Here is a 54,129-nt window from a genome sequence, read left to right on the forward strand (position 1 = left end):
GGGTTTTTTCCCGCTTTCATTCCCCTCACGGGAGCCACAGGCGGGACAGGACTACCCGCAGGTTTTTAGAAAGACACTCAGTCCGTTTGGTAAAACGTTCCAAGCCTTGAGTGTTCCGGTTATCTGCAGCTGTTTAACCTGTCAGGTCGTCGGCTCTCTTTGGTGTCCGTGCACTGAATCCTGGCCCTGGAGTCCGTATTCCCGCACACGCTGCACGGCGTGTCAGCAGCGAGGGGCCGCGCTCCGCGGCTGCACCCTGACCGTGTTTGCAAACAGCAGCTGCGGGGCTTTTTTGTTCGTTTGTTTAATCACGGAGTGGTTTGGGCTGAGAGGGACCTTAAAGATCGTCTAGTTCCACCTTCCCCGCAGCCATGGGCAGGCACACTGTCCCCTGGATGGAACAGGGAACAGATTTCTGTTATACTAACTTGAGCTTTGTCATCCTGTCTTCTTCAACAATTCGTTGGTGAAATCCATGGCATGTGGATAGAATGGAGGGCTCTGCAGTGTTGTCTTTAAGTGTTGGTGTGATTTCCTTGCATATGACTTGAAACTCCCCATGTTCATGGGTTTTCATAAAAACAGTCAGTAATTCCTTTGGTGTGTTGGTGAGTGTCTGCATCATCGCTGTTCTGTACCTGGGTTTCTCAGGGGAGGCAATGGCTCTTTTTACTGGGAGGCATAGTAAGGGAGGAGGACGTTTTTCTAGTGTTCTCTTGGTTTGTTTAGAATCAGGCTTTTAGCATGCATCTGAATTTAATGCCCTGGTCTACATAGGGAGTGATGGGAAGAAGGTGTTTAGTTTACAGGCATAGAATTGTTTAGGTTGGAAAAGACTCTTCAGATCATCGAGTTCAACCTTTAACCCAGTACTGCCAAGTGCACCACTAAACAATGTTCCCAAGTGCCACGTCTACACCTCTTTTAAACACCTCCAGGGCTGTTGATTCGACCACTTCCTGAGCAGCCTGTTCCAATGCTTGATAACTGTCAGTGAATATATTTTTTTTTGTTAATATCCTATCTAAACGTCTCTTGGTGCAACTTGTGGTTGGGCATCTTGGATGATATGAGGATTTAATATCTTCTGTTTCAGCTTTGTACAAGGTGGAGTTATGATGGAGTGAGCAAAATGGGAAGATTATGCTGACAGAGAGAATAGCTGTAAAGAAAACAGATTACCCTTGTAAGATTATCCTGAATAGCTATGGAATAATTTTAGGGTCAGGGTCCCTGTCATTTGAGGTGAGAGATTGGGAAGGATTTTAGTGAGAAATCCATCCACTGAGATTACAATCTTCTGCAGATAGTGTTACTGGTTTGGAAATGCTCCTGTTCCAGGGGTCTCCCTACATAAATAATGAAATTCCTGCGTCTTGAAAACATCTCTGCCTAATGTTCACTCGGGTAATGATTTGTGATTTGTGTCCCTGCGTCAACTCCTTTAACAGCTCTGGAGCTTGTTTTGTGAGCATAGTGCAGATACTTTCCACAGTGTGTGGCCAGCATTGGCCAGGATATCGCTCCTGCAGTAGTGGTGTAATTAACCCTAATTGTTGTGGTACACTGGTTGTTACACATTGTTATCATAGTATCAGTGATACTAATTCTGTGCTGTGGTCTGAACCACCCTTTGTCAACATCTGTTGCACCTCTGTCGTCATCTCCTCCTGGGGCTGTAGTGTCGCCTGGCTTTCCTCCTCAGCTCTGGCACAGACAGCCCAGGTGCCATCCAGCTGCCAGCAAAGCAGCAGAGCTGCTGTGTGGTTGAGATCTGTGGATTTTGGGATGTAGATAGGTGTTGAGAGAAGGAAGAGTCACAGTAACATCCTATTGTAAATACTGATGCCACATCTTGTTCTCTTCTGTCTCTTATATGTTCTCTTCCTCTCATACATACAAAGAAAAATCACATTGGCTGAGAGTGGCTGCTCCAGGAAAGAGGGAGCCCATTCACAGGCCTTGAAATCCTTGCTTTCCTTATCCAAAGACTTACTAATATTGTTGAAGAGAGTGTGAGAGGTGTGTTCATCAAAGATTTGAATGCTGCTGCCTGGCACTTGAAAGATAGAGGTAGCATGGGAGGTCTAATCACACAGAGAACATAGGACATGCTATCAGTAGCACAGTGTGTAGAACTGATAGCATTCAGCCCTCATGAAACATGCACTCAGTGCTGTTGTCTGGCAATCTGTAATTGCATTGTTATTCTGTAGTGCAACATAAAAACGATGATTAACATGTTAAATATGGGCAGCGATACTTTGCCACCTCTCAAGATTGTTGAAGTTTAATTACTTACATTATATTTACTTATGACATGGATTATCTGCTTGTGTTCCTTGCAGCCAAGACTTTCTTCTTAGCTAAGGTTCCTGTTTTCTTGTTTCTCTCTTATGGTTTTCATCATAAGCTGAAATAATTTATATAAAAGCATTCAATATAAAAAAATACTTTATAATATGGCAAAATATTATGCTGTCAGAAAGGAAACAGTTTTACACCTGTTAATATTAAAAATCTCTTTAAATAGAGCCTTTAATATTTATTGGTTGTACAGAAGAAAACTTTGAAAGTGTAAATAGATTCCTTATGTGATTTGTTGCCTAAAAAGTTACTTCTTGATCACTGTGAATAATTTATTACTGCTGCACATTGGAACATCTAGGCATGACAATCTATAGATATGTAACATTGTTTGAGGGTTTTAGTGTCAGCTTTACTGTGAATCAGCAACATTTAAGTCTGTTTTCATAAAAATGGAGAAATAACAGGGTCAGAGTTCAGTGCAATGCTCGTTTGCATTAAACTTCCTCCTGTTTACCATTTTAAGTGTCAGACATCCACGATGATGGGGCTAAAGTCTAGAATATTGAGAAATCAGTCAAGCAATGCCTGTGTCAGTGTGACTAGCATCTTAGCTTGTTTGCTGACCTGTCTGTGTATTTAATGACTATTATTTCGTCTTGGAGGTGTGATTTTTTTTTTTTCCTCTCCCTTCAAAAGTAACTGATGTCTTTCAGCTCTCTACCCTTCTTATGCATGAGTGAAATTACCACAGTGAAAAGGTACCTCATTCAGACCGAGAAGAGTAGATGGCCCTTGAAGCAAAACTGTCATCAGCCACATCTTTACATCAACAAATTTTATCTATTTAGGGGATGATTTTTAGGGGTCTCCTTTATAGTTTTTCTGATGTACTAATGTGACTTTTGTAGGCAAGTCCACAGTAATTTGCTTGCCTGCTAAGTGGTTTGTTGTGATTTGTGTGTTAAATTAATCCATCCAAAATGGAACTTTACAGAGAGAATGATGTGGAGAATGTATAGAGCTGTATCAGGATCACCACTGTTGGGATGGCTTCTTTGTAAGCAGCTGTGTCTGTGACCACAGTTCAAATTCATTGGAATGACTTGGTGAGGCATCCAAGATCCATCTAGTTCTCTTTATCCAAGTAGAAATAATCTTACAGCATACTGGGGAGAGTCTGGAGTCAGTCAGTTCTGACCTTTGGGGAGCCTTGTCTTGTACCTCTGTATCTCTGTCATTGGCACACGAACCAGTGTTACAAAAACCGTAGCCTGAGAACTTGTTGTGCTTTATGTGCAGTACTGCTGAGAGCATGATGTCTTAAAATTCCTGATATTTGAAAGCTTCTCAGTGATAAACTGTTGTCTTAGAGAGTGGATGTGGTGTCTCTTCACTCAGTTTGATAATTGCTGGCTGTGTGAGGGTCAATGTGCTGGTGAACCCTTCACTTGTGAACGGCTATGAATTTGTCTAAGAACCAATGTAATAAGTACAAATCAATTTTTGTTCGGCAACTTACTGAGCCTGGTCCTTCAATCAGCTTGTCTTTTGATTTAATACACGTCAATTGTGTCACCCCTTCCAAAAGAAGGATTCTGATTGCATTTAATAACTTCCTATGTTTCACACCTCTGTAATTATTTCATAGTAAATTCACATGCAAGTGTTCGTGCTCTGAAATGCATCCACACTTCGTATTGTGTGTACATAAAAGGAAGATATGTTGAAGCTTCAAAGTGATGAAGTTTAAAAAGTAATGCAATTTGATCATTTCTGGCTTTATCAGGATTCTTTAATACCCTATTTTGTATTACAGACTGAAATTCTGAAGTATAGAAAATAAAAGCCCTGATTGAAAATGTAAAAATTAGAATGTAAGTTTCAAGCCAGAAAAGAATTTGAGAAGAACTGCAAAGAGGAAGTGAGAACATATATATTTTTTAGACATGATTCTCTCTGTTTTACAGAAAAGATCTATGAAAGAGGAAGCAAGCGAATACAAGAATGTAATGCTTTAATTGTAAATCAGTACTACATCAAAAACCTATCTGTCTTCTGTCAGCTTACTTCATGAATGTGCAGAGTAGAGAAAAGTGTGGTGAAGAGCTTGGCTCACATTTTTATGACAATGTTGTCCTAATTTATCAAATTAGTCAAAACTAAGGGTGCAGTTTTGCTCTTAAATGCTGCATCTCTTGAGCTCACAAGAAGGAAGTTTCGTTTGTGGAGCAAGGTATCTTTAATCCAATTCCGCATTTTTCAGTATTTTAAATTTTTACTGTTGTATGTAAATGAGCGTCACTAAAAACCTGTATACAACAGTCACATATGGAGGTCTTTTAAACCTAATGAAGTAGTTTTCAATCATGAGTCTAAAACTGGCTTAGGAAGACAGAGATGGATTGAGGTTATAATTTTTAATTGTGGTTAGCATCTCATTTAGCATCTTATTGTGACTCAAGTTGGTGTCTCAGAATAGTAACAGATGTTGGGAATGGTTAAGATGGGTTGTTTTTGATGCATAATATAATAGCACTCTTGGCTTCTGGTGAAGGAAAAAACAAAGTACTTTTTACAGAGCCCCTTGGTACCAATTAAAAGTTACCGGTGTTTAGAGAAGTGATGCTGATGTTTGTCTCTGAGGTGAATTACTTGGAATATGTTTTACTCATCAAGTAGTACAGGAATACTTGGCAGCTCTTACTCTGTGATTTCATAGCATGATTTAAAATGGGAACTGTAAGCTATAAACCAGGTCCACACGCAGGAACAATAGCTCTTTTTCAGTGGACAGGAAAACGGGGAAGTACTTGTTAAAGCTTGTCAGTGAATTTTTATTTTTATGCACTACTTATCTGCGAGGTCACAATGCAGACATCAGCTTCTCAAATTAAGCAGGAAACAATTTCCTCACAACTTGCAACCTCTTCCTTCAAGTGAGCAGTTAATACTAGTGACTCAAAAAACATCACAGATCACTACTACTCCCTCACTGAAAGTGAGCATTTCATATCTCACTAGCTTTAATCATTAAAAGCTGTAATAGGCCACTGACAGATTTCTGATAGACTGTCTAGGTTAATAAAAGTCTAAAGAACAAAACATTGAGCAGAACTGCATATGGTTGAAGTAGCAAGCTGATCACAAGCCAGATGTGCATGAGAACTCCGTTAACTTCATTGAATTTGACTTGTACCATGAGCTTCTACAAGTTGAGGCAAAGTCTTAGAGCTGATTTTTTTTGTTTGGTTTTTTTTTTGTGGAGGGGATTGGGTGGGGAGATATGGAGGAAAATGAAGTTCAAAATGAAATTTTATGCTGATGAGTTCTGTATCTATTTCTTCATCTGACTTTGAGGAGATCAAGACCAGCCATCAGCGTAAGAAGTTGTTGTAGATTGTGCAGATAATTTGTGGCATTTTGCCAAGTTGGTGAGAGACCAGAAGTCAAACTTGATCATTTTATTTTAAGCTTTCAAAAACGGAATACCTTAATTTATTTCATCCATCCTGTCATATTTGGATTGTGTATCTAAAGCAGTGAAGATTATAAGAAATTTGGTGGGGTAAACCGGGCTGTACTGGGCCATCTTACTAATACTTGCAAAATGGTTAATTTCTTTGTTTGTTAATTCAGAGAATTAAACAAAGACAGAAGAATGGGAATTGTGTTTCTTTTAAGCACAGTGGTGTAATGGGATAATTTTCTTTTTTTTATTTAAAATTTCTATTTGCTGTCTCCTATGCTTTAGTTCAGCTCTAGCACGCATGTGGTATGTTCTGACACTCAGAGCTGTTTTAGTGCTACTGTCAGCTGTGCTGTGTGTGGTTGTTGTTCTCTAAACACACAGAGCAAAGAACAAAACTTCTGATCCTCGTGGGTTGTTGTTTCTAACTTTAAATTGATGTAACAGCTTTTTCCATTATTTGTGCCCGCAGCCAAGACACAGTTTATATACAAGTTCACCTTTGTGTCAGGCTTAAAGCCAAAGTGATTATGTGAAGATTAGCTGGAAAAGGTGCTTGTAGAGTGAAATTTGAGATGCGTCTCTTTCCTGAAGAGGAGATGGCCCACTGAAAAGCCTACCTGCATGGGATAGCAGGGAGCTGTGATACTGTGTGATGTCCTTTCCCTCTGATTACTGATATGGACACATTTGGTGGTACAGGGAGCCACAGATGATATTTCCCTGAATGCTGCTGATTTCCCCATCACCCTGTCTACCAATATCTTGCAGCCCTGCAAGCAGAAGTTGTTCCTTGGTGTTGCAAGCTTGCCAAAGTAGCAGTTGCTGTGGTATTTTTGCTATTGCATCAGGGCTGTAGGAGTAATTGCTGCTTTGATGCTTTGTGTTCTGAAGTTTTCTCTCCCGCCACCTCGATGCTCATCAAATTTGGTGGCTGTTAAATACATGATCCACAGTGGCACATGTAAAATACTTAGCCTTTCAATACTGATAAACTGCCATCCCTGCTCTGAGCTGTGTCATTTTGTCTGTGCTCTGCCTAATTAGAAGATTATCTGGATAGATGACAGGACAGCTTTCCTGTTTGCTGTCACTGTTCATCTCTACTTCCTTGGATCCTCTGTCTTTTGTAGGATTAGCAATAAAAAATAAAATACAAGTAATAGTGGTTGAACTAAGGCTGCGAGAATGATAAAGCAAATTTAATTGTAGTTCTGAAAACCTGGCAAATAAAACAATATGCAACCTGAATTAAACCTTTTAAAAATATTTAGCAAAGTAGACAGTTCTAGACCTTTTTGGGGTAGGGGTAGATCTGGTTTAAATATTTAATTTGACTAAATAAAAATATTCTCTTGGATCTGAAATGCTTTTATTCCCATTGTCTTTGTTTAAAAAGAAGAGTTGAAGTCTTTCAAATGAAAACTCTGTTCATCAGAGAAGATGAAACTTCGCAAATTCTTTTGCTTAAACAATTAGTCCTACACAGAACTTTAGTTCACTCCTAAAACAACCTGGCATGTTTTTATGCTGTTTAATCTGTGACATATTGACATTTCACATCCAATTTTTTCCTCTCCTCTGAAGTTAATCCTCTGAATGTGATGGATTTGTAATTCAATCTGGCAGGCACATGGAAAAAATTAGTGGCCTTTGCCTGTTAGGGGTCTGAGAGACCTTGCACAAGGGTAACTTTGCTCTTGCTGATTTAGTGCATCTGTGTGCTTTTTTCAGCCTTGTGAAATCACACCTCATGAAGTACAGCTCTGAGCTGGTTGTTCCCTATGCTTTGCCCCATCCCTTGTCCTGAGGAAGAATTTCACCAGGAAAATAATGCCTTGGATGAAAACAGCAGTGGTGTGAACATTTGGGGTGTTTATTGCCGTATTGTTATGGAGTTATGTAGCTGGTGGAGTCTGAGCAGCATGAGCCTCTTCATTTCTCTGAGAGGAACTGGGTGGCAGGAGAATGGAGACTGTGGTTTAAGGAGTGTCAGCAGTAAAGCAGATTGAATAGATTCTTGCCTTGGTCAACCATTCTCCCCCTTGTGCTGGAGCTTTGTGGCTCTCAAGTCCGGGACAGAAAATGTTGAGAATGCCTGTGGTACTTCTCCTTCCAAATGGAGGAGTTTTAACGAGGAATAGCATCTTCACTGTGTCTGCTGGAGGGCTTTACACCTAAGTAGTTAAAGCCTAAATGTGTTTATGGAGTTCATTTTTACATGATAAGAAGAATCTGGAGATTCAATTGCAGCACAAAACTGTTAATGGTTTGTGGAAGTTGAAATCAATTTGTTTGTGTTCTTATTAGCCAGTTGGGCTTCCGACGTAAAAATAACCTTTCATCATGTACTGTTTGTGTCTAACAAGGTCTGACCTGAGTACCCTGGTGCTTTCCTACAGCATATCCTGTAGCTTTTTAAATGTTCTTTGGTCTTTTCAAGTGCCTGTCCAAACTGTGTGACTCAGGGCAGGGGTAGATTTCCTGTCTGAAGTTTTTCTTGTCCATGTCTTTTAATCAGTGAAGAGATAAATTAGTGATAAAAATCAGACTTCCTTAAACAGCATCACCAAGAGAAGGTGCTGTGATTTCTGCAGCCTAAGAGAAGCTTCAGAAAGATACATGAAGTGTAGAATCATAGACACAACTGGGGTGGAAAAGACCTTTAAGATCATCAAGTCCATCTGTAATGTAACACTGCCAGGTTTATCACTAACCCGTGTGCCTCGTCAAAGGCCAGTGTATTCTCAAGGACACAGTTGAAATGATAGATCCTTTCTATTACAAGGATCCTAAGCTTGCATTGGCTTTGGGGGCATATTTGGCTGGAAGCTCATTACAGTCAAGCAAAACTTGATAACAGGTGCTCTAGACTACATCAGTAGTTGAATAGAAGTTGGAAACAGTAAATGGTCAAAAATCATGTGTGTTATTATCTGTATGGTTTGGTAAATGTGATGGATTAACAAATAAAATTAAATCTGGTGAACAAAACCTCGGAATTATGGAGCTTGTGGAAAATGACAATGACAGAGTCAGTCTTGGCTTGGATGCGCGTACTCTTTGCTGGGTAGAAAACTGGCTGGATAGCTAAGCCCAGAGAGTGGTGGTGAGTGGAGTTAAATCCAGCTGCTGGTCTTCTGGAGGGCAGGAAGGCTCTGCAGAGGGATCTGGACAGGCTGAATCAATGGGCTGAGGCCAACTGTGTGAGGTTCAACAAGACAAAGTGCTCAGTCCTGCCCTTGGGTCACAACAACCCCAGGCAGCACTTGGGGAAGAATGGCTGGAAAGCTGCCCAGGATAAAAGGATCTGGGAGTGCTGGTCAACAGTAGCTGAACATGAGCCAAGGTGTGCCCAGGTGGCCAAGAAGGCCAATGGCACCTGGCCTGTATCAGCAATAGTGTGGCCAGCAGGACAAGGGCAGTGATTGTCGCCTGTACTCCGCACTGGTGAGGCCACACCTCAACTCCTGTGTTCAGTTCTGGGCCCCTCACTACCAGAAGGACATTGAGGGTCTGGAGCATGTCCAGAGAAGGGCAGCGGATCTGGGGAAGGGTCTGGAGCACAAATCTGATGAGGAGTGGCAGAGAGAACTGAGGTGTTTAGTCTGGAGAGGAGGAAGCTGAGGAGAGACCTTAATGTTCTCTACAGCTCCCTGAAAGGAGATTGTAGGGAGGTGGGTTTCTGTCTCTTAGGTAACAAGCAATGGAATGAGAAGAAATGGCCTCATTTTGCAGCAGGGGAGGTTTACATTGGATAGTAGGAAATCTTCCTTCACTGAAAGGCTTGTCAAGCACTGGAACATGATGCCCAGGGAAGTGGTGGCATTGCCATCTCTGGAAGTGTTCAAAAGGTGTGTGGATGAGGCACTTGGGGATGTGGTTTAGGGGTGGGCTTCTCAGTGCTGGATTAATGGTTGGACTCAGTCTTGAAGGTGGTGTTCCAGCCTAAGCAGTTCCATTATTCTAATCTGTGATTCTGTCTCTTTTAAATCTTTGGTATTACTTAAGTCTAAGACTTTCCAGTTAGTGGGTTACACAGCCTGATGCAAGAAGGTGCAGTTTACATCTCCCTGCTCTTCCGCAGAGCTCCAAATGATTATGCATTTCAACAGATGGGCGCAAGTCTTCAATCTCTGCTGTCCCTTGCACAATTATCAGCCTTGAAAGCAAGGAAACACCTCATTACTTGCATTTAAAATGGAAAAGATGAAACAAAGCTAAGCTTGATTTTCTTGTCTTTTTTTTTTTCCCCTCCCTTTTCTGCACTAAGTGAGCAGGGACAAATAGAATCTCAGCAGGTACTGGTGGGATGAAACCTCAGTCCTGGCAGGCTCAACAAAATCTGCCCCCCAGCCTCTTCCCCTTTGAACATGGTGTTATACAAAGATGACAAGAAAGTCGCTGCCTTTGTGAACTTCAAATTTGAATAGAGGAAGCAAAGGTTATAACAGGAAACAAAACTAATAGGGCCCACAGCCCATCAGGAGTAAAAGCAGGAATAGAAATACATCAGTGAAATCCCAAGGAGGCTAAGGTCCACACTGCCATTCACACAGGAGGATATCCTCAGGCTATCCTGTATCTTCCTGTCCTCAGGAAATAATTCAGACAGGATGAGCACTCAAAACAACTCCATGGACATGTGGAGAGTAAAGCATGACTTAAGGTCCCCTGGCTTCTCACCAGTAAAACAACAGGTTTGATTTCACATGGAATATCCAATTTGGGAAAATAAAGCTATCACGTAGTGGATTGAAATTCAAGGCATCACAGAAAGGCGTTCAGACGCTCACAGTCTTGCCAGAAACTTAAAAGCATAAAACCATCAGGTGCTGATTTATCACCTCAAATGGTATTAGATGCTTTTGGTTAGAAACTGCCCAGTGAATTATAGTTTTTTTGGAAAAGGCTTGGCTTTGCTGCCCAGTCCCTGTAGTCACTGATGACCTTACGGTGCTGCTGAGAAGGAAGTGGGTTTTAGCCCACATATCCTGTTTTGTATTTGTACTCTACTCATTGCCCAAGTTCCTGAAGTACATTAAGCAGACTAACATCTGTACAATAACTAACATCTCTTGTGCCTTTTTTGTCTCCTCCCCAGGGGAGATGTGTGGCAGAGTGGCTTGTTTTATTTTAAATGGACTTTTAAAATAACAAAAAAGCACATTACAAAAAAACTACCATGAGATAAGTAATCTTTGAGAGCTCAACAAAAGCACATGGTACATGTGCATAAATAAGATAAAGATACAGAAAGGTGCTGTATAGTTCAAACAGAAGGCACCAAGGTGGGGTTTGGCCCTTCTTCCCATTGTAAGTTTGTTCAGTAAACCAGTCTGGGGAAGGTCCCTCACCCTGAGCTGATGAGCTGCACTTCCCTGTGGAAAGTTCCTCTGAGCTGAAGGATTAAAGCTGCTGACTTGAGCCTTCGGTCTGATGCTCTCATCAGCCTCGTGGGCTCATTGCCTTGTGCTGCCCGCTGATGTTTGTCATCCAGCTCAGGGAGTTCAGTTCCCAGTAGCCATGCCGTGGGTAGTGGTTACAGTCTTCCATCAGAGCTGCCTGCCTCTCAAGCCATCTGCTAAATGTATGATTTTATTTTGCCCAAATGCTTTGTGAGTCTTTGGACTCAAAGATGTGCAGGAAAATACAAGTCTTTCTTAATTGAACAATGTTCACAAAGGTTTTCGTATGTGCAACTCAAATTTTGTTGCTCCTTTTGCCATCCTGCCTGCCTCAGCTGACAAGAGTTTCTCTTAAAAACTTACTCATAACTTATGACTTTCAGTGCTGCTTTTTCTAATTTTGTCCTTCCTCTTACTAGTATCAGAATGACTGTTCCTGTGTCAGTAGATCATACTTTGATCTGTAAAACATTTCTGTTGCATTACTGATGATGACTGTGTTATTTTTTATCAAACCTGCTGCATAGTCCTCTTTGCAGAAGCTTAGAACTTTGGTAACTGGTTTGCATTAATTCTAGAATAGTTTTGTTTTAGAAGGGAACTTTGCCATCATCTCATCAAACCTCCCACTCAAAGCAGGGCCAATTTCAAAATTGTGTTGGACAGCTCAGGATCTTGTATTCACTGCTGACATCCTGGCCACAGTTGTAATTATGAAAATTTTAATTGGAAAAACCACGTATCTGTTAGTATACCATTACCATTGTTTTAACCAGCAGTTAAGGTATTTTAAATGTGTAATAAACAGACTTTTTCTTTTTGTTGTTGTGGTCTGTTCTAATCAAGTCTGGTTGTAAAAGTCATTGCTTTTACCTTACTCCTTTTGCATAAGTATGGGAAAAATCCCTTTCTGGTTCAACTTTTTAATGACATTAAGGGAAAAAAGCTGCAAAAATACCTGGTTAATTTGAGTTGTACAGTATGCTTCACACGGTTGCTGGGGTTTATTACTTGTTTGCATACCTGTTCTGTAAAGAATGGTGAAATAAAGCAATTGTTTGAATGAGACCCAGCAGCTCCTGTGCACAGACCTGCACACTCCTGCTGCACACTTTGGCTACACAACAGCTCCATCTGCTGTTCCTGAACTGCAGCTTTCCCTCTGTGTCCAAACCTTTCACTTCACGATTTTACGTTGATTCTTGGGCTTCTTCCCTCTGGCTTGACACATTTTCGCAGAGTTTTTACTGTTGTGAGAAGATACTCCTTGGGACACCTCCACACTGTGTTTTGATGTTCTGGTTTTAGAATGTCTTTGAATTTCTTTGAAATAACCAGCATTTGTGACACTTTCTTCTCTGACTGCTTTACAAACATTAGGTGTTGTTTTGGTTTGGATTTCTGTTTTTACTCCTCTTGTATGTCATACCCTTGCAAAGACAAGTTGCTACAAGGTATGAAGCCCCACCATCTAGTAATAAAGGAATTTCTGCTCTTCAGCTGAGTAATAGCTACTTGTGATTTTTTTTTTTTTCTGGAGAAGTCTGGACTTGTCCGTTCTTCCTGGGATCTTGCACTTGCCCATGGTTGGATGTGCTATGAATACGATGAACAGAGGTGATTAAGTTGTTGTGGGACTATCAAATTTCTACAGATTGAGGGAGGAATAGGAAAGAATAACATGGCTGATGGCAGTGAAGGGGGTGTACAGCATGTCAGAGTCAAGACAGAGAATCATGTCACTTTGATCAACATGGTTACTAAAACCACCAAAAGAGAACTTAAATGCCTGTATTTTTCTCCCTCTTGGTTTTGAGAGACAGACTCACTAGAGCGTTGTGATGTTGTGGTTTGTTTTGGGGAAGTGGATTTGCAGATCAAATGAGGAAAACTGTGGTGAATCACGTCTCCAAAGAAAACTAGCCATAATTTGGGAAAATATATGCATGTTGGAGTATCAGTATCCTAATTTTCTAACTTCTGTGAAAGAGGAACAGTAAGATGGGCCTTAGAATCTGTTCTGCACAATACTTCATTGGATAAGCTCAGCCTGGTGTCAAAGTTTTTCTCTGGTTTTTTTTTGTTTGCTTGGGATTTTGTTTTTGCTTAGTTTTCCCTCTGTGCTCTTTTTTGTCTGTTGCATGTTAAGCTGCCTGCACTGGTATATATCTTTGTAGTTAGGAAGGTTGAATACTTTTTGGGGTGTAGTCCTCTAGTTGTCACTCTGGCTTCAGGCAAGAAGGATGCAGAATCAAGCTCTAAATCTAAGTGTTTAATTTTAGGTGATTCCATAAAAGACAAACCAGACACATGGGCCTGTTTTTCCTGTCTGCGACAAGCAGCCTAACCAAAAATTTTAAAAAGAGAAAGAATTTCTCCCATTTACAAACAGACATGGAACAAAAGATGTATTAGTTGTATTTTTCAATAGTGTTGGAGTTTTTTAAACTATACTGTGACTTTTTAGATGTGCCTTAACTGATCCTTCTCTTTAATTGTCCCAAGATCATATGACCAAAGACTCTTTCAGTTGCTGAGCTTTTTCTGCCTTTCTACATTTAATCACTCTTAATAGGTGAAACTAAAATTAATAACTGCAGATGAAAAAAAAGCAGGTGAGTTATCAGTGTCAAACAAGCCCAGCATGTGCTGTCAGTACTGAAGTTCAGTGAAAGAGCCCTTAAATATGCACATGACATCACCATGTGCTTATGAGTAAGGAGCAAATGGCCTCCCTGAGGAAAACTGTGAAAGTACCTAGAATAGTTTTATTTGGGTCTGGAAGCAGTCACTGAAGTTACTTATTGAAGGCAAAGACCTTGTCTCTGCCCACACCATGCCCAGACCTCCCCCTGCTCCTGCTGTTGTAGCAGTGAGCTGCAGCACACACATTCTCCCACTAGAGTCCAAGAGGGAGTAACCTTTGAGAGAGTTCAGAAAAGACATTTTGCAGCAGATTGTATATCTGAAATAAGTTCCTGTGCTCTCTTTGACCCAAAGCAAATATGAGTAGCTGGATCCTGCAGGTCAAGAGTTAGGCTTTTCTGAGGTGCCTAAAGGAATCTGCCTAGCAGATGTTACTGTGATAACAGCAAGTGCTTGGATTTGTGTGTGATCTGATGTTTTTCAACATAAACTTGCAGACGTTCCCAAAATAGGGAATGTGAAAGTTTGGTTCCTGTAGCATCTGAGAGGTGTGGCAGAGTTTTGGGTGTAGAGGCAGATGGATGGGTGAGCAGAGATCCTCAAGCCAGCAGATGTCAGGCTGTTACCACCAGCAGGAGCTATGAAAGGAAAAGGTGAATTGATGCGCTGATGAAAGTCAAAATTGGGAAGCTACAGGTTGTCTTCAGCTGACGAATAGAAATAATGAAGAACTGTGAATACATGGTAATTAAGTAGGATAGGTCTTCTGGGGTAATTCTGTGGTTTGGTTTGATTTTTTTATATTTCATAATAAAAGCCTGCATGGGTATTCCAGAATAAGATTATGCCTATGCAGGGAGATACTTGTAAAAGCAATTGATAAACTTTCCAGTGTGGATGAATTCTAGGGGAAGGGTTGAGGTGGATAGTGAATACAAAGCAGTGTGAGTAAAAGCTGGAAAAAAATGACCTTAGGAAGTGAATTTCTAGTGAGGGAATAAATCTAACACTGTGGAATTTGGGTTAAGGGGTATGATGTATAGGCTGGCAATATTTGTAGAGCAGTAGAAAGCAATAAAAACCCACTTTCTAACAAGAATCTGTTTAAATTTAATTCTTATGCCAGAAGGAGGAGAGAAAGAAGAGGTGGGGGTTTTGTTGATTTTAGTTTTAGAGTTCTTTTTTGTTTAGTTTGCTGGTTTTTTCAGTTTTTTTAATAACAAGGCTAGTAAGGTTTTCCTAAGACTCAAAACATCTTGTGATGACTCTTTTTACTTGTTGATACAGTTTCATTGCATGAGATACTTTGTGGCCTCTCAGCAGGTTTGTCTGACTTCCTAAATATATTTAAAATATCTGATGTGAAGTAGGATGCTATAAAAAGGGCAGGGATGTTTTTACTAATGGCTGAAAATAGCATTTCTCCTTCAGTATATACACCTGTAATTTTGACTTTTTTTTTTCACAAAGCAGAAATAATGTGATGAATTAGGAAGGTAAATTAATGATTTTTTTTTTTTTATCTGCAAAGTAACTGTCAGCACTCCCAGTGGACTCCAGGATCAGTTCTAGCTTTCTGAACACGTTGCTGTTCCTTGTTCTTACAGATTGATCACTTTGGATTTGATGAAAATCGTACCTTCCAGCAGCGGTATCTGGTAGCAGATCAGAACTGGAAGAAGGACAATGGACCAATACTGTTTTATACAGGCAATGAGGGAGACATCACGTGGTTCTGCAACAACACGGTATGTGGGAAATAGGGGAATTACAATCCTACCTGCCAGGAATGACATACTGAACAAGTGAGGAGGAACAAGAAGACAGTCTCAGAAGGTTGTTGAAAGAAAAGTTTGTAATGATGGTTATAGGAGGAAGAGGAAGATGAACAAAAGTGCAGAAAAAGTTTAAGGTTGTTCAGGGTCCTGTTTGAAGCCCAAACAAACCAAAGGGATATACTTGTATTAAGTTCCTGTAGCAGTGAAGAAAATTTCTAGAGGAAACACCATAAGGTGCCTTGCACTAACAATTCAGAATTTTGGACCAAATTAAACTTTTCCTAGTATGTTAGGTTCCTCGAGTAAAATGGGAGGTTTTCAGGTATGGATTTTTGTTTCTCTGTTAAGAAAAATATGAAGGGAGCTGGAAATCAAAGCTAGATAATTCTTGTTCTATGCAATAGCTGTGGAAGTTTTTGCTTCCCTGACTGATAGAAATGCAGCATGGAGTGTGCTTATTTTTCAGCCATTTCAATACAAAGTCCAGTAACACACCAGGAGGTGGCTTGTGCTGAGCTCGAAGCCACCAAGGACTGCTTGTATGCTTTGTGCTGCCAGCAGATGATCTCTGTCTGCTTCATTCCACAGCTGGTGGTGTTGAGCTTTTGATGGGGTACCCTTCCTTTTTGGACGAGGGTGAAAGAGCAGAGGAGGCTGCTGTCCTGCTAAGTTCTTCATTTCATAGTCTCATAGCTTTCTGAAGGCAGAGTTTGAAGGGGTTACACGATAAGGCCAAGCAGTAGCAGCAGCAGGCAAACAGCAAGTAGTAAACAGCTTCTTCCATTATCTAAACTTACAGAAGTGTGGATTATATTTGCTAACTGACCAATAAGATTAACACACTATTCCAGTTTTCCTTTTCTTAACCTATCCTGGTCTAATTCTAACAGTTGTAAGCCTTACACAAGTGTTACATAGGTATTACACAGATTTGCGTGCACAGTTTCTGTCAGCTCTTGTTGTTTATGTGAACACTCTATCTAAAAAATGTGAACAGTGTAGTTCTATCCATATGTTTTGTCTAAAGAAATTCTGTGAAAAGGTAACACTGCTGCAGTAAGAACTGTGTTTAAGGTCCCTTTGCTGCAGCTTTTCAATGTTCAAAGCATATTTCTACTAAAAGTTAAAAATCTATATTTCTATTTCACTTTAGTGTGACTTCATGTATCTCAGCTTGTCCAAAGGTTTTAATTCAACCCCTGTGATTTGGCTTCCCTCTGGGCCTGGGTCCAGAGGAGCTTTCACTCCAACATGGTGGTAACAAACTGTTATCAACAAGTAATAACAAGTTGTACTTACTTGTTAGTTGAAAATAACTGTATTGCAATGCTCTAGGTTATTGCTTATTGCCAAACACGTTTTGTGTTTTCTGTTATGTAGTCCTAGCTCAAATGCATGCTTTTCACCTGTAGCCTTTTTTATTTCCTGTGGATTAAACTCCTTGTGCCATAGGAGTTCTGTTACAATTGCCTGTGTGTAGTCACAAAACAAGGACATTTTGCAGCGTTAAAATGCACATACTGACTTTGTATGTATCACCTTCTCTGGGTCGATAGATGTTTTGTGTGTTTTCTTACTTCAGTGATACTTGAAAAGCAAATTGCATTCTGTCTTTCTAGTGGCATTTTGATAGTGATATCCTTCTAATCAAAGACTTGGAATACACTAGACTGAAAGTAGAGGCTTTTAAACAAGTTGAGTCAATTACTTTCAGTGTCTGTTTTCCTCCAACCAGGGTTTTATGTGGGATGTGGCTGAAGAACTTAATGCCATGTTGGTATTTGCTGAACATAGATATTATGGAGAATCTTTGCCCTTTGGGAATGAGTCTTTCAGTGTAAGTGTCGTCTTTTGTCTTCCTAATAAATGTATTCCATACAAACACAATTCTGTGTATTTTAATTCTTGCCAGGGCAATGAGTGTTAACTTGAGTAAGATGTAACCTTTTTGTAACTATCAATTCTAGGGTAAAAAAAAAAGCCTAGAGATTTTTTTAAGTGCTTCAAGGGACACCTGCAAAGAATGTTTCATTTGTTCTCAGGCACAGATTCAGACCTGTGATTTTAGCTGTAGATCTGGTTTTAGCTGTAGCTACTGTGGGGAATAGAAAGACCCCTGCTGGAAATCACTCATGCTGTCCATAACCTGCCTTCTTTCTCTCAGGATTCCAAGCATCTAAATTACCTGACATCAGAACAAGCTCTCGCAGACTTTGCAGTACTTGTTGAGTACTTGAAGATGACCATTGCAGGAGCCCGGCACAGTCCAGTCATAGCTATAGGAGGATCTTATGGAGGAATGCTTGCAGCCTGGTTTAGGATGAAGTATCCCCATGTGGTGGTTGGGTGAGTGTGCTCATCCTGCTTAAACAGAGCAGGCATTTGTTACTTCCCTGCTATAAATATTACAGCTCTGGGAGAAGTACCATAATTCAAGCTGGCTTGAATTTTTCAGTACTGGGAGAAGGAATCAAGTTACTTTGAATTTTGGAAGAAGCACCTAATAAAGGCAACTGTAGGTCAGCAGGTACTGGATGGTGTATTTTGTCAGAGTTACCTGTTAGATTTGTGAAAGCAGCATGTGAACACTGCCTTGGCACCTAATTTTTTTAGGGTCTCCAGACTTCCTGATGACTTTAGGCAGGTCTTTAATCTCTTCAATGCCCTAGTTACTCTCTTGGAAACAAGAATAGTAATTCCCCTGCCTTTGTCTGCTAGAGAGTATATTTCTGTGGACCAGGGCTCTCTTCATTAGATTTCACACAATGCCTAGTGAGAAAGACCTAATTGATAGACAAGAATGAAAAACAATTAAGTAATCGTCTGAATTTCTACTTCCTGTATTTGCTGATATTGTTTTACTAGTGTCCAAGACTTGTATCCTCAGCAGCCTCTGCCTGCAGACTCGTGGAATAATTTTGCAACATTGTGGTTAGTTCACCTAGAGCTGTGTCCTAGAGCTTGTTCACGTAGAGCACAGTGTCCAAGCTGAATTATAAATGCTGCTTAGATAGTGGCTGTGGGGTGGAAGTTCACTTTGCAGGGGTTCAGGATCTCTTATGTCCCTTTGCAGAGCTCTGGCAGCCTCCGCCCCAATCTGGCAGTTTGGTGATTTGGTTCCATGTGGCACATTTTTCAGCATAGTGACCAATGATTTCAAAAAGAGTGGCACGGGCTGCTCAGAGAGCATTCGAAATTCCTGGGATGCTATTAATCACCTTTCCTCAACAGGTAAGACCTCACCAATGTGTTTTCAAAGAATAGTAATGATCAACACTGTGTTATGACTTCCACCTCTGTATGTATTGGGTTTTTTGAAACTCTACTCCTGATATTGAAAACTGCTAAGTGAACGTAGCACTATGTTTAAATGCCTGTTTGGTTGTATCACAAACTTCTTTCAGGCCTGGTGGGATGCAGAATCCAGGTCCAAACATCCCTAAGGTTAAATAAGAAGAGGCTTCAGATCAGAACCTCAAAGCTTATATTCCTTCTGACCAAATAGGCCAGATAGTCATTACTATAAAAAGAATACTTTGTTTGCCAACTGAGGCATTCAGGAAAAGAAAATTACTGTAATCATTATGAACTCAGTGATAGGAACTCAGTTGGCCTTGAGGAGCTTTTCTAATCTAAGTGATTCTGTGATTATACAACTACCTGAAAAAATGGTTGTAGTGAGGTGCTGACTAAAATTTGATCTGCTGTGCTTATATGTATGTGGAATAGTTTCACTAAATTAGGCTAAGCAAAAATATTTTTTAGTAGCAGCACAACTGACCTATGTGTTAATGGTACAATGCACTAAGTATTGTTTTATCCATTTATTTTTATTAAAGATACAGGTTTGCAGTGGCTTTCCAACACATTTCATTTGTGCAGCCCTTTAAAAAATCTTCAGGATGCTGCTGTATTGAAAAACTGGCTGAGTGAAACATGGGTAAATCTGGCTATGGTGAATTATCCCTATAAAGCTGACTTCTTGCAGCCTCTGCCAGCTTGGCCTATACAGGTAATTTAAAACTAATATCTTGTAATATCTTGACCATTTGGTTTAATAATTCCTCTCCTAGCTTGCACCTTTCCTTTTATTTTCTCGGTTCCGTTGAACCAATGTGACTGAGAAAAGACAATCAAGATAATATCGTGTGCATGAGCTGGTTTGTTGCCCCACTGCCACTTGTAGGTATAGTAGGTTATATCAAGAGCCCAGGAGAAGAAAAGTGCCAGGGATGACTGAGAAACCTCAGCTGTCCTGCAGAGCTGTTCTTGAGCAGTAGAAATACTGCACAAAATTTAGAGTTTCTGATGTGAGACTTAGCTGACAGAGCTTGCAACTGAAAAAGTTTTGAGCCTATGTCCTTTTTGATGTGGGAAAACTAGTGAGAGAGAAAATGTGGATTTTCACAAACATATTCCTTGCAGGGTCCCTTCTCAAAGCAGAACCTCTTTTTATGCTTGCAAGTCTTCCTTGTGCAGTTCTGTTTATCCACAGTGCTTTCTCCAAGGTTTCTATTTCCTTGGAGTGTTTTTATTCTTTTAAATACTCTGGCTGAATTTCCCTGCTGGACTTTGGGTTACTGTGTAAGGTAGGTGAGGCAGATAAAATATAAGTATTTTAGGCAGTAGTTAATTATAAACCAAAGTTTTTCCCTTGTGTAGAGCTGCCTGTTGGAGGAGAGAGGGAAATTCATTTGTCCTATGTGGCTGTCTGCAAAGAGCAGTATGAACACATTGAAAATTATTTCTGATTTTTTATCAGTCTGAAAGAACCCAAGAAACCCAAGCTCACCTCCACCACTGTCCATGTTACCTGTTTGACTGAGGTATAACCCTAACCTAGAAAAAGCCACTACCCATCTGGACAAAAGCCACTACCCATCTGATGTATGAAATCTGATTTATATAAGCTGTTAAGATACTTTCTTTTCTGAAACAGAAGCTCTAATACAGCTCTGAGGGTGAGAAAGGGAGGAAGATGTGGACTTGATGATCTTGGAGGTCTTTTTCCAACCTTAATGAGTAGCTGGATAGATATATATATGTATGTATGTAGTTTAATCTGTTCTCTGTTGTGAGTTGCCACATCAAACTGCAGGGAACCCCAGTCTATACGTGGAATGTCTCTGTTATATATCTGTATGTGCTGTCTTCAATTACAGAGGTACTAAATACTATTTATTAAATATAATCTATTTTAAAGTATGGGAGATGGATTGAAAAATTTGGTGAATGAAACATTAAGGTGGCACTGTTGAGTTTGTTAAATTTTTTTTTGACCAGGAAATATAAAGTTTCAGGTTCATCATAGTAGCATGCACCACACACATGTAATACTACTTTTTGTGATAATCAGGATATATCATTTCATAGACACTTTCTGGAAGTGGTCCAACTGTACTTGGAAAAGAAATTAATATCTTACCAGGTATCATGTATTAATATTTAATTCCTATAGATTTAGACATCTCCTTCTCTTTTCATTGCAGGAAGTCTGCAAGTTCTTGAAGGATCCCAGTCTCTCTGAAAAATTGTTGCTGCAGAATGTTTTCCAGGCAGTAAATTTATATTACAATTATACAGGAGAAGCCCCATGCTTAGATGTGTCGCAGACTGCAACAAAGAGTCTGGGTGAAATGGGTTGGTACTACCAGGTATGCACACTAATCTTTATAAATTACAAGTCAGTGAGGGTTTTTTGATCTAGAGCTGATGAGAACTGTCATTTATCTGTCAATATATTGTGTCAGATGTATTGCTGTACTGATGACAGATGTAGTCACAAACTAAGTATGAGTGTAGTGCGGAAGGCAAGGAGAAAAGAGAAGCAGCTTTCCCAGGAGGTTTAGGTTGTATCTTCATTATCTAGCTAATTGTTGAGTTTTACCTCTTCATATAGACTGGAAAATGATGTACAGCAAGCAGTTGTAAATTATCTACAGCAGTCAATTGTATGAGGTTTAACAAGGCCAAGTGGTGTGTCCTGCACTTGGGTCACAACAACCCCATGCAGGGCTAGAGGCTGGGGGCAGAGTGGCTGGAAACCTGCCTGGTGGAAAAGGACCTGGGGTTGCTGGCTGACAGCAGCTGACCATGATCCAGCAGAGTGCCCAGGTGGCCAAGAAGGCCAGTGGCACCTGGCCTGTATCAGCAATAGTGTGGCCAGCAGGATCAGGGCAGTGCCTGTCCCTCTGTACTCAGCACTGGTGAGGCCACACCTCAACTCCTGTGTTCAGTTCTGGGCCCCTCACTGCAAGAAAGGCATTGAGGGTCTGGAGCATGTCCAGAGAAGGGTCTGGAGCACAAGTCTGGTGGGGAGTGGCTGAGAGAGCCTGGGGTGTTTAGTCTGGAGAGAAGGAGGAGGCTGAGGAAAGACCTTAATGTTCTCTACAGCTCCCTGAAAGGAGATTGTAGGGAGGTGGGTTTCTGTCTCTTAGGTAACAAGCAACAGAATAAGAAGAAATGGCCCCAGGCTGTACCGGGGAAGGTTTAGATTGAATATTAGGAAAAAGGTCAAGCACTGAAACAGGCTGCAAAGGGAAATGGTGGAGTCCCCATCCTTGGAGTATTTTAAAAGACACTATTCACTTTGGTGCACATTTAGCAGTGGACTTAGCAGTTTAGGTTTATGGTTGGGCTTGATCTTAAAAGATCTTTTCCAGACTGAATGATTCTTTAATAATTTGGTGGTAATTACGGATTAAATGCTGTTTGAACTTTCTTTTTAAAATACTGCAGTAACAGCTATTGGATGTTCTTCTGGGAGTACTTCTTACTGACCTGCCCTTTCTTTCAGGCTTGCACTGAGATGGTGATGCCTTTATGCACAGATGGTGTCCATGACATGTTTGAGCCTCAGAAGTGGGACTTTGATGCGCTTTCAGAAGAGTGTTACAGGATGTGGGGAGTGAGGCCTCGCCTCTCTTGGATTCTTTCTATGTATGGAGGAAAAAACATCAGTTCACACAGCAACATCATCTTCAGGTGAGCTTTGTTTCAGCTGATAGTGTAGAGGCTTCCACCAGTTTGGGTTGTCAGTGCAGAGAATCTGCCCCAAGTGGTAAAGGGATCTGTCTCCAGCATTCCAGCTGAATAAATGATGGGCATACTTTGTGTTGCTGTTGAGAGTAAAATGATCAGTCTGCAGTGGCCAACAATGCCAACTGTTCTGTTACTGCCTGTGTGACTGTAAAAGAAAAATCTGGGCTGGGATTCTGCCAAACATCTTTCCAAGTGGATTCCTTCTTATCTTGTGGCCAAAATCCAGGTTTCCCATGCTGGTAAATTCCTACTTTTATGAACCCAAAGCACTGTTCCTTACGTGTAAAAGGAGAGTCTAAATGAGCTCTAGCTATGACACAATCTTGGTCACCAAAATTATTGCTCTGAGTGATAGCCTTGTGAAGGGGCTGGCATGGCATTCCTTTTTCCCTTTTGATACAGAAAAGAGAGGGAATTGACTTTGGGAGTTTTTCTATTACTGCCAACAGCCCTTTTTCTTTCAGTGGCATTTAGACAAGTTTCAGCAAACTTGTATAAGATCCAAATACAAAGATGTTTCTATTTTGGTAAGGAATACTGGTAATAAAACAAAAGTTTGTCTGAAACACCTTTGTGTGTGGACAAAAAGTGAAAGAAATGCTTCAGTCTAACACAAGAAACTAGTGCATGCTGCTTGCTCTCTTTTCAGCCTGCCCTTACATTTAAGATTAAACTCTTTAAAGGGAGGTTCATGTAGTTGTACTTATGCTGGGAGGTGATCCAGGTGAGTACTCTGTCCACCAAGTTCTTATGTGGAAGGGAGGTGTTCCACACACCCATTGAGGCCTCAGGAGTCCTGACTTGCTGTACCTGTTGCCCACTGTGGGAAGCTCCTGGATATATATTCCTCTGTGTTCTGGTTTAAATTGTTCAAAGCCTTTTTATAAAACATCTTGCCACTTCTACAAACCAGCTCAGAATTAGTCTTTTGGATGTGGTAGATAGGTGTGCATTTCAAAAGTAGAAAGTTCTCACTTGATTTGGGGATTATTTTCTGGATTGCAGCTGTTAGTGTCGGTCTGTTTGGCTGCAAAGGCCTGTTGCTTTCCTCGTTTGCCTCTTGCTGTTTCTATCCCAGCAGGATATCTACTCTGAAGTGAAAAATCACACCCTTTTTTGGAAAACTTGTAAATAAAAAAAATTTGTTGGTTTCACTTAGTTTCTGCAGAGTGTTGCTTATTTCCAAGGCTGCACAGCTCTGTACAGTAGAAATCCGCTTTGTAAGCGATACAAAGCAAACAAATCTAAATAAGTGTTTAAGAATTTATGCCAGCTGAAGGAGCTGGAAATGAGAAAAGCCTGAAAGCAACCAAATGAATGTTAAAGTAGTGCTGTACACACAAAGCTTTTGGATCTCAAGCTGGGATGTTTCTCTTCAAACAAATACATTGTCAACACTGTACATTTTATATAAGAGCCTTTTATCCTCAAACACTGCAGAGTGCTTTACAAAAAACATCCCAATGTTTACCAGGGGATGTGGCTCCCTGTGGGGTGAAAAGGACTGTGTTTCAAGTGACAGGCAACTTGCACAACAGTGTAGTGCAGGAAGGGAAAAGTGCTCCATCTAAAGAGAACCACTGTAGGGTGGATTTTTCCAGACGCAGTAGGATTTGGCCCAGATGCTTAAACTGGTGCTGCTGCTTCTCCCTCTGCGAGCAGTGCATCACTCTGCACAGTCTCACTGTTGTTTGTACTGTGTGGTATTAATGCAGGGAATTCCATTGCCCCTCTGGTACCTTCCTGGAGTTGTGTAGTGTGTGAGTGGTTACTTAGGCTGTGAGCAGGTGGTAATTGCCTGTCCTGGGCAGTACGTCTTTATTAAAACTAGTTTGAGGAAATTAGGGATTTCAGACCACTGTTTCCCTTTTCTCTTCCAGCACTCCTCTTTTCACTCCTCTTACTGGAGCACTTGGTGTGGAAGTGCTGCACGGTGGTGGGAAGTGACATTTTAACACTGTTCATGCGTGTGGTAGCAGCTGTAGTGTCTCATCATCAGTGTGCTATGGTAGTCAAAACCAGCCCAGGTTATATCAGACAGTATGAAATTTGGTGTGCACAGTCCAAAAATGGGTATTTTTCATTCTCAATGAATCACATCTAGGTTGTAGGCTTCTGAGTCAGGGCAGCCACATATCCAGTTCTGCACTGGCAGGGGAAAGGCAGAAAGTGAAGGCTCTGTTTTAAGAGATTCTGGTGCTCTGTGCAGAAGGGAGAATTGTAAGCACTAAAGAAGGGAGTGGTGGCAAAGAAGAGAAGGCACAATGATGCCTGGCTGAAGAGAAAAGGTGAGAGAAAAAAGCTAATAACAGGAAACATGACAGTTGTGGAGAGTGGTCATGTTAAAAAAAGGATGCACAGACAGGGCTGCTAAGATTGTGTAAAACTTCTGGGCAGGGCAGGAGGGCTGAGGAGATTGAAGAGAATATAGGAGAGGGAACTCTGTGCTGTGGGGTGGGCAGAACCTTATGTATGCTGTCAAGGAAGTATATGAATTGAAAACAGGACTTGCATGCTGATTTTTGCATTGGTTTTTTTCTGAAGTCCTGCTTGCCTGGCCACTGCAAAAAAAGTCTGACTTTTATTCTTTCTCTTCTTCTGCTTCTTTGGTTTATGCTGGGAAATTCCTGTCCTGTGAGATGGGCAACTGAATACTTAAATGCATGCTTAGTTTTAACACGTAAATAATTCATTCCAGTTGGAATGATCTTAAATCTGCAAAAACTGTCAAGATTCATGGTTTTGTGGTGAGCCCTCCATCCCCCCTACCTTCAAGTTTCACTTCCCAAACTGCGTCAGCACCTCTGGTGCCATCCTTTGGCAGGAGATACAGAGGATGCAGCCAGAAGCTCACAGAAAAGCCTGTGGCATGCTTAGTTTCCACATGGCTAGGACCAAAAGATCCAAATTCATGTGCATCATGGGTCTCTCAGCAACTCATCCCCCTGTTGCCAAGGTGCTCTGCTGATTCAGGTGACCTTTTAAATCCAATGCTTTTGGCTTATTGGGCAGCTCTCTATGCTTTTTGTTTTGTGGATACAAAATGTTTCTCTTGTTCTAAGTCATATTTAGAATCACTGAAAGTAAAGAACTACTAGTCGGATTTTTTTTTCAGTGGTGAAACAAATGAAATATTAGTTCAGACCCCATCAGGTTTTTACTCTTGGTTATTTCTAAAAAAGCTCTTGTTTTTATTTGCTATTTTTCTGTTATTTCATGGTGCTGCCATTGTGGTATTTTTCTAGCTCCAAATCTGTGCCCAAGGATGTTTTAATTTCTTAGATCCCTCTAGAAATTTACCCTCTCATAGCATAGGTCATCTCTGACATTTCCTTTTGTGGGCAGGTCCAGTGTTTTAAGTGAGGAACAGATCTAGGTTTGTGTAGTTCCACAAGTATATGTTTGTTTTCTTTGTGCAGAAAGATGGGCCATGTGTGGGAAGGGCATTGCAATAAAGGAAAATACGATGTTGTAGAGGTTACTGGGTCAAGTCCAAAGCTAGGAATGAGAGATGGAAAGCTCTCTCCCAGCTGAGCCATTGGCTTGCTCTATGGACTATTATTTGGAGCCATATCTATAGTGTAAGGAATTCTTTTAATTGATTTGGGGTGAGAGAGGAGGGGGAGTAAATGGCATTAAATTGTCCTTTCACAGTGGAAGAGTAATTTTAGACAGTTTAAGGGGTAAAATCTTCATTTTCCTATGGTTGTTATTAAAGTCAGCAGGCTAATCCAAGCATTTCTTTGCAAAACCAGGTTGGCACTCAACTGAGACAGCAAAAGGTAGAACTTCCTGAAAATTCAGCTCTAAAGGGTCCAGTGAGTGATTTTTTTATGGCAGGCTGCAAAGAACAAAAGTGAAGTGCTTTGATTTGGGAATTTGGACATGTTTTGGTAGAGGGAAACCTGAAACTTTTATGACAATTACAGGTAGCAGCAGATTTCTCTTCAGAGGCTTTTGCACTGTTACAGGTTATTATCTGAATTAGCAGATAACTAATGAGAAGTGTAGCCTTGCTTAAGCTGATGATAGCTCCATACCTCTGTCAAGATGACTCCTCTCAGCAGAGGGGTGGGCACAAGACATTAAGACAGGGCTGAGGTCTGTTTCTGTTGCTGCATGTGCAAAACTAGTAGCAATGTTGATGTGAGCTACAGCCTCACTGCTGACTGCTGTGCACATGTACCCTAATGAAATAGTCTTTCCTTCCAGCAATGGTGGCCTGGATCCGTGGTCTGCAGGTGGGGTGACCCAGAACATCACCAACTCCCTCGTGGCAGTTGTGATCCCAGATGGAGCCCACCACCTGGACCTACGCAGCCGTAACCCTTTGGACCCCAAGTCTGTACAGCAAGCTCGAGCCTTGGAGATCTGCCTCATGAAGCAGTGGATTGAAAAGGCCAGGCACAGCCACTGAAGTGGCACTGCAGCAGCTGTGGCCACTACACCTCTCTTGGCTTTGCTGGGAGTAGGGCCAGGCCTCGTGATATGGTCATTGGAGCATTTCCCTCCTGCTTCCTCACCTGCACTGCAGTGGTCATCATTGCTTGTGTCCACGAGAGAGGCAGGCAGCAGATGGATGGAGAGCATTCTCAGATGATAAACTCCAGTCAAAGTGCAAAGGATTGAGCTGCCTGCTCTGGTTTACTTTCCTCTTCTGCTCTTCTCAAATGCTGTACTTTACCACATAGTAATGAGTTCCTGTTCTAGGATTGTTGCCCTTCTCCTTGCTGTGCTGAGTGATTGTCCCATGTGGGATGTGGCAGTACTGTTGATGGTGAAACTCCTGCTGCCTCCAATGTGATTGAATTTCAGACATCCTCTGCTGGTGGAGATAATGAGGGAACAGAAATCACATCTTACTGTGATGTGTGGTGGAGAGGTAGGGAAGGGCTGGGAAAGCTGGCTGTGCTGTTTGTAAGGAAACTAAACAGCCCTTACCCTTTGTAATGAGTATTGGAAAAGAAATAAATATACAACTTTTTTTCTACCTAGTTTTCCTGCAGCTTATTAATTGGTGGATTTTTGTATTCTGTGCTGTATTGAATGGTCAGGGCTGGGCCCAGACTCTATTGATAACTGGCTGAGCATGCACAATATGCATCAGGATTTTATTTCTTCTTTTGCTATGTCTCCTAATTCTGAGAGATGTCGCTATCTGTGATGATGGTTACCAAAGAAAATGGGTATATTTTGTGTGTGTATGTGTGTGTATCCCTCACAAACACTTAGCTTTTTAAAATCAGGAAGCTTTTGAAGCTATTCTCTTGAAGAGCAAGTGTGACACTTGTGGTGGCTGGATCTTATGAAGTGACAAATAATTGGGGCTGTGCCTTGTGTGGGTTCTTCCCTCCCCTCCATTCTGTGTATTGTTCAAATTCTGCATGATCTGTTTGCTGATGGCTCTTCAATAAAAGCCTTTTAAAAAAAATTGTTTGCTAGACAAACTATTGAAAACACAGAATGCAGCTATTCCCTTGGATCAGCCTAAAGCCTGATGCTGAGCTCACCAAGCCAGGTGCACTGGGCTTTCTGTAAGGCTTCCAAACCAGACAAACTGCCCTGATTCATGAGACAGCATATTTGACATTAATAAATGGCTGGGGCAGTCCCCTTGTTTTCCAGCTTTGGCTTCATTCACACTGCAGCCCTTCTTCAGAAAGGATTCTTTGCAGTTTAAAGGACAACTCCATTTTAGAATGACTCAGGCAAGTCTTCGTGTCCCCAGACTCTTAAAATTCCATCTCTGTTGAAAAGTTTTCTCAGCTTTGATGATATGCCTGATAGTTGAGTATTTTCCTAAGATCCCAGGTGGCCTTTTCTGTTTCCAGTCTTGTCCTGTCCTCTGGGAACAAGGCGAGCCCAACACTGAATTTTTATCTTTTGAAACATTCTTACGTATCTTCTTTCCAATAGATTGTCTTTTTCCTCATCCAGTGTTAAACATGGCATTTATGTTCAGACTGCAATCGGAACCTCCCATGCTTTTGAGCAAGGTAATTTCTTACAGAGACTTCAGAGAACAAGACCAGAACTACAGGGCTAAAGGATAAGCTGTGTAGGATTTGCCTGAAACCTGTTGACTGAAAGCTGTTAGTGTTCCCCTTTTCCAATAGTTCCAGTTTTAGCTGTAAATATACTCCAGACTCTCACTTACAGACTTTATAATAACATGTCCTTGATTCTTTTGAAACAAATAAAATGTTATTTTTTCATCAGTTATGTTACAGCAGAGTTTTTAGAAATTCTGTTGTATCTTCTTACATGTTAATTGATGTGTGGTTATGTCCTGGTTTACTGCAGGGCAAGGAATGAAACCTATAAGAGTTAATATAAATTTGGGGATCAGAAATGGTTTAATTGAGCAAACAAGATCCTGGTCCAGTTGCTCCCACTTGCCCACTGATTGCTCAGGATGCTACTCAAAGTGAAAATTTTAGGATAAGCATTTCTGTGTTGTATGGATAAAGATGTGAACAGCCCAAATTAACAGCTACTGTATATTATTAGTCAGCTTGTGTCTCCTCTCTCTCCCCTGCTAGTGAACTTGCTGTCTCAGGAAACAGCTGCTGCTTTGTTGTATGGAAAACACTTTTTAGTTTCAAGCAGCATAAGTAATTTAAAGTTTCATTTCTCTTTTTACTCCTTTCATAAGTAGAAAAAAATTACCTTCAATAACATTTCAAACAACATACAATTTTTAAACTTTAAGATTTGTAAAATGCCACTTAAAATTTTTTTCAGAGGGGTTTTGTTTGTGCTTTTTGTTTATTCGTGGGGGGTTGTTTAATAATCTCACTATTCCATTCAGTTTCTGTCTGTGAGACTGATTCAAGTTGACTTTGGATCAGGTTCTTACTGGTTGGACCAGCTTATGAATTTATGTGACTTGTTTTTACATGATTTTTAATTGATGTTACTTTTTACTGTTTTCCCATCAAACTGAGTAGTTGAAACTTTAGGTCTTACTTATCTCAAACATTTAGACTTCATCTTAAAATCCATTTACACATCTCTGAATGCTACCAAGGGAGTGTCTTGTGGTTTGGCTACCTCATCTAAATGTTGGCTCTCCTGTGTGTTTCATACAGGTGAGAATGAGTTGGGCCATAACAAATGGTTGATTTATCTTTCCAGGCATATGATGGTGGGCCATACTTCATCTCAGGCTTATGTAAGTCCTTGGCATGTGTCAGAAATTACTGGAATTTAAAACTGTATGTTTCTTGCTCACTGGGAAAAATGCAGCTGGAAAAAGAATTAATGTTTTCCCCAAAGCATGAATCTTAGAGGTGAACCTGCAGTTTGTATCAATAAAAATGCATTAAAATAATGTTGAGTTTCTGGAACTGGATTTTGTTTTGGAGGGACATGAATCTTTATCCTTTGGCAGATTCCAAGTTCTGCAAGCGATACTGTCTTGTTTGTACTTGTCTCTTGAGGAGTGAGAGGAAAACTGGTTACAGGAATCCTCGAGTCACATGCACAGATGACAGATGGTGAGTCTGCACTCCTTTGGGAGTTTCTCTCTTCAGAGCTTTGGCTGTGGTGCAGAGCAGGTGTACGGGCTGGTTGTTCTCTGTAGGTGACCACACTGAATGCAGTCAAGCTACCTATAATGGGGAAAGTCCATTTTCCTTTTGAAAGCTTTCCCAGGCAAAAACACACTTCCCACACGTCAGTAATGAGGAAGGCTGTGAGGACAGATCTGTAAGTCCCCTGACCTGGCAAGGGGAGGTTTTTACCAAATAGTTAATAGGGCAGAGCTAAGGCTGCAGAGTCTTGGGAAGGAGGTAAATAGGTTCTGCAACTCATTTTGTTTGTAAGGTAATTTTAATTTTGAAGATGATCAAATATTTAATCATCAAAGGAGTGTATAGAAAGGGAAGTCCCTCCTGGAGCATGGATTCTACATCACAGGAAAAGTGAGAATTTTTGTCTCCCATGCTGTCTGCCCACCAAGGATATTGCAAAAAATGTTATTATGCTTTAAATAAAGGGATTTGTTTTTCTATCTGTGCTCTTAAAAAGGGTATTTAGCTGTTGTGAATCGAATCTCTAAGGAATCATGAGTGACCTAAAGAGCTTTATGTAGGTTAAAGACTGCACATAGACACTTGGGTATTTTAGCTCCTTGCCGGACTAAGGGTGGAATCGTTGTGTCTTTCTGGCAGTCAGGAGGACACTATAAAACCACTAAACACGGGATGAAAGAATACAGGGGATTGTGTACTTCAAACCTCCATTTTTAGTTCTCCCCCGTTGATTCAGAGCATCATTGTTATGCTGTAACTGGTGTCCTACTGGGTGTTACTACTGTAGCCTCTAGGATTTGGGGTTTTTTTTAATAGTCTAACCTCTCTGTGTGTTTTTAAAGTAAAGCCTTGGTCTTACAGAGATGACTTTGCAAATCGATGGTTTTTTAAGACTGTCCCTGTTAAAAAACCTGAAATGGTTTGTTTTAGCAGTGCAGGTTAGCAGAAAATGTGCAGCGAAGCAGTGGCAAAAGATATGAATTGAAGATATTTGTGGTAAATTAACGGTGCTTAAGTACTTTTTAATTTTCTCCTTCTATTGTTAAAAAAAGATGGCTTTTATCATTTAAAGATGCTGGGCATTGGAGCTTCCACTGGTGTGAGAAGGCTCGTGCTCCTATATTATTTTGATTCCTTGATTTCCCAGCACTGCCTCCAGCTGCAGGAATATAAGCCTTTCTTTTTTTACCCCCCAGGCCAACTTCATCTTACCAGCAAATGTGAAACTATTTGATCCACATGCTTTGGGGCAGTGTCCTTCTCTGTGTCCTCTCAATAATATGAGCCCAATGAAGAAATTGCTTCACAGCAGAGTTAGATTGCTGACAGCTGATGGCATTGCTACCCTGAACCCTGCTGAGGTGGGGACCCTCTCTGTGCTCGCTGCAGCCCCAATGGGGATTCTGTCAGAGACAGCAATGCCCTCAACACCCACAACAGGGAGCAGTGAGGATGTGCTCCTTCAACATGGAGCACTTCATAGCTGTGCTCTGTAAGACAGCTCAACCTCAGCTGTTGCTAATCTTGCAGTTGGGTTTTGGGTGCCAGATAATCAGCAGAGGAAAATCAGCTGTGGGGATGCTTTGGGTGTAACCTGTGGGCATCTCCATGTGTAACAGTGTTCTCTCCAAAGTCCTCAGTGCTGTACCCAAGTGTTTCCTGGGTGGGGAGAGGGCTCCCCAGGGTGGGTGGGGGCTGCCCAGCTCTCAGGGACTTTTCCCTCCACTGGTGATTTGAAAGATCTTTTGGTTCCATCCCCCAGTTTAGAAAGTAGAGGCAGTGAAACACTGAAACCGGGAATAGCAAATCCCTTCCATTTGTCTTGTTGTTTTCTAATGTATGCGACCTCTCTGGGTGGTTTAAGCGGTTTAGGTACTTTCTATAAAAGGGATCTTTTAACGACAAAACTAATGTGATTATCTTACCAAGTGTGAGAGGCGTATTCAAGGTTTAAAGAAAATCTGTTAGAATAGCTGAATGTATCTGCTTAATCCTTTCTCTAATGTGGGTGGACAATGCTCTGGGAAGCAATTGGTCTTTCTTTCTTAGAGTAAATGCCTGGTCTCCAGAGGTAGGAACTTGTTTGCAGCTTTTTATACCCTTACGCTTCACCTTCTAGAGAATACAAAGGCGCAGGAGAGAGGCAGAGAGCTTTGAGAGGCCAAGTTTTACCTCAAATAGCTGGGGGTGTAACCAATACAGGGCCAATTCTGGCAGGCTGAGCACTCTCCACTTCTTTTGACTGCCACCTGAATAGAGGGTCCTCCTTTTTGCCCTCCTGCAAAACCACATTCCCTGCAACATGGAATATAGGAATGCTTTCTCCTTTCTGAGCATGCGGTGAAGTCATCTGCAGTTACTTGGATGACAAGACCCTGTCTGGTTTTGTGCCTTGGATGAGCAGCCCTACCCATGTGGGTCCATGGCTTTAGACCCAAAAGTCCAGTTTTCCATATCAACCCCTTGGAAAGGTTTGGACCTGCTGACAGGGTGACGCCTGATGGCTGGGAGGACAGCACCAAGGGGCAATGCTGCAGGATGCAGCCACAGCTAGACCTTGGCTGGCACCAGCCTGGTGGTGTTCAGCTTTTCTGCTGTTCATAGGCCTGTGCCTGTGATTCTTTGGTTTCCCCATGTCCATCTGAAGGCACAGGTCTTAGACACATTAGGAAATCTTATTGTCAGGAGCAGTTAGCAAGATAGGTAGAACCCTCCATGTTGCTGAAGCATTAAAAAGCAAGTAGTGGCTCTGGGACTCTTTAGCACTTGGATTTATAGTAGAAACAAACAGGTTGCATTTTCTAATTTGTTATCTGGGCATCCTCAAAATAGCACATCAAGAGGAAAAGGATATTGAACTATTGCCTCTCTCAGTTGGAATGAAACACAGTCTCCTCGTACCACCCAGCAGAGCAACACAGGAAAAAGAGGTACCTCAACATCAGTGTATCTTCCTCACAAAGACAGACACTCAGCTATAATTCTATGTCTCATCTACCTGCCTTGGCTGTGGACTTGGTGCTGGGTTCTCTGCTCTGGAGAGAGAGTGTTCAAGAACTTAGTTCACCACCTAAAAACCAGTCCCAGATTGTATCAACCTGAATATTCTGAAGGAGGGAAAAACAATTTGCACAGGTGAGGCCTTGTTGTCTCTCCCATCTCCCCCTGCTGTACAACCAGTAATCGTGGTTCAGGTTGATGGGACCTCAGGGGGTCTCTTGTCCACCTCTCCTGCTCACAGCAGGGTCAGCAACAGGGTTAGACCAAGATGCTCAGTGATGTATCCAGTTGGGTCCTGAAAATCTTCAAGGATGGAGTCTGCACAGCCTCTGAGTGTTTTGCTCATCTGTCCACATGGTGGAAAGATATTGCAACTCATCTGAACCCCTTATTAAGTTGACATGTGTTTTTATCCTCCCACCATGCACCATTATAAAGAACCCTATTCTGTCTTCTTGGTGAGCCCTGGAGGCTTCTGGTAGGTGCCACCAAAGCTATTCCTTTTCCAGGCTGAATGAGTCCAGGTCCCCTGTCCTCTTCTCACAGGTCAAGTGCTTCAGACTCAGCCATCTCAGTGGTCCTCCACTGAACTTGTTCCAGCTGATCACTGACTTCTACTGGGAGGCCCTGAATTGGCTGTGGTATATGATCTGTGGCCACCAAGCACCAGTTAGAGGGATCCCTTCACTGGATCTCCTGGCTCTGCTCCTATTCATATGGCCCAGGAGGATGTTGGTCTTGCTGCCAGGACACACTGCTTAGCTGGCTTTATGTCCAGTTTGATGTCCAGCAGGATCCCCAAGACCTCTTCCACAGAGCTGCTCCGCAGGCTGTCAGTGCCCAGCCTGCACCACTATAATGGGCCCTTCTTTCCCAAAGGGACAGGATTTTGTGCTTGCTCTCTTTGAATTCCATGAAATTCTTATCTCCTTCTTTCAGCACATGTATGAATGGTCACCCTTCCTTCAGTTCTTTCCTCCAACTTGGTGTCATCTGCAAGACTAAGACGTTCCAAAGAACTTGAAATTTGAGAACAACATAGCTACTTCATTGTCTTTCTTGTAGAAGATATCCTTGGACTAGTTTTGAAAGCACTTGTTCTCTAAAGTTTTTGCATCAGTGACTACCTTCTTGCTGCCTGCATCCCTACATCAATCCTGTCACGGATTCTGCAGCTGAGATCTGACCAGCTGCCAGGACAAGGGAGGAAAAGCTTTGGCTGCTCTGAGCTTTAGAAGTGATGTTCAGTCCTCACAGCCTCTGTGCTGCAATGAAAACAGAGCCCAGTCATTTTTAAGAGGGACTGTGGTACAGGTTTAACAGTTAGTCACTGTCCAAGCAACTGGGATGAGGAAGAGGAGCAGTCCGGGCTGCCTCCATACAAAGGGTAAGGGATTTCTTTTGGAGGGTGGTTCGTAGGGCCAAACGAGTCTGGGAGAACTATGCATCAGATCACCAGTGTTTTGTCACAGGTATTATATACCCATTTTGTAAGTAGGCAATTTGGACCAGAATAAGACAAGACAGGTCTTGACTGTTTTTCTTCAGAAGGAATTATAGACATTTTAATGTGGTATCTCTGTCCGAATCTTGACCGGTGCTCCAGGGCTGCTCAGCATTCCCAGGGAAGCTATCCAGTAGCTGAGTCATGAGGAGTGATGGCAGGCACAGCTCAATGTGTCACTATTTCCAAGACTGGCTTCCCAGAGCACCCAGAGCTTTGCTTCCACACCTGCACGTGCATCAGTTTGACACAAAGCAACCCAACTTTTTGCAGTGTCTAATGTCCCTTGGTGTTGCTCCAAGCATCTCACAGATCCACTGGCTGCCCCCAGCTCCTTGGCTGGGGCAGGCTCTGGTGATGTGAGCCTCATTCCTTTGCTCTAAGGGGAGAACAGTGGATTCCCCTCCATGGAACACGTATCTATGCGTGAGCACACAGATGAAGCCAGTGCTTGCTAGGCAAACGAGACTAATAAATGTTGGGGCAGCAGGAGGTGAGTGCAATCAACTGTGAGAGCCTGAGTTATAGCAGTAACCTGCTGAATTCCTGGGTCACAAAGTAATTTACAGAACAACCCCAATGTCATTCAATAATTACTCCGACAGCCCGGGCCCTGGGGGGCGCAGCCTCCTGCCGCGGGTGTTATTAATACCATCAACAAGCAGCAGGATGTTGGTGTGAAGAAAAGAGCCACAACACAGGCGTGTGAACCTAAGGAACAAATGGAAAATGGTATTAGGAGGATATTGTACCAGACTCTAAAAACTGATCTATCTTGTCCTAGCAAGTCATTCAGCAAAGTATGAATGTGTCCCCTGTGGCAGTGGAGATGGCTGACGGTGTTTGCAGCAGAAGGGGAGGAAGATCGGTGTGTCAGTGCTGCTCATTTCTATCTCCCGGCCTCTGCGATAGTCCCCATGGAGACTGAACGGGAACGGGGGGAGGAGGTGGTTTCCAAGCACCCCAGAATAATTTAAATTAATATCCAGTGAACAATGTAAACCTTCCCTTTGACGTGGCGTGGGAATAGGCAGTCACAGCACTCGGACTGGGTCAGCTGAAAGGGAAGGTAATGCCACAGCCCAGGATTTGATCAGCAGAGTAAGCCAGGGGCTCGACCTCTGCTACCTCAGTTCCTCCCTTCCCTTCTCTTCCCACCCCCCATCCTCCAGAACATCGAGAAATGGCAGCAAAAATATCTTTTGGTGAATGGAGAATTCCTGGACAGAAAGGATGTATAGGAAACCTGCGGGTGGGTGTAGAGGGCAGTGCCTTCTGCAATGTGTGTGGACCCTGGCCTGTGGTGCCAGGAGGTGCAAATGCCAACAGAGTAGCACTGGCACAGCTGCACTTGTAAATCATTTCACACCACCACTTGGGGTTTTCTGAACCTTCTGTTCTCAGCTGAAGCTCTGTGTGCTCTAAAGGTGACTGCAAATACACACTAAGGAATTATGTGGGCACAGCCTGAAGGGAATCAAGCCTGAAGTAGCCCTGAGTTCTTTCTCAGCCGGGAAATGACAGCAGAGGGCTACTTGCTACCTTGCTTTGATGGCTAACAAAGAGCCAAGCAGAGCCCTCCTGGTTCTGATCCTTCCTTGTGCAGAGGAACATACAGTTCATTTAAACATGAGGGTAAGCGATTCTCCAGGGCCTTTAGAGCATCAGAGCCATTCCTGGCTGTTACATCAGGGATAAATAGCAGAGGATCCTTAGCCCTGTTCCTGTAACACAGTGATGGAGCTGGTAACAACCTCAAGCATTCCCTGAGGTGGTAGGCCCATGTCCTTGCTTGTTCCACCCACCACATGTGTGGGGGATAGGTCACCACCACTGACCGGGAAGTGACTATCATGCCTGAGGTGCCCAGCTCTGCACAGAGCCCTCCTGGATCATCTCTCTGGCCACAGGGTCAGGGTGTTACAGGAGCAGTAGCATCAACACTTTGATTTGGGGTATGAGATGAACTCAGTGGTCCTTTTTGTCCCTTAAAAGTGCAAAATTGAGTAAATCTCCACAAAACTGTGTAGCAAACAGAAGCTGACCATGGGGAGCTGCCCAGTAGTAGGCAATACCCTGGACTGGTGCACTGGTGGGCAAGTTCATCCTCCACTGGGCTTGCCTGGCATGTGAGGAGTGAACACGGCCAGTTCACTGCTTTTTCAGAGGTTGGATAGAATCCAGATGTCTGTGTAACTAAATCAGGATGAAGCAGAGTTCCAGCAGCTGATAAATTTCATCTGCCAAGGAGAGGTGCCCAGGAACCTGCAAAACCACCAGGCTGGAGAGAAGCCCAGGAGGGCAGTGCCGGGAGGGACAACCCTATAACTGCGGGGATGCCTCATCCCTACAAGCGTTCAAAGTCGGGTTGGGTGGGGCTTTGAGCAAGCTAGAGAAAGATGCCCCTGTCCATGGCAAGGGGCATGGACTAGATGGTCTTTAAATGTCTCTTCCAACCCAACTCATTTGATTTAAGGAAACATGTGCAGATGGGATTTCTGGCTGGGAACCAGAGGGAACTAGGATAGATAAGTGTGTCCTACACCCATGGTGAGCAGCCACAGCCTGGGTTTAAGAAGCAGCTCAGCCATACATCTTATTTCACCGGCCACAAATGACTTCTTTCTTGACCTTTTTGAATGTTTAACAATTGCTCTTCTTCAGTTTTCAGTTCTGCTTTACTTTTACGCTGCCAGTGCCCATCAGGCAGACACAGAGCACTGCAGGCATTGATGACAGGAGGTGCGGGGGCATTCTGATATTAGTTTTAGACTCTGGGCCCTTCCTTTTGTTACAGTTTAGCAATACATTGCTGGTGACCTCCCCCCCCCATGTAACCTCTCTCCCTGACTTCTCCTACACAGCCAGTGCCAGAAGTGACTGTAATTTTGTGCCTGTGCTGCTTTTCTTCATGAGACTCAGGAAAAAAGGGGTGAGAGATATGTTATTCTGATGTTATCACTGTTGCTGCCTAAGAACAGGATTACCAAAATACTTCTATTTCCTCTGTTTCCCCTTTTGTGCTCGTGCACGGATGTTGCTACTGATATTCCCTGAATTCCCCTGAAAAATAAAGAGTGTTTTATCCGTATTCCCCAAGTGCCCAATACAAATGCAAATCAGCTCTGGGCCGTTGGTTTGTTGTTTTTGGTTGGTTTGTATTTTTTCCTGTCTGGCCAGCATTGCTTGGCAGGTCTTTTCTCACTTATTTCTCTTCCTCCTTTCCTTTAGCTGGTGTGTCTGAAGCAAGGTCCCCAGGAGGGCCAGAGACCTGCTCCATTCCCACACCTTTGCCCTCTTCCTCCTCTTCCTGTTGCCCAACTTGTGCCCAACTTTATTAACCCTTTGTGCAGAAAGATCTGAAGGGCTAAAAATAAACCAGGGCTCACCCAAATTCCCTAAAATACTGGTCAGGTGGGTGACACTGGTTCCAGATGAGAACATTTGAGCCATAAAGGCTGCTTTGTTGCTGCTCTGTACAGTTCATCTCTTGGAAAAAACTGAGTAGAAAATCACAGCTATGGGGACCCAAGACCAGAGGGAGGAAAGACTCGGAACGTCCCCATCACTTTAAATAAGTCAGTGATTTTTAGATAATAAACTACCTAAATAAGTGACTCCTAAATCCCACAAGTGGGATTTGAAAAAAGGGGATTTAAACTAGCAAGGCTGGTGAAACTAACCAGTGCTCTAAACCCTTAGGCCAAAACAGGTGCCTACTCACTTAGAACATTCATGTACCAATTTTTAAAAGGGACAAATAGTCACTAGACTAGGCTGGCAGTTTAAAGCCATGCCCTTTCTTCTTCTGCAGTTGGCATATTTCATTATGTGCCCAAATTTCAGTCTGATGCCAACTCTCTGTGTCCTCAGCGTCTCTTACCTAATTTAAAATAAATTACTTTTAATTTTATTTAAAGCTACAGCTAAAGTATTTACAGGTTGTGTTTGATATGTACAGGATTACTACAGGGAGAAGTTAAAAATGAGACACCAGCATCAAAATTCAGCTCTAGCAATCCAGAAAAAGGCAGCCTGCAGGTCCTGTGGTCCTGAGCTGAACACCACTGCCAGGGGCACCCACGAACTCAGTCAGGATCCTTGCCTTCCTCTCATGGGTTTCAGATCAACCAAGCACTTAAATACACACTGACTGTGGTGCATGAGCAGCACCAGCAAAGGGCTGGTGAAGACCAGGTGGGGCTCAGGGATGCAGTTTCCTTCCCTGCTTGGGTCCAGCAATGGGCTCAAGATCCCACAAATCTGTTGAGGCTGTGGGCCTGGCTCTGTGTTGTGGTGTTGGGGCCCATAGAGACCAGGAGCTGCCTGCTGGGGGTGAATGAATTTAGGTGGGAAACAGGTGGGACCCAATATGCCTTCCTGCATCCCTTTGTTGCCATTTTGCAGGTGCTGATACCGAGCAGTTTGTTCCGCCCTCAATACTGCAGCTGAGCTTGTCCTAAAAAACAAAACCTCAAAGGGAAAAAAATAATTTGTGTGGGTTTCCTTCTTCCCTTTTCATCTTCTTTCCTGCTGCTATTCATTTAGCATGAAATAACCTTCCAAATCAATCCGGAAGAGATCATTTGAAACTGTTGCTGTTTTCCCATTGCTAATTGCTGGTTTGAAATCCCATTTGAATCGCCCTGAATACACAGTCCAATGCTCCTAAGCGAAGTGCCTACCAGGTATTTTTCCTGATGGGCTTTTATTTCCCTGCAAAAAAACCCCCACAAACAACCAGTCCTGGATCGCTGGTTGGATTTAATGGGACAATAGCATCTCCATAGTACATCTTGTTTCTGAAGCAGAGCAGTGTTTTGGCAGGAACGGACCTCTGCTGAGTTTCACAGGCCTGGCGGCATGTTTTGGTACTGGCAGAGCCAGAAATGAAGCAGTTAATTGCCCTACTGGGAAGGAGGAAATTTCTTGTAAAAATCCAGAATCTGGTTGAACAATGTGGCCTTTTATTTTTCAGCCTTGGAATCAAGCCTGGCTGCCCTTGTAAACAAAGAAAGGAAAGAATCACTGAACCAACCCAACACATAAAAACTGACCACGTCTGTCTTTGAAGTTCCCTTTATGTTGTTTGGAAAACTTGGGATTATGGAGGTTTTTTCTTTCCTTTTTTTTTTTCTCTCCTTTTTTCTTTTCCTTCTTCTCTTTTTTTTTCCCCAAGAAAAAGAGGGATGGAAGTTAAGGGAAACTTTTTCTTACACAGAGCAGAAGTCATTAATTAAGTATCCCATTCATCCCCGAGGCACCGGCTCATCAATCAGATTTCTTATTAGCATTCTGATGACCCGCCTGACCCCCTGTCTCTGCACTGTCTGCATGACGACACCGAAAAGCAGACCACACACCGAACGGAGGAGGATTATTCGACACTTTTCCTTGCTCCGGGGCGGGGGACGGAGCTGGGAAGAGGAACGATGACGGACGTTGTTGTTTTGGGTTGAGGCGAGTCAATAAGTGGCTCCTGGGCAAACAGCCCTGAGGGCCTGGGAGGGTGACTTAAGAGGTGGCTGCTGCATGCACAGGGCTGCTTTGGGGCTGGGACCTATGGCTTGGTGCTACCACAGGCTGTCTCTGCTCCCGCTATGGTCACAGGGGGCTTAAATCCAGAGGGAAGAACAGGATTTTAGCACAGTGACCACTGTGCTCTTACTCTCGGGTAACCCCTGTCAGGAAATGATTGGGTCCTGAAAATGTGCTGGTGGCTTTGGGCTCCCTAAGTAGGCTCTGTCCTCAAGACAGGTAGGGGTCCCACATTACCAGTCCTCCAGCCTTTCTCCTTCCAGGATATCCCAATTACAAGCACTTAGCTGATTAAATCTTTACACAAGTGCTTTTGGGCAAGGTTTTATGTTAAAAAAAAGAGGACAGCGACAGCAGCAAGTTGTGAGGTGTGCACATCTTGAGAGAAAATCCAACTGCAGCAGCCCCTTGCTCAGAATGGGAATTTACACATGCACACACATGCTCAGAGCATGCAGCCAAGGGTTGAAGGAGTGTTGATTTAGATGAGATATAAGAAAGAAGTTCTTTACAATGAGGGTATAGAGACACAGGTTGCCCAGAGAGGCGGTGGATGCTCCATCCCTGGAAGCATTCAAGGCCAGGTTGGGTGAGGCTCTGAGCAAGCTGATCTAGTTGAAGGTGGCCCTGCTCATTGTAAGGGGTTGGACTAGATTGTCTTAAATGGTCTCTTCCAACCCAAAGTGTTCCATGATTCTATGATTCTGTGATTCCATGATGGCCCTGACCAGGGAAAGCCGTGGCCAGTGGAGGAAGGCAGCAGTGTGAATGATGTGCCCATGTGACTGGCACAGGAATGGAACCAGAATATGGCACTACTCTTAGGGCTACTTGCTACCAAGAGTTGGCTGAGATTTCTAAATGAGATTCTTTTTACCAAGTGTTCTCAAAGTAAAACATTTTGACTGTTTCTTTTTAAGCTGGGGATGCTGTTTTCCTATTTCTTCATTCTTTTCTGTTTTTCTTTCTCCTTTTCAAAAGCAAAAATACAGTAATGTGCTTGTGATGTGTGGTGGATGGAAGAAAGGAAAACTGAAAAATGTGAATAAAATTCCAGAGTTTCTAAAGTATAATTGGCTTGAACCTGACCAAGTGTCACATATTCTCCTTTAAGTCTCACAGCCGAGGAGAGTTACCACCACAGATCATCTCTGGCTTTAGGCAGTATTCCCTGAGTCATGCTAAAACTGGTAAGGGATTAGGCACCTTTAGGAGTCTGAGCCTCAAGGTTTAGCCTAACAAGAGAAGTCCCTCTGGGTAGCAAATTGCATCTTCTCTCCAGCTAAAACCCCAGTGTATGAAACATCCTTGTCTTTGGGGCTCATCCTCAAGGCAGAGGATTGCTGTCACAACTAAAGGGAACACAAAGGTCCTTCCTGGAGATGCAAAGATGTACATCAGTCTTTGCTGATGGAGGAGGAGATGGAGAGGATGAAAGTGGAAGTTGGTAGAAGTTTCATCTGTCATGTTAAATACCAAAGCAGCAGATATTCAAACCCAGGGCTTCACAACCCATGCAGGTACCTTTGTCACAAAGCTACAGGAACTCTTCAGCTTTCTGTCCCAATGGATCCTCAATTATTGGACAGCAGTGTGAGGGGTGCAAGTCAACTTCTTCTGCACTGTGTTCTGAAATGAGCATTTGTTGTGGTTTAACCCCAGCCAGCAGCTCAGCCCCACACAGCCATGCACTCATTCCGCCTGCCCTCACAGCAGCACGAGGAGGAGAATGGGAAGGGTAGAAGTGAGAAATAATGACAGTTTACTAGGTGAAGGAAAAGCTGCACACACAAGTGGAGCAAAACAAGGAATTAATTCCCCACTTCCTACGGGCAGGCAAGTGTTCAGCCATCCCCAGGGGAAAGCAAGTAATGGTGACTTGGAAACTTTCTTAAACATCACCCTGAACATCCCAGGCAGCCTCTGTGGCCACAAGTGCCTAACTTTGACTGATATTAGAGATGTATAACTATCCCCTCCATGGCAAGTAACTGTGGACCAGGGCCAGCAGGATCAACTGGGGCAAGGAAAAGGGCAAAAGAGATATCAGACTATCAGTCAAAGTGGCTGGAAACCAGTTCCCCGGGCTACCGACACAGACATATCTTCCATGTGCTCAGAAAGGGGTCTGTGTATCCCAGATACTTTAAAAAAGGCCAAGTTGTTTTCTTGGTGCTGGGAAGAGTGCCTTGACAGACAGCTCTTAATGATGGTGCCTGACCCAGGCAATCCTCCCAAAGCTGCTTGTGGTCTCAGAGCCCTAAAAAATGATACCCTGTTGGGTTATGGCTGGACCTCTCTACACAGCCCTTCCTGTCATGTAGCAAATCACGGATGGTGGGCATCAGACTGTGAGGCTCATCTCCACACCTCCATCAAGCTGATTACTGGTGTGCATTCTGCAGCTGGGAAACACAGAAAGGAATTAAACCCATCACTTCCTGAAATGTTAAGGGGGTGGTTTAGATATTGACAATGAAGTCTAGTTTCCATGGCCCTTGTTAACCAAAGCAAACCAAATCTAGTTCCTCCCTGAAGTATCAGGTGGGGAGAGACTTCTGTGTGGAAGATCAAAAAATGCACAGAATTGTGAGGAAGAAGGCTCAAACCCCCTCCATCTCCCTCTGGTGCAGCAAACAAAGAGGTGAGTTCAGCTGCAGAATGCTGAATACAGTTTGGCAGCTGCCATTCTGGTGCTGGACCATCTCACACGGCAATCAGGTATTGTTTGCAAAGATGGCATAAATTAAATTCCATGGAAAAAAATTAAACTGGATCTCTGGTGCCAGCAGCTCCTCTTATCACTTTGTAGCCTGTTCGTGTTCCCTGGCAGATAATCACCATGACTAACATTTATCTTACACAGCCAATTTTGCCACCAAAATCTGTTTTCTGACCCCAGCTGACTATTCACAGACATGACAGCTCCCCCGACCATAGCATAAAGGCTAACAAGGCTCTCCTAGAAAATAGATGGGTTTTGTGGACACTACAAAATCAAAATAAGATGTAATGAGTGCCCCAGAGAGCTGGATGGAGGGGCTGAGTGCCTTTAATTTCTTTGTCTTAGTGGTAGTTTCCTTCATCTGGTTTGTTTATTCTGCTGTTTTCTGTTGTATCTTCAGATACAGATAGACTTTGTGCAGTTTGATGGCCATGCTGGAGAATGAGCTCCCTACCATACTCTTCATGCCAACTTGACTTCTGGGCTTCCTTCCTCTGTGATTTTCTCTATTTCCAAGAGGTCTGTAAGGTAGAAGAAGCTGGTACAAGAGTTTGGGAACGCATTGAAGGGCCCTGGGGATTTGATCAGGGTTCGAGTGAACCTGTCAAGATGGAAAAAGGACAGGTTTATCTTTTAGCAGCAATTTGGGCTGTTCACCATGGGGCTGTCCATGATGCTGGCTACAGACACTGGTGGGAACTGGGTGAAAAAGGAAGGACCACCACAGCTGCACACAGGTCTGTGACTCATTAGCAGGTTTCTAATCTAAGAAGATTCTGCTGCCCTGACCAATTTCCTTTGAAACTGACCCAAGTTTCCATAGATCTCCACTCAAGTCAGCTCACTATGAACCCCCAGTTTGTCCTCTGGGACACAGACTGGGCAGGATCACAAGGAGCCCCTGCTGGACAGATATGGGAACATTTTACCCACAATGATTTTTGAAGCACCTGATAGTTGTCTTTCTCAAGAACCAAATTCTTCAAACAAATCTGCCCACCCCTTCCAAAATTCTGTTAACAGTTTTTTTCTTTGAGTCTTTCTGCCCTCTTTCTCCTTCTGATTCTTCTTCCAGGAAGCCCATACCATCTCATGAACCAAAATCACACTTCTAAGGAAAACCACCTTTAAATAGTGCACTGAGACCATGTGTAAACTCTGCACTGGTACAGACCTAGTGGTCCCCACCTGAAGATCAGAGATGAAGGCTCTAGACTGCACAGATGGCTCAAAGATAGTATCTTGCACAAAAATATCACTAGATGTACTCCAAACAGGTCTAAATAACTTCCTCTGGGCAAAATTGAGTGCACAGTGTTTATATTTCCATACTTTCATGTCTGGCTGTTTGTGAGGGTGTCGGGCTCAGAACTGGCTTGAGTCATTGGCAAAAGTGCCCACCTTGTCTGTGTCTGAGGATGTAGTCTGAATCCTCTCATCCCTCAGGGTTTTCCAGTGGATTCTATTCTTCCTCCTTGTGGTGCCACCAGAAGGCTGAATTTTGTCGCTATTGGTGAGTCTCCCCATCCAAGCCGAATGACTGCTTCATATTCCCATTCAGATCTTTCTTAAAAATCCCATTCATAGGCCCACAAAAAATGATTAAAAGTTGTTTAGAAGATAAGGCTTTTCCTCACTTTCATTTTCCTGAGTATCCAGCCATATGAACAAGGCTTACTACATCTGGCAACTATTTGTTGTAGTGTCTGTACATTCTTGGCATGAGGCTAGTTATGGATATTTTGGTGTATTAATAGACATGCTAAGCCTAAAAATGGGAGTAGGAGGGATTAGATGACTTGGAGATTTTGGGGAGAGAGATGGTCTGTGCTTTTTCCCTTTCCAGCTTTGGTCCCAGGCCAGTTTAAACCTGCAATGAATAATAGCAGTTACTGGATGCGAGTTTCCCCCCTCAAAAAGGAGTGTGGTGAACTCTGAGTTTCTAAAAACCGTTTTCAGGACATTTTGGGCAACTTCCTGCACTGGTTTGACACTTGTAGCTCCAATGGATGCTGGGACAAGTTGGGAGGTGCCCTGAGTTCTTCAGATCTGGTTGAGACTAGTTTGATTAGATTGATTATAGGGCCCTTTTCAACAGGAAAACAAGGTCAGCAGCATCACTGAAACAGGGCAGGGAAATTACTCTCAAGCTACGTGTTTCTCCCCATGAATAAGAGATTAGGGCTGAGATCATGTAGGGTCCTCTTTGATGGCCACAATCAATGGCTTTTTGGGTGTTTCTTGTTTGGTTGTCAGTGTCTGTATTTGGCAATCTGGTGCGCAGTGCCTCGCGGTCCTTATCGAGGTCCTTGCTGAGCTGGATCACGGCTGTGGCGATGGCCGTGCCCATTCAGGCTGGCACAGCCAGGCTCCTCCTGTGGCTCCACACTGAGGGAACACCAAGATCCTTGCCCAGGTCACCCAAGGGAGGGTGGGCAGCAAACAAACCCTCCATCCTCCAGCTGGGAACCCCTGAGAGCACAGGAAGGAAGAGGAGAGCATTAACACACGAAGAGGGCAAAGCTTGAATCTGGTGATGGTGGCTCAAGCCCTGGAGAATGGTGCTGCCAGGCCCCATCTCACATGGACCCCGCAGCCCCCAGCACGCCTGGCAGTCCGGACACGCTAAGCGGGAGCGGCACGTTCCCACCGCCGGGCGCGCCGCGATATGACGGCGTGCCAAAGGATCTTTGGGAGCTCAGGGGGGGAATATCCTGGCATAGAATTTAAAATGTGCTCTAACCTTTTCTGCAAACTGAAAGCAAGAAAAATGCTCATAAAACTAGTCTTTGTGCACAGAAAGAAGTCCGTTTTTATACTGTTGCTAAGTTCCTTATTGTTTTCTGGCTGTTTTTTGTGTTTCTGTGGCAGCCTTTTCTGTGGGCCTCTTTCAGTGACTTAGCTATATTGGCCTGCAGATAATTAGATCAGTGCTATCATTTTCACTGTCCTTTTTCCTCTGGAGCTATTTGCATGATAATGGCAGTTTGTGCGACTCTCTCCCTCCGTCTCCCTCTCTCTTTTAACCAGACACCATTTCTAAACATGAAATAATTCAGGGAACAATCTGTGAATGGTTCTGTTAAGAAAAGACTGAAAACATCTGGTTAAGAAAACATTTCTGGTAACCAAGAATCCAGTATTTATGTCAACTCTAGCTTTAAAAAAGAGGTCTTTTCTTAACAGCATTTTTAGTCTGTATTTTGGTCTATATACAGTATTGGCTGTATGCAAAGCTCCTAACCACAATATACTCCCACTCTGGGTATATATGTCTTTATTATATGTTTGTCTAGACAATTTATAGACAAATGAAATATTAGGATCTGAACTCTCAATGAAACCTGTGACAGGTGTCATTTAAAAGGCAGCTATGCCCCACAAACTGTTTTTGAACCCCTCTTGCTGTGAACAAAGTATTTCGTTCTGCAAGATATGCCCAAATCTAAGCAGGAGAGCAAACACATTGAAACCCAGTGCTTGGCCTGGGTGACTGACACTGGTGTTGTGGTGATTTAGGGTCTGGGGCTTCCCATCAGAGAATGTATCATGGCCAAGGGTGGGCCAAGGAAGATCTTTGTGCAGGAGCAGAGACTCCTGCCATGCCCAGGTCCTGCAGACCAGTGGCCATCTCAGCCTCCAGGCTGTGCCACACCACTGAGAAGATTATTTTTGCTGTAAGAAAAGGGTCTTGGGACCAATTCCTGCTCCTGATGAGATTAAACTCCCTGCAGACATACCTCAGCAAGGGAGAAAATAAATAGTGAAAAAACCCCAGAGAGTTAATAAAATTGGTCCTAGTGTCTGAAGACCATGCAATTCATTTGGGATTTTGATTTCCCTATGGCAGCTCAGGCAAAGAACATCAGCTGTCCTACACCCGATAATTTTTCATATGGATCTTCATGTCACCCTGGCAAAAACATACTCCTGGTCTGGCTCCACATCTTGGAGGGCTCCTCAGAGCAGCCCAGTACTGCAGTGGATGGGTGGCAAGGCTGGGAGTAGAAAATCATATTTGCCTGTTGAGTTAAAGCTTATTAAAGTTAAAGCTTATTAAGGATGATTTGAAATTTCCTAATAGGCAATTTTTGATAGACAAGACTGGACACAGTTTTGATAGCTTTCTAAATCAAAAATAAAGCAATTAAAATTTCCACTATTGTCTTTCTTTTTATGAGAAAAAGATTCTTGTAAAGAAACGGGGTTTAACCAGTTTTAATTTATTTTTATTAGTTAATTAATTCATTTTATTTAAATACTGGTACATGTTGCTGAACAATATTTTTACAAATGAATTTGTGCTGCAAATATCTCATAACAATTGTAACACACAGAAAAAAATTCCCTTTAGGTAAATATCTCTGAGGATTGGGCTCTGTTGTTGTCTGCCGTGGGGTCACACAGAATCACAGAATGGTTTGGGTTGGAAGGGACCTTAAAGGTCTAATTCCAAACCCCTGCCATGGGCAGGGACACCTTCCACTAGACCAGACTGCTCAGAGCCTCATACAACCTGGCTTTGAACACTTCCAGGGTTGGGATAGCCACAGCCTCTCTGAGCAATCTATTCCAGAGCCTCACCACCTTCACAGTAAAGAATTTCTTTCTTGTATCTAACCTAAACCTACCCTCTTTCAGTTTAAAGCCATTCCCTCTTGTCCTGTCACTCCATGCACTTGTGAAAAGTCCCTCTCCACCTCTCTAGTAGCCCCTCTAGGTACTGGAAGGTACTTTAAGATTTCCCCAGAGCCTTTTCCTCTCCAGGCTGATCCATCAGTTGAGCTGCACCAGGTTTGTTTGAGAGACATAAAGGAGTAAGAAAAGTTATGATGGCACTGCCATGGTCAGAGGTACCTGAAAATCACCTCCAAGTCAACGAGGAGTCACCTCCGAGTCAGCATGGCTGAAGCATCATTTGAGAGCTGCCCAGAGTGGGAGAGAGTGCTGATCCCAGGCCATGGGAGAGCTGGAAGGACAAACAGAGTTCAGTTCATAGCTACATGGAGGGAAGATGCCACAAATCAGATGAAGATTTTGGCACGAGGTTTCCTGCCTCAAGAAAATTGATTATTCACAGATGAGGGCAGAGACAGGGACTGGCTCACCAGACTCACAGGAATTGTTGATGCTCAGCAATTCTGAAAATTAGATCCATCAACCAGTGTTATTCATCAGTTAATGAAATTCAGTGGAAATGGCTTCACTGGGAATTGGACCAGGTCCTTACTTCAGAGTGTAAGTAGTGAAAGAGAAGGCTTCTTTCTGAACACTGTTGCCAAGCTGTGCATGACCGTGAGCACACCACAGACAGCACCTGGCCCTCCTGTGCTCCCCCCGTGTTGTGGATGGTGCATGGCCAGACATCTGAGAAACACCGAACACCTTTGGTTTCAGTGGCCATTTTGAGATACATGAGGGCTGTTTCCCAGCGTTTTTAAATCCTCGCTATTTGCATCAGGTAAGGTTTGAGGAGCTCTTGTCCTCCCCAAAGCCGTGTAGCCCCGTCTCAAAGCCATGTAGCATCTCAAAGCCTGTCAGGAACCAGGAGATCAAACAAACTGGTTCCTGCCAAGCAAAAAAACATTAGAGGGAAGGTAGTTTGCAGCAAACAAGGCAGGGCTTTACATTTACTTGCTGTCTGATGGCATTTCACATTTCTTCCAAGCAGCACCCTCCACTACTAGAGAAATAAAGGCAGGAGTTCAATGCCTACCCCCACACACTTACCTTCAAAAATGTCTCTGAGTGAAGACAAAACCCTGAAAATTGCAAGGAATACACAAGAACTGAGGGGAAAAAAAAGAAAAAAAATTTCTCAATAGTATGAAAAGTGGTTTATTTTCTTATTATTTTTATGTATTTTTAAATGTTTCCTCATTGTATATTTCTACCAGTAGCCAAGTGCCGGATTATGAGCAGGACTTAATGAAACAAAATTACAATTTCAACCCCCAGGGCTCTTTCCTGAAGATGCAAGTGGTGTTTTTCACACATCTCTTGCAGTGGTGAGTCACCAGCACAAGAGGTGGCTTATCAACTTCTCAAATGCACTATTTTTTTGACAGACAAGTTCACGATTTTGCAATTCTTGTGGGATTTTGATCTACTCCAGGTAATTTATAATCAAACTTTAAATAATTATGGACAATTTAGGTGGAAGACTAACATATTTCAGTAAATTTCAGCATTCTTCCTGAATGCTCCATGTTTTCAGAGTATGAAAAAATACTAAACCCACTGAAGGTAGCTTCAGCAAAGAGCTGAAAACCTGCTGCCATCACTTTATATATTATATACAAGATTTGAAAAAAAATCACAATAGTATGAAGAAGATGAGGGTTTCTCCAATCAGGAAGTTTATGTAAGGAAAAAATAGCTACAATGTGAAATGTGAAAGCAACAGAAGTGTTTTAAGCTGGTGCTGAGGTTTCTTTGTTCAGATGAGCTGCCCCAGGAATTAGATTTGGACATGGTCCCTTCCCCATTGCATGCTTCTTCTGATCTTCTTGTCCTTAAGCTTCCAGTCTACCTTCACACAGATGGATTCTCTTCACAATATTTCATATATAAAGTACAGAACACAGCTGAGGAACAGTATTTAAGACTGTCCAGATGAAAGAGAGTGAGATGGCTGTGATGGAAGAGCTGATTCACTGCTCCAGGTTTACACTGTAGTAACCTCACTGAAATAAGGAATTCCACTCTTCTAAAACCACGAGTTGGGTCAGGCTCAGCTGAATGATGGACTTTTGTATTCATTCAGAAGATTAAATGTCATCCCTCATGTGTGCCTGTTTTTCAGCTGAGTCCTGCACACCTCACATGGGCAAAACAACCACTGCCTTATGAGCAACATGATCCCAGAACTGAGCACTGAAGGACTGGACTGCATAGCACCCCAGAATTTCAGAAAATATTGGCAAACTGGAAATAAAGTATCTCCCTAATGACTTTAAGAACTCAGCTCCAGTGGGAACTTTGCCTATATAAAGTTGATGGGAGGAGGGATCTACATACAAATACGAAATTTGTGTTAAGGAGACTAAATTTGGCTTAAGTAGAATATGCCTTTCATCTATCCTGATTTTATTGAGTATTTTATTGCAATTCTTCTTTCTTTATTAGTGGGGAAGCAAACTGGTATGTTTTAAAATTGTTCCCACTGTTGTGAGTATAAACTTCCTGAAGATTTTAGCCTGTTTGCAAGAGATTGAGTAAAATAAAGGTTTTTTTTTTTTTTTAGGTCAACATTTTCTTCTGGCAGACTGAGCTTGAAGTGCACTTTATTTCCCTTTAATTTAACAGCTCCAGCAGCTTTTCCAGTTAAATCGACTGTTCATTATTGAGCCCATTTATGAAGGGCTGTGCAGTGCAGTTTAATGAATCCCTGGCACAAAGCTCCCTTTCAGTGTAGGTAAAGAATAGCAGCCTATTTAGGTCCTGTAGGGCTGTATGTCAAAGGCTTCCTATAATACTTGTCAGGGAAGGGCAGAAATTCCCACTGATATAAGAATGTGCAAGAAATCAACTTTCACAACCAACTTGCCGATTAAGACGCGATCAGGAAATGAGTCTGTGGGTTGGGAGCGGTGACACCTGTTTGGGCAGCCAGATTTTCCCATAACTCGATAACCATATGGGCCATACAACCAGGAAGGGAAAAAACAAGCCCTCCCTCCCCTGTCGCAGAGATTTTCTTACTTTCACGCTGCCTTCCTGATGCCACGATGAAAGGGAAATGGGTGCTGTGAGTTGTGAGGGCTGGGCTCAGTGCTGGATTTGGTTTGCTTTCCAAACCAAAGAAGGTTTTGCTAGTGATCATAAAATCATGGAACAGATTGGGGTTGGAAGGGACTGTAAAGATCATCTGGTTCCAACCTCTCTGCAGTCAGCAGGGACATCTTCAACGAGACCAGCTTGCTCAAAGCCTCATCTAACCTGGCCTTGAACAGTTCCAGGGATGGGGAATCAACCACCTCTCCAGGTAGTTTGTGCCAGTGTTTCACCACTCTCATCATAAAACATTTCTTCCTTTTATCAGCCCAAATCTACTTCCTTTTAGTGATGAGGCGCAGCACGTGAGATGTTTCCTTCAGGCTGAATCCCAGTGGGATCCTGCCCCTGCGTGGCAGAGGATTTACCCTGGGGTTGGACACTGAGATGGGTGGCCCCATGAACATCAGGAGGGTACACAGAGCTTCTGCAACTGGCTCCAGTGAGGAGCTGCTCCACAAAGTGCTGGCACTGTGATGTGGCCCTCGACCGTGCAAGGCTTCTTTTCTCGAGGAAACTGCCCTCTCCTTTCTGTCCAGCTTGGTCTGCAAGGATAACAAATTGTTCTTCTTGTGAAGGGCATGATTGTGTGGGCATGAGCTCGATCTATGGCCAGAGCGAAGCATTAGTGATCAGGGCATGCCCTTACTCCATCTGATTCTCAGGGTGACTGTGCCCTGGTTCTCTAAAAGCCAAGCTTGATGCCAAGGGCATGGCTCTCAGAAGCCTTGGTTTAACCCCCAGAGCTGGTTGAGATGCTGCTCCCTATAACAAGCAAGAAAATGAACAAAACCAGATAAATTTCCTACACAAAAGGGGCAAGAAAATAGCAGTAGCACCCCTGGAGCCTCTTAGCGAGCACCGAGTGCTCTCCTGTGGAATGAAGGTTTGGGGTGGTGGAAGGAATTCTGCAGCCACTTCACTCACCTCAGTCTGTTGGGGGTAAAGTGGAGGGAAAAGGACATCTGGTTCAAAATTTTGCCTAGGGTTGGGGCTATTTTGTGGGTCTAATCCCAGCATTTCCTGGACATTAGACCCTGCTAGTGAGATGAGGTGGATAGCTGGGCCTAGGAGTCATCACGAGTGGGCTGAGCATCAGCATCCTGGAAGAGCACAGGCAGAAGACAAGCAGGCTCATACAGCTGCTGGAAAAGAGAGATGTTTTGCAGGAATAACCAAACTGCTATTTCCTTGAAGAAAAATTAAGTTTCTTTACAAGTTGTTGACATGTGGCTTAGCAAATTTCCCTCCAGGCATTGCCCAACTTGGGGTAATCAGCTCTGCCTGAGAGAACACGGAGAATAAGCATGTTTAATGCAATTATGAAGGCTTTCTAAATCTCCAGATCTGGTTGAGAATATGTAAATTCGGCTGCTTAGCACAACTGAATGCAAACTTTCCTTTGCATGCCTGACAATTGTTTTAATACTCTCCAAGTTTTAGGAGGTAATAAAGTCTCCCACTAAACCGTAGCTGAGCTCTCAAAGCTGTTTAATTGAATGAATTCAGCCTTACAGAAGAGAAGCTGGGCCTTTCAGCTCCTTTTTATCTGAGCCACCGGATATTTAGCCACTCTGCATATAATACCACCCAGACTCATTAACAAACCCTTTAGACAGGCTACATAATATTGCTGCTATGATGCTGAAGCAGATACTAATTTGAGGACAACTTCGTTGCCGCTCTGTTTGAATAATTTCATGTTGCTCATATAAGAAACAGTCCCGGACTGTCTGCACATCCCATGAAGGATAGTGACCCCCGTTTTCGGGACCCATGTGCAGTTTGAAGTGGCCTCATAGGGTATGCAAAACTATCTAGTGGAGCACACAGGGGATATATATGTTGTTCTTTACATTTCCCCATCAATAAGGGAGCTTGGAGCAGGCTGCGAAGCTTGACAGGGCTTGACAGGGCCTGAGGGTAACAGCTCGGGTCGCTAATCCCTGTCAGTTGTATTCGAGCTAAGTAGTTTAAATCCACCTTCTATGTAGACATACTCATTCTGACACGCAGAGAAATACAAACTTCCCATAGCCCTCTGCCTACCAGGGTTTTTTTGCTTCAATTACACAGTTGCACTCAGAGCAAGTCCCCAAATAAGAGACTGGGCTCCAGCTGAGCAAGTTTTGCAAAGGAGACCCGGTCCAGATGCGCTGCCACCAGAGCAAAGGCTGTGCCTGGGACTGTGAGGTTCTGCCTGCCGCTGGGACCCTGCTGAGACCTGCTCAGGTGCTGGTGAGAGATCAAGAAAATCAGCATTCTTGTTTTGCAGAGGATATTGAGCCTTATTTTCCTCTCATGAAATATGTGCTTTCTCCGCTTTTCTCCTTGCAATACTTGCTTTGCATTCAACAAGTGTTTCAAACCACAGTGAGGTGAATTTGGCTGGTTTTTCCATTCTACCACTATTTACAGTCCTAGGAGCTTGTCTCGCTTTGCTTCTGCAGACTTTTGCTTTCTGTTTTTTCCTTCCAATACAAAACTGCTGCATTTCTAGTGAATTGATGCAGACCATGAAAACCCACCTTATTTCATCCCAAATCAGATATGGATCTTCATTCAAATTTGGACCTATAAAACCCCTGAACATAAGTAACCCATCTGGAGCTGGGTTAAGGGTTGTTCTGCATCAACGTAAGACCTTTCTGAAGGCAAATTAAAATTCCTTTTCCCCATAAAAAAGACAAGACAGTTCCTTCAGGAGCTGTTACCAGTACTTTAAGTAGCCACTTCACTAATTTTTCTACTGTCCATATGGAAGATTTATACTGCTGCTTCAGTAAATCCATGCAACACCATAGGCAAGGTGGTCTAGTGGAAGGTGTCCCTGGCCACTGTAGGGGAGCTGGAATATAGATGATCTTTAAAGTCCTTTCCAACCCAAACCATTCCATGATTCTGTGACTTTAACTCAATGCACCCCAGTCATTTGAAATCTCTACTGGATCACAGCTCTGGATTTTCTTAGGACATGACTAGACAGAGAATATGCTGTGTAATGTGCATAGCAATGAGCTTGGAAAAAAGCACCCTTTACAAATCAGTTTAAGTGTGTGTATCCTGGCGGCTGTCAGAGCAAGAGCATGTCCCCGTGCCCTTGCACCCAGAGCCGTGCAAGCGCCGGGGCTGGCCCCAGACAGAGGAATATGTTTTCTGCCAGCTGAGCAACTGCAGGAGGAGGGGACAAGACTGATGGGGTCTGGAGGATGCTGTGCACCTGCTCCGGGACGACTGTATGTGTTTGGTATGGGGATGCCTGTCCACCTGTCCCGGGGCGCGTGTGCACACCTGTCCCGCGGGGCTGCGTATCTGTCCCAGGGGTGTGCGTCCAAGTCCCGGGAGCGATGCTCGTCCCGTCCCGCCGCTGCCCATGTTCCCGCCTGGGTCGGTGGGTGGGGG

At 43.0% G+C, this 54,129-nt stretch overlaps 1 protein-coding gene and 1 long non-coding RNA gene across 3 annotated transcripts; one reads left to right on the plus strand and one right to left on the minus strand.

Annotated features, from left to right (window-relative positions):
* Positions 1-15,418: 15,418 nt before the first annotated feature.
* Positions 15,419-29,982, plus strand: PRCP (prolylcarboxypeptidase). The gene is made up of 8 exons (XM_017735903.1): positions 15,419-15,578; positions 17,344-17,445; positions 17,773-17,954; positions 18,682-18,839; positions 19,448-19,620; positions 21,098-21,262; positions 22,405-22,592; positions 26,862-29,982. The coding sequence occupies exons 2-8, from the start codon at positions 17,350-17,352 to the stop codon at positions 27,064-27,066; spliced, it is 1,167 nt and encodes a 388-aa protein (XP_017591392.1). The 5' UTR covers positions 15,419-15,578; positions 17,344-17,349; the 3' UTR covers positions 27,067-29,982.
* A 9,656-nt stretch (positions 29,983-39,638) lies between these two features.
* LOC108447074 lies at positions 39,639-50,847 on the minus strand. 2 transcript variants are annotated; one of them, XR_001862460.1, is made up of 3 exons: positions 48,682-50,847; positions 47,809-47,920; positions 39,639-45,423 (listed from the first exon to the last, which is right to left on the minus strand). It is a non-coding gene; the product is annotated as an uncharacterized LOC108447074 (long non-coding RNA). The 2 variants fall into 2 exon arrangements; XR_001862459.1 differs by having other exon boundaries at positions 47,809-50,847.
* Positions 50,848-54,129: the final 3,282 nt, after the last annotated feature.

This window comes from Corvus brachyrhynchos, unplaced genomic scaffold (assembly GCF_000691975.1).
Source record: "Corvus brachyrhynchos isolate BGI_N302 unplaced genomic scaffold, ASM69197v1 scaffold44, whole genome shotgun sequence".
Taxonomy (NCBI): domain Eukaryota; kingdom Metazoa; phylum Chordata; class Aves; order Passeriformes; family Corvidae; genus Corvus; species Corvus brachyrhynchos.

Excerpts from the sequence above, each read along its gene's own strand:
- PRCP (XM_017735903.1), top strand. The coding sequence starts at position 17,350 with ATGTGGGATGTGGCTGAAGAACTTAATGCCATGTTGGTATTTGCTGAA. Across the intron at positions 18,840-19,447 it reads TAATCACCTTTCCTCAACAG|ATACAGGTTTGCAGTGGCTT; the intron begins GTAAGACCTCAC and ends TTTTTATTAAAG. Across the intron at positions 22,593-26,861 it reads CACAGCAACATCATCTTCAG|CAATGGTGGCCTGGATCCGT; the intron begins GTGAGCTTTGTT and ends CTTTCCTTCCAG.